The sequence below is a fragment of the Bidens hawaiensis genome, unplaced genomic scaffold, assembly GCF_021521415.1.
Source record: "Bidens hawaiensis isolate Kalapana, Puna unplaced genomic scaffold, B.hawaiensis_p1.1 tig00017786_1, whole genome shotgun sequence".
In the NCBI taxonomy this organism is placed as follows: domain Eukaryota; kingdom Viridiplantae; phylum Streptophyta; class Magnoliopsida; order Asterales; family Asteraceae; genus Bidens; species Bidens hawaiensis.
The window spans coordinates 212196-284284 of NW_027492686.1; the positions used below are offsets into that span (position 1 = coordinate 212196).

General features: G+C 37.6%; 1 protein-coding gene and 3 pseudogenes across 3 annotated transcripts in view; 1 reads left to right on the forward strand and 3 right to left on the reverse strand.

The window, feature by feature from the left end:
• Positions 1-15284: 15284 nt before the first annotated feature.
• Positions 15285-17895, reverse strand: LOC143554682 (beta-amyrin 28-monooxygenase-like; annotated as a pseudogene). Its single transcript, XR_013139064.1, has 4 exons — positions 17432-17895; positions 16066-16521; positions 15794-15981; positions 15285-15704 (listed from the first exon to the last, which is right to left on the reverse strand). The product of XR_013139064.1 is annotated as a beta-amyrin 28-monooxygenase-like (transcript).
• Positions 17896-42904: 25009 nt separating this feature from the next.
• On the forward strand, positions 42905-46460 carry LOC143554685 (protein neprosin-like). The gene is made up of 7 exons (XM_077044387.1): positions 42905-43202; positions 43331-43417; positions 43499-43768; positions 44705-44869; positions 44961-45014; positions 45100-45246; positions 45884-46460. The coding sequence occupies exons 1-7, from the start codon at positions 43026-43028 to the stop codon at positions 46259-46261; spliced, it is 1278 nt and encodes a 425-aa protein (XP_076900502.1). The 5' UTR covers positions 42905-43025; the 3' UTR covers positions 46262-46460.
• Positions 46461-48388: 1928 nt separating this feature from the next.
• LOC143554689 (5'-adenylylsulfate reductase-like 5) lies at positions 48389-49855 on the reverse strand (annotated as a pseudogene).
• A 21504-nt stretch (positions 49856-71359) lies between these two features.
• Positions 71360-72089, reverse strand: part of LOC143554683 (mitochondrial dicarboxylate/tricarboxylate transporter DTC-like) — a 2555-nt pseudogene continuing 1825 nt past the window's right edge. The window contains exon 6 of the transcript XR_013139065.1: positions 71360-71663. The product of XR_013139065.1 is annotated as a mitochondrial dicarboxylate/tricarboxylate transporter DTC-like (transcript). The remainder of the gene's footprint in view (positions 71664-72089) is intronic.

A 72089-nucleotide genomic window follows, 5' to 3' on the forward strand; every position in this document is an offset into this window, starting at 1 on the left:
TTTTTGAAAAGTTTTCTTTGAATGTTGAGGCATAGCCTCGGAGTTTGTGTGTGTGTGCATAACAATACAATAATTAATAAATAAATAATTATCTAAGAAGCTGTAAACAAATTAAAATTAAACACATAAAGGTAAACCAATAGACACGTATAGGGTTCCTAAACATGTGTCTAAGGCAATTTCTATCGACCTATCTTAAACCTTCGGCTCTGATACCAATGTATCACACCCCAACCTACGACAGAAATGCCGAGGCGCGAACTAATTGTCACAGCTCTCAAGGTTACTATCATGCACAATATAAGTTTCAATATCTATTTAATAATTTCAAATAAAACAAATATTCATTACAATATCCCAAAAACAAATACGACATCAAACAATTATAAAATTTTAATTAATATTGTCTCAATTAATTTCTTCTAGCATAAATCCTTAAGTGATCTTCTAACTTCAATTACTTCATATCAAACGATAACCTGCATATGCGTTGAAAATAAATTAGTTTTGTCAACACAAGGTTGAGTGAACAATACACCAGTTTAAATGTACATATAGTATAGTATAAAAATAAGTAGTTGCAACAAGTCATATGAGAATAACAAATTAACCAAATGAGCAAATATAACTGAATGTCGAGAAGCACAAAGGCAAACGACTGGCGTATGATAATACTATACTGAGATTATGTTGGACCTCTCCGAATGCGGAAGCATACAAAGCAAATAAGCACATAAACAAGTAAGGTATAAGTTGTTAACACATAAGACAAAGTTGCAGTTTTTGAGTACAAGTATATATAAGAAATATATTTACGCATATGTCCCCAAAACTTGGAAAACAAGTAAAAAGAGGGAATGTGGTACTCACCTGGTTGAGAAAGCAAACGGGATAAACAAAGATACGAAACGTCACTTCTTTCGATATTGTCTAACGAAAAATCCTAAGTATGAGTTATGACGATAAGTAATTAAGAACTTAAAATACAAATGCTAAAGACGTTCGAGATTCGATGAGATTCGGGATTTAATGATATGATGGGTTCTCACAACGTTACTTATTTCTTTAAATTTATTATTTAATTTTTTTAGCAAAGCTTTATTGATCATAATATGATCTAATTAAATAAAATACATTTAAATACTCAAATAAACGTTTATAAGGATTTTGCATAAATCATATAGACAGATTAGTTTTAAATAATTAATTTAAGCTAAATATACATTAAATTTTTATAAATATTCTCACGATTAGAAAAGATTTCTTTTTATAAAAAAAAACCTTGTATATCATAAAGAATTAATAAATAATAATATTTATAACAAAAGATTATGATCTTTCAAAAATACTTAAACTTAACTTTTAATACGTCAATTAACATGATTATAATAAATATATAATTTTTTATGAAAACTCTTTTTAAATATTAAAAGCTTTACAAATCTTAACAATCTAATATACATACACACACACATATATATATACATATTTATATATATAGTTTTAAACAAATGTTTGGAAAATGTAACTAGTTAAAATGCCGGTTTTAGACAATATATAAATTTAAAACATTAGATTAATTAATATAAACATTAAAAAAGTCTAATTAACAAACAAAAAGAAAAATTAACTAAAATGGTGGGCTGGGGGTGGCTCGAACCTGTGCCCCAGCCATAACAGCCCTAGTCACACACAGACAACCCATCCGAGGTACCAAGTTATTTGGTTAAAATATGAAACCAATTTATTACATACAGAAGCTTGCGAAACCCTAAAATTCATATAAACCCTAACAATCCAACTCGGTCAAACCGATATCTTTTGAGTTAATTAACCGTGGGGCTTTAGATCTATACTGAATCACGATCATAAAGATGTAAGCAATTACCTTGTTAACGATCTGTACTAGGTGAAATAATGAAGAACAGGGCCGGCCATTAACGAGAACAAGCCACCATCAAAACAGCAGGGATAACAAAATTAAATAGAGGGGTTTAGTTGTTGGAAGGTTTAATTGATTTCTCGTTGATGATTAGTGATATTGTGCTAAACGGGTATTGACGGTGAGGTATATTAATTTACGTTAATACGTATCGTAAAAGATCATTGTTTCCTGATGCATAGAGTCGACAGACCGATTACAGTAAGAATAACGTGTAGCTTGATTTGATTTCCAAAAATAATGACGAGAATTGAGGATCAAGAAAACTGAATTGGATCGGGTTATGAATTAGGGTTTGGATTTGGGAATTGAATTTGGGTTATCCAAATTATGAAAATGGGTTATAACAAAATTGCAGTTTAGTCCTTTGGGGTTTAAGGTGGAAACAAACTTGGGTAAGAGTTTAAGTTTGGGTTGAATTTGCATATAAATCAAAGTAGTTATATTGATATTAATTAAATATGATAAGCCATATTAATAAAATAATATTAACTTGAATAACGCGATACGTTTATCGATAAAATTTCCGAACGTAAAACGAGTCGGGTCAATGAATAAAATATTATTTTGGAAAACCGAGTTGTTACAGGCACATGGTGGACGGATAAGAGACTGGCATCCGAAGACTCAAAATGTTTTAATGTTATTGACGTTTATTTCGAATGATAGGAATGTTGTTAAGACATGTTTATGAAATAATATGTAATATTTAATGAAAGGTTTATATTCCGCGAAAGTTTTAAATTAACTCTTATTTGTGAGAACTGTGTTTATGAGTAAATCCAACGTCCAATATAGGGCACCGGGATCGGGGCCTTACATAATCCCAAAAATATACACATGCACACACTCTCATAGTATTCCAAGGTATCCTTTCCTCACTGCAAAAAGTAGGTTTTTATGATAATTTTTGTGTATCACAAACTTAATTTGGATCCCGTTATTTATAATCTCCTTAAAGCTTGACTCTATAAGGGTTTGTAGCTGCATTAGGGGGGCGAAACACTATGAAACGATCATTTGACAAAAAGATTCCAAGAATCGAAGGTGATTTACTTACCTGGGATAATTGAATTGTAGTGTTCGTCTTCTAGGCCAATGAACCGTGTTATACATGTCAACAAATTTAAGTTGTTGAATGCAAGCGTTCCGGTTGCCTCCTTATATTTTTATTGGAAGCATAAGAGCCACGGTGATACGTGGACTAATGTTTTTAACATCTTGATTACCTCATTGTTTACTTGTTATTGTGATTATTACGATATGTGGGACAAAACGTGTAAAATACGGTGATTTCGAGCACAAGTTCAACTCCCCACTTTACCACGATTTTTAAGAATTAATCTTGGGACAACTAGTCATGGTGGTTCATGCAAGTTTTCCTACTTTTAAATCCTAACACATTATTTTCAAATTTCAAAGACTTAACATTTTATTTAATTATTTGATTTACTAACAAAAGGAAAAAAATTCTAACATCCTCATCCTCGTAACTCTAGGACACACAATCATTAACACTCCATGTTTACATATCAACCTCATACTTATATCAATTACCCCAAACTTATGTCATTTGTCTTTTGTTATTTTAGAATGCCTCCTCTTCGTCGCCACACTCGCAAGACTAACTCCGGTCGTCTGATGACCGCTATGGTTGCTAGAGAAATCACCGCTGTGATTTTTCGGACTGATAACTCAAATTCAAGTCAGCCAACCCACCGTTACCCAAGACATACCTAATCCCACACCTTTCACCTTGAAATAATTCACCGATGCCAACCCATCTCAATTTAGTGGCAAGAACTGTGCCACTACCTTGTTGCAATGGTTCGAAAAGATGGAAAGTGTTTTTAATCTTTGTGAATTCCCCGAATCAAAGAAAACCACATACGCCTCAAGCATGTTCGAGGAAATTGCCCGCACTTGGTGGAATATCGAAATGTTCACCAATGGGACAAAAGTAGCTATGGCCTACTCATGGACCAAGCTCAAGGAAGTCATGACGAAGAAATTTTGCCCGAAACATGAACTTCAAAAACTCGAATCCAAATTTTGGGAACTTAAGCAAGAGAGTGGTGACAACTCCGCCTACTTCAACCGCTTTCATGAGCTTAGTCTCTTGGTTTCTCACTTGGTCACTCCCCTCGAGCGGGCAATTGACAAGTATGTCGGCGGTTTGCCTATGCAAATCCGTGACTTGATGATGAGTAGTAAACCGTAAACACTCCATGATGCAATTACCTTAGCCGGTGCTCTTTCCGAAAACCATGTTAAGGCCGGTACCCTCACTATCAAAAGCTCCAAGAAACCCAACGAAAAGAGTACTCCCGAACCATAAACCCTCACCAAAGTTGACACTCAACCTCAATCCATAAACTACTCCAACTCATCCTATCACTCCAAGAAGAAAAGCAAACCCAACTACCGAAACTATGCCGTCACTTACCCATCTCAACCCCAATCTCAATCCCAAACACTTCAAAACCGAAAACCGTATTCCGGCTAGCATCCCTTGTGTAACACTTGCCAACGCCATCATCCCTCCTACTCCGCTTATCGCCATTGCACGAAGTGTAACCTCTATGGTCACCTTAGCAACGTGTGTCGGGAAACTTCCCCTGGGCAGCCCGCTCCACCAAGATTTGTTCCATCAAACCAAAACCGTCCTGTGCCTTTTGCTCAACTCCTTATCAACCTAGAGCTTGTTTCAATTGTGGAGATCCGAATCATTTCCGCAATGCTTGTCCTCGACTTGTGTTTGTTAATCAAGCTCAAATCATTCCCGCACCATATTACCAAACCCAAGCCTACCAAGTTCAAACCTATCAACCGCAAGTTCCGCAACTCTTGGCTCCTCCGGCTCAACCGCTCCAAGCGATGCAAGCCATTCCGCAAGCAATGCAAGCTCTTTCTCCTCCTCCTCCAGCTCAACAAGTCAACCACGGCAACCAAGGGCATGCTTTTATGATTAAGGCCAACCAAGCTCAAGTTGCCAACGACGTGTTGAACAGTACATTTTTAGTAAATGAGCGTTTAGCTTCAATTTTATTTGATATCGGAGCTGATAGGAGTTTTGTTTCTTATAAATTTGAATCTATCCATACCGTGCCTCGCACTAAACTTTCTCGTCCTTTTTTCTGTCGAAGTCACCAATGGTAGTACTTACGCCAAAAGTAAGTTCCTTTCCTAGCCCAATCGGTGGTAAAAGACCTGGAAGAAAAGAAAATTCAAGACATTCCCCTTGTTTGTGAATTTCCCGACGTTTTTCCCGAAGGCATCTCTGGTCTCCCGCCCATTCGTCCGGTTGAATTTTGTATCGACCTTGTACCCGGCACGACTCCCGTAGCCAAGGCTCCCTATCGTTTAGCTCCTTCGGAATTGCAAGAGTTATCGAACCAACTTCAAGAACATTACGATAAGGGCTTTATCCGCCCAAGTTCTTCCCCTTGGGGTGCTCCCGTTCTCTAAGTGAAAAAGAAGTATGGCTTTTTTCGCATGTGCATCGTTTACCGTGAACTCAATAAACTCACCATAAAAAATGTTTACTCTTTGCCTCGAATCGATGACCTCTTCGATCAAATCCAAGGCGCAACTTGTTTTTCTAAAATCGATCTTCGATCGGGTTATCATCAATTGCGTTTTCATGAAGATGGCATTCCTAAAACCGCTTTTCGTACGCGGTATGGACATAACGAGTTCATGGTTATGCCATTCGGATTAACCAATGCACCCGCGGTATTCATGAACCTCATGAACCGCGTTTGCAAACCATTCTTGGAAAAATTCGTAATTGTCTTTATCGATGACATCCTCATCTTCTCCAAGACCAAAGCCGAACTTGAGCATCATTTACGTTCCATCCTTGATCTTCTAAGAAAAGAACAACTTTATGCCAAGTTATCAAAATGTGAATTTTGGTTAAAAGAAGTTTAATTTTTGGGTCACATCGTCAACGATAAAGGTATTCATGTTGATCCTGCCAAAATCGAGGCCGTAAAAGATTGGAAAACTCCATCCACTCACACGGAAGTCCATTTCCTTGGTTTGGCCGGGTATTATCGGCGATTTATTCTAAACTTCTCCAATATCACGTTACCCCTCACCGCACTAACTCATAAAGGAAAACCTTATGAATGGGGACCGAAACAAGAAGAAGCTTTCCAAACTCTAAATCATATGCTTTGCAATGCTCCCGTCTTAACCCTTCCCGATGGAAACGACGACTTTGTGGTATTTTGCGATGCGTCCCACCAAGGTCTCGGTTGCGTTATCATGCAACGAGGTCAAGTCATCGCATATGCCTCGAGACAACTTAAGGTTCACGAAAAGAATTACACAACTCATGATCTCGAACTTTGCACCATCGTTTTCACTCTCAAAATCTGGAGACATTATCTTTATGGCAGGAAATGTGTTGTATTCAATGATAATAAAAAGTCTTCAACACATTTTTGACCAAAAATATCTTAACATGAAACAACTCGATGGGCCGAATTACTTAGTGATTACGATTGCGAAATTCTCTACCATCCCGGTAAAGAGAATGTCATGGTCGATGCCCTTAGTCGTAAAGTTAATGTCAAATCCGTTCTGCTTCATAGCATTATCATCCAAACCGATCTTCAAGACCGCATCTATCGAGCCCAATGCACCTCTATTGATGAAGGCAATATGTACGAAGAAATTTCATGTGTAGCCGAACTTCAACTCGAAACCAAACCCGATGGCTTGCTTTATTTTCTCAATCGTTTGTAGGTTCCCGATCGTGATGAACTTCGTACTTTCGTCCTAGACGAAGCTCATATGTCACGATATTCCATTCATCCCGGTGCGGATAAGATGTACTTCGATCTTCGATCTATTTATTGGTGGCCGGGTATGAAAAAGGACGTGGCACTTTACGTCTCAATATGTCTTACATGCTCAAAGGTTAAAGCCGAACATCAAAAACTTTTGGTTTACTCAAGCAACCACCTATTCCCGTTTGGAAATGGGAAGACATTGCTATGGACTTTATCACTAAATTACCCACCACTCAAAAGCAAAATGATAGTATTTGAGTAATCGTTGATCGATTAACCAAATCGGGTCACTTCATCCCGATTTTAGAGAAGTACTCTATCAAACAATTCGCTCAAATATATGTTCGTGAAATTGTATGCCGCCATGGTATTCCGTTGACCATTATCTCCGATCGTGATGCTCGTTTCACCTCCCGTTTTTGGAAATCGCTTCAAGAAGCTTTGGGCACTCGCCTTGATCTTAGTACCGCTTATCACCCTCAAACCGATGGTCAATCCAAGCGTACAATCCAAATCCTTGCAGATATATTTCGATCTTGTGTTCTTGATTTTAGTGGAAATTGGTATTCCCATCTCCCGCTCATCGAATACTCATACAACAATAGCTATCACTCTAGCATTAGTATGGATCCTTTCGAAGCTCTATATGGTCGTAAGTCTCGTTCCCTGATTTGTTGGAACGATATTGGTGAAACCCAAATCACTGGTTTTGAGATGGTTCAAGACACTACCGATCATATCGATTAAATCCGCAAAAATCTTCTCGCTGATAGAAGTCGTCAAAAGAGCTACGCCGACAAGACGAAAGCCTCTTGAGTTCAATGTTGGCGACCTTTGCTTCTCAAAGTATACCCTTAGAAGGGGTAGTCCGTTTTGGAAAGAAAGGAAAACTAGCACCACGTTTCGTAGGCCCATTCAAAATCCTCGAAAGGATTGGAAAAGTGGCTAATAAACTCGAATTACCGCAAGAACTTACCGATGCCAATCCAACCTTTCATGTCTCGAACCTCAAAAATTTCTTAGCCGAGGATAACCTTCATATACCTCTTGACGAAGTACGTATTGGCGAAACCTTGCAAATGATCGAAAAACTCGTTGAAATCATGGATCGCAATGAGAAACGAACCAAACGTGGCCGAATCCGTTTAGTTAAAGTTCGTTGGAAATCACGGCGTGGCGCTGAATTTACTTCGGAACGAGAAGACGAGATGAAGGAAAAGTACCCGGGTTTGTTTATTACGGATTCTCTTAATTTCGAGACGAAATTTTTTAAAGGATGGAAGACTGTGACATTCGTCATTTTTTGTTAAACTTGCATTTGTTATTGTATCGTAAACCCGACCCGTTTTGGTCTTTCGGATCTTTCGTTATTAATAAAATATTGGGTTTTATGTTTGTTTATGTTACACAATTTTCGGATCAAGAAACATCTCTTTCGGTATGTTAAACACCCTTTTTGGCTAAAAACGAGTTAAAATAAACTTAAGGGACTAAATTTGTCAAATAACAAAAGCATGTAACTCTTGAAAGCAACATTATAGCCAACCCTTCATTCTTTCCCTATATAAACAATATCAATACATCCCATTTGGGTTGCTCATTCACCTCAAACTCTCCCCAATATAGATCTAAGTATTCTTCTGCAAACTCTTGATAGTTTAGCTTCTCAAGGTCAAACTAATACTAATCTTTGTTTCTAACTAGTTATTGTTAATTAAAGCATGCTATTATAGCTTGTTTAAAACATACTCCCCTTGTTTCCTTGGCTTTCCCTTCTCCGGCCATGGTCAGTTTAGGTGTATTGCTAGACAAGGCTTCATGAAGAACCATTATAGTCATTGTTAACACTTTAAATTTTGTTTAAGCTTATTATTAATGTTAATGTTTAGTTATATTTATTTTAGTTCCAAATCATTTTAATGAGTTCTATGATAATGGGTATGTGGCAACATCCTCGGTTTCATCAAGAGCCGAACCAAAACTGAACTTTTGTTTAAATACTTTATTGTCAACATATTGTATGTAAGACTTGGGTATTATCAATTCTAAAAGTTTATTTTAATAAGTTATATGGTATTGGGTATGTGGTAACCATCCTCAGTCTTATTCCAAGTCAAGGACCGAACCAAGACCGAACTCTCGTTTAAATGCTTTATATTTAAAATGATTTATTAATATGTTACATGTAAGATTTGTGTATTACAATTTCTAAGTTCATTTCAACAAGTTCTATGGTATTGGTTATGTGGTAACCATCCTCGGTCTTATTCCGAGTCAAGGACCGAACCAAGACCGAACTAAACCGAGTTCACTCGCTTAAGACACACTAGTTGTGTTTTTGGCCACCGAATCTCATATTTTTCTTTAAAACTACATTATAAAGTAACTTTAATTGTTTTCTCAAAATACTTGGTATGTTGGATCCAACTTGATCTTATGACAAGTTTGGACCGACAAAGCCAAACACTCGCTTAACGGACGTTAAGGTTCTTCCTAATAGAACTACACACTTGTTAAGTTTCTTTTGTTTTAATTGAGTTATCTCATAACATTTATCACTTTGGAATCTCGACGTTGGGCTTGACCAATTATCAAGGCTCGAATCGACAAATCCAAACACTCGTAAAATCTCGTCTTAGTATCTATTTAACAAAGGGTCTTGCAATATCACAATTATACCCAAATACGTACTTAACAAAGGTTAAGTAAAACTAATGAATAGAATACCGAGACCCGATTTAGAGTAAACTTACTTTTCTAAAACCATTACTTTAATTCTTATGTATTTACACTTAAACCCTCAAACTTTAATTATTTATCTTACTTGTCATGTTATTTTACTTTAAAGCTTTTAAGTCCATCTACTAACTCAAAACCCTTTTTAATATAGGTCTTGCTCGTTGAACTTACCTTTCCGTTTAACCGCCAACTAATCCCTCAAGTTACTTATTTCACGTGAGTACATTTCATCCTTCGTTTTCCTTTTTATACTTTGGGGGTAACATGCATACCTATTCAAAACAAGACTGATTTATAATACTCTATCCTCAAACCACAAACTCTAGGTTGTATGATACTTAGAATACTTGCTCTATTGTGTATTATATGTTTCATATGCTTTACGTGCACACGTGTTTATTTTTATGTTGTTGTTGAGCCTAAATAAGTATGATCATACGTACCCCTAACTACTTTAGCATTGTGCTAGTAGAATAGGGCCTCATTATCCGAGTATGTCGGTTGTTACCGATTAGAAAAGATCCTCGTTTATTTATGATTTATATACCGCAATTGTTGCTTTTATTTATAGTTTAATATACGAGTTGTGGATTTTGCCTCATATTATATATACTCAAAAGTATGAAATTGCTCACCAACATTCGTGTTGACAAAAATTATTTTATGCATTGTTACAGGTTTGGTTATTGGTTGATTGGAGTTTGAAGATGTTATTTTATTTTTGATACTGTTTAGGTTATTAGAAGAATGAACAATTAAATTCTTATATTTTGTGTTATTTTTGTATGAACAAGATGTGTTACTTTTGCTGATTGAATGAAATTAATGAGTTGTTTAAATATTGTCAATTTAATAGTGTCTTGTGTTCTTAAGCAATCCGTTGCATCCCGGCATGTTCCGCCACCTTTGGTCGGGGTTCGACAAATAGTTTAAGGGAAAATTACTAAAATGTCTATTTTGAACACCTAAGTCAAAGTTTTGTCCAAGACAATCCAATATTCCTAAAATGTCCATCTAATTTACAGTCGCTTCCTCCCTTTTTACTCTTGTTGGACGCTAGTATTGTAAACCAATAGTATATTTACATGTGACGCAAATACCGGCGGCCGAAGGAAAATATACCCTTTTAGGGCGGAGGCGACAGTGTTATGTATAGAAGTCCCCGTCGTCTGACATCCATGTCCTCGTTGGGCGCTCGTATTCCACAAAGCATCGAATTTGTGTGTTCCTATCCGACGATCCAATAGTTGACAATGGGAGATATCAAACGACGAAGAAGACGACGATCCAATAGTAAGACGAAAACTCGCGACCAAACAAGGTTACTGGAATGTTGTCAGAACCCTAGATTGGCTCGACGGAAACCGTGTTCCACCACCAACCGCCAATATGAAGTGTTAGCTCGTTGCATACCACTGTAACAATCGTTGGTGGGGCACGAAACCACCAACGTTGTTGGGACAACTTCGTTTCACTGTCGGATAACCGTATGTCGCCTTCTTGGATCTTCAATTGCTTTTTAAATGGTGGTCTTTTACAAAGAGAGAAAGAAAATGAAAGAGTGGTGAGAAAACAATAACTGAGGTGGGTTTGTTGTAAGATTAGGTAGCAAGGTCTGAAAATATTGTCATGTGTTATGTTTTTATTGGGTTGTCTCACAATAAAAATAATCAAGGATCCTAGTATTAACCACGGACATTTAGGAAACTAACAACGGTTTTAGACAAATGTTTAACCATACAGATGAAAATAGACATTTAGATAATTTTCCCATAGTTTAACCTTAGTTTAGTTATGATCTGGCATGAAGTGATGTCCCACCACATCTCATCACACTTGGTCCAATTATATTAATATATATACAATTGTGAGATTGGTTTTGTGATGGATAGTTATTATTCACTTGAAATTGTGCATAATGGTATGTACTTTATGCTTATTGAGTTGTACAAATAGTTATGATGTTCTTATGTATTATTCAATACATATGTTATTTGTTTGACACCCTGCCTGCAATAAACATTTTATGACTTTGAGTAGTAAAAAGAAGTTTCATTCACTCAGTTAAGTTGTCATAAAAGAAATTTAATAAACCATTTATTAATTTGGATCGTGAGTTAAAAGTCGGTTTTCAATAATCACGTATCAAGTTTCTTCAGTTGTTTAACACACGTGTCCCACCACTGCCTTTTGTTACCGCTTCGTCCATCCACGTTGCCTCCTTACCTTCTTTCCTACACCACCACTGCCTGTTGTCATCATCGCTACCAGATGATTTAGGGCATGGCTTGAGTAAATATCATATGTTGAATGTTGTTTTGAGATTAGGGCAGACAACCAACCAACGATGATTTAGGTTTCCGACAGGTAATGTTTCTCCCTGAATCAATTGGGTGTTTTTTGAATAATTTGGCTTTATATATTTTAGTTAATGGTTGTTACAGGTAACTTTCAGCCAATCTTCTTTGGTAAGGTTTTCTTTTTGCTTCATTTAAAAGCATTTTGTATTATCATATATAGAAACTTGAAATCATGTTGCATGCAACATGATTTTAAAATTTAGTTTATGTAAGCAAGCAAAGAAAAAAAAAGAAATGATGAAATTATATACATATATTTACGCTAATGATTTGTTTGATTGTTTATGATTGATTTTGTAGGCGGATGCTGCAGATTTGTCATCACACGTGTTGCTCCAAGGTAACCATCTTTTTTTGTTTCTTCATATCATGTGAAGCATCCCATATAAGTTTGATGTGTTTTCTAGCTATATGAATATGACCATGCTGCTATTAAGTTTCATGAATTTGATGTTAATATTAATTTCAACATAAGTGATTATCAAGAATATGTTTAATAAGTATGTCACGAAGTTATTGAAATATTATTTCATTTAAAGCCACAAACTAAAGTGTTTAATGTTTATTATGCTATGACTATTGTGTAGATATGTTTCATGAGCTTTGAGAACATGCAGATTCCATTGACATGGACAATGGTGAGAGAAAATTAATTGCACAAACAGTTAGTTCTGCAATTGCCTATGAACGCGGTGTCTATGTACCTACAATACGATGATGAAAAAAAGCCAACTTATCCTACATAAATTCTACGGGACTAACAAAGGTATTTCTTTTTATGTATATCCAAACCCCCTTTGCATAAATATCTAAACTGATACACATGGCAAAGCTGCAAATAATCCAAAAAGCCAATAGTTGGTCATGTATGCTATTGTGCTTAACTTCAACTTTGATTAAGCATAATAAGCCCAGGATTATAGCATTTCGTCTTGCAGTGGTTAAAAACAGAAGATTGCCTTGAAATCGAACACGTTCCTTTCTCCGGTGGTGCATTGTCCGACAGGTGAAATTATTGTGGCAGCTCATGTTAATTAATTAATGTTTTACTTAATTTGGTTATCCAAATTCATAATTTCTAAAACGCAAGAAAATCTAATGCTTTTGTATATTTTGTTCGAAAATGATTTTGTTGTGGGTTTATTAATTTTGTGTACTCTGCAAATCCAAGCAGGCGCAAAACTCAAAAAGCAGCATGTTTGGTATTTTGCAAACTAAAGTGATAGAACCAAACCTTTGAAAAGGGGGAAAAGAGGAAATATAGTCTCATCATAAGTAAGTTTTCATGTTTGTTAGTATGCATATAGATATGACCATTATATGTCATGTAAAAAAATCATATAAACAAAATTCACAAGTGTTCGAAGGAATCTTTTTTTATTTATATTTTGTTTACTTTTCTGTTACTGCTGCAGATTAGCAATTAGTAAGGGCATTGGTGTGGATAATATGCTTTACCTTAACGATGGTCTGAAAGGTAAGCTCATGATAATGTTTTTAAAGTTAGACTTTCGAGAAAGTGTGAATTTTAAAGTTCTGTCTTGCTTTTAGGTAGTTCTTTGGTTGTGTACAGGGTTACGGAAATGGAAATGGGCAGATACAGGGGTTGAATAGCTGGTCAAAACAAGTTTGATACAAGAGATTGTATATGGATGTGATGATATTGTGCAAGCAACTTACGGCCAGCTATTGTGCGGACTTCAGCTTCGTGTTAACAGGAGACTTTGGTGCGGTATTCATGAACTTACATTAGTTGTTTATTGTTTGGCCTCTGATATTGCAGACATTTAGTGTATGAAAGTTTGCATGTTGAACTAATCATGTTCCAAACCTTTGATATGTTTTAATATTAGTTGGGAATTATTGTTCTATATAATTTGTTTAGTGTGTTTTTCATTGTTTACTCACCCCGTCACCGCAACGCGGGTCGAAAAAACTAGTATATATACAAATTGCAACTTCCTCATGCATAATTAGTTGTCCTTTCTACAGTACATGTTGTATCATGTCTTTCTATGCATTGAGTTTGTACATTGTGAAGTATGATTTGTAATAGGTATATTATTCTGTGTCCCATGCCCTATACAAAGTTGAAACAAGTCAACACATGTGACTCCACTCTCTAACGTGGCAATCAAATGGAATGTAGAAAAAATTTACTTTGTCTGTAGTCTATATTGCATGACTATTATACTAAATCCTAATAGCAAAATACAACAAAGTAGTAAAATATACCTTAATATTTTTACTATTATTTTTTTACTAAATTTCCTATTTGGTGTCTTTTCTATTTTTTTTATGGTTTAATGCATACAGGTATGTCAGCTTTCAGATTGTCGGGTTGAATTGTCCAAAACAAGGCTTTTGGGATGTGTTATCCATACACCTTTTATAGAATGTATATAGAGATAATATGTGTGTTAAAAGGGTATGTGAATATCCAAAAAGGGTGTGTGAATAATCATTGCCTATATTTATCCATATTACATTTATGAAGTTTGAATGCATTGATTGTTTGTACATTATGCATCCTAATATTATATACCATCATTGTTACTATTGTTATTTTCAATATTAACCACCTACACTATCTTTTACAAATTTGTCACACACCATTTTCTATTATAAACCTCAACATTTGTTCCACTTTCAACTTTGATTCCTTAGACTTTTCATCTTTTACAAATCTTAATTTAATGTGTCGGTCTAAATTTTCTTTCCGAGTTAACACCATACAACGCGTGTTTGTGGTTCAACGTTTTTACGTTTAACCTTTTCCCTTTTAATAGCCATGTCGCAACTCGTTGATCCTAAGTCGACTTAGTTATTATTTTTATATGTTTTAGGTTTCAGACTATTTTTTGCGTGTTAACATGCAGCAACGGGCGTGCATGGTTTCAACGTCTTTACATCTACTTTTTGTTCTATGTTCTTAATAATTCACAAAAGTTACTGCGCAATGTGTTAATACTTGAATCAAATAAACGGTTTTACACCACACGCCGCAACGCGGGGCGTTAATGCTAGTTGTTATTAAATATAACTTTGTTTGAATAAAAATCTAAGCCATAGTCCGTATCTGTTTTATAAAAAGTATGAAATTGAATAATTATATACATGATATTAGCATTTTCTTTGAATTTTGTCGTCTTCTTATTATCTATAGCATGATGTGATGCACTAAAAGAAAATGTAAACAACAACAATTTTTTATTGAAAATGATTAATATTATAATGTACGTTAAAACAGATAACCCAGCTCACGTACCGCTTTAATGGGCGAACAGCCCAACCCTTGGAACATACTACAGCCCCAGGTGGCGAAGAGCCGACATCGAGGTGCCAAACTTTCCCGTCGATGTGAGCTCTTGGGGAAGATCAGCCTGTTATCCCTAGAGTAACTTTTATCCGTTGAGCGACGGCCCTTCCACTCGGAAGTAGTAGTTTTTTTTCTTTTTAAGACTTACCGTACCATGGTACATCAATATAATCAGTTACATAATTTGTAATCATCCTGGCGATCCATTACGATGTACCTCCTCGATTTTATGCAAAGATGAATCAAACATGATGAGGATGGAGACGAATCGGAAGCCCTTTTACGGGTGTAGCAATGGGATCATATTCGATTTTCTCATCAGGTATCAACAAGTCCCATTTGAAATTGGTGACGATGTTGTGAAGAAACGCAAGTATTTCCAATCGGGAAAACTCTTTACCTAAACACATCCTAGGACCCCCTCCGAACGGCACATATGTGAATGGAGTTGGCCCTGCGCCTTCAAATCTTGACGGATCAAATCGTCTCACATCCTCAAAGTTAGACTCGTCTTTGTGTGTTGATGCAGCACTCCAGTAGATCTAATTAATGTCGCAACATGAATTCATGTATTATATTTTCATTTGAGGAACGTGTTATTTACTAAAATAAATGTATAAAAATTTGTTACCTTCCATCCTTTGGGGATGGTATAACCCGCATACTCGATATCCATTAGAGCCTCTCTAAAGGCTCCAGTGGTGGGCGGATTTAATCGCATGACTTCAGATACAACATTCCAAGAATATCTCATCTTTTGTATGTCATCCCATTTTAGCAATTCTCCAGCTTCTTTTGCCTTGGAAATCTCTAATTGCTCTAAAAAATATATGGCATTCGTAGTTAAAATTCGATCTAAAAACATGCCCTTTGAAGTATCATGGATTAGAGGACATAAATAACCTTTCAACACCTTGTCATAAACATCAGGGTGTTCACCGAGACTCTTGATGAGTAAAGTGATAGTAACAGTGGAGGTGTCATGACCAGCAATGAGTAGTAGCAGTATGTTGTTTGCGATATCTTTTTCGGTTAAATACCTACTATTTTCGTCTGAAGACGTAAGAAAATGTGACAATAGGTCTTGTGAAGATGATGTCTTTCCTTCTTTTAGTTCCACTCTTCTTTCTTTGATGATAATCATGAGTTCCTTCCTAATGGCTGCGGCTGCTTTATTTGCGCTATAAAACCGTGTCCCTGGGAGGTTTATTGGTAGCTCGAGGATACCTTTCATGAAAATGTTAAATAAGGATCCAAGTTTTGCAATGTGGCTTGGTTCCTCCAGGCTCATGAATAAACGGCAAGCAAGCTCGAAGGCGTATAACTTAACAGTTTGGAATACCTTCACCTCTTTCTTGCCTTCATACATTACATTGAAAAACAACACTACTATTAACTTTTGCAGACAATTTGTGTGATGTCATTGTGGAAATTCTGAAATGAGGCAAATTGCCGTAAAACAGAGTTTAATTTCAAATATACACAAATTTTCTAATGAGTTTTCTCTGTGTTACCACTTATCATCTCCTCCATGGTTATGCTTAAAGATTCCACTAGTTTCCCTCAATGAATACCACTCAAAAGCAATCCGAGGTAAAAGTCTCTCGGAACACTAGGTGTAAGTAAAAGTTTTGGGGTTTCAAACGATTGTTTTGACCAAAAAGTTTTAAAGTTTTACCGTCTATGGTTAGAACATTCGTCCAGATACTGGCAGAACGGCTGTTCTGATCAATAATTTTCAAGATTTAACCCTTAAGGTCAGCACAGTTGTCCATATATTGCTCAAATTGTCGTTTTAACAATTATTATTAAGTTCGACCTTTTTTTTTTGTCAAGAAGGTCGTCTGAGTGCTTTGTGAAAGACTGTTATATGAGGTGAAATAAAATGGGGGTAGTGTAGCTAAAACAAAATACAAAAGAAAATAAATTATCAAGCATAGATATGTATTGACTTGTATCCGCAAAGAGTGGATGCGAACGTGGATACTAGATCTCCAAAGTTATATTCTATTGAATAATAATTCTTTTTAGTTGTAGGTGGTATAGTAAAATCATAAGTGTTCAATTTATTTCTAGATTTCATGAACTCAAAATGATAAATATCGACCTTCTTTTCCATTGTCTAATATTTATTAATTTTACTTGCCAAAGTTTTGTTTTTGAAAAAAAAATTCAACATGAAATATCGGAAATGGACTAAACATTTTCTTAATATTTGTTGGAGTATTTAAGAATATGTTAGTTTGCCGTTATAAAAAACTCTAATTACCTCGCCAATGAAGTTCGATATGGCGATGGGTGACGACGTCCATGGTGGACGCATAGTGTGTGGCGAAAGCATCAGGACCAAGATACGATAACAACATCTTCCTCATCCACTTAGCTTCATCGCCACGAGTTGTAATCAAAGACCTGCCAAAAAGCTTGCTCACTGGCAACGGCCACCACACGGCCACCAGCTTGTTCTCGTTCCCAAACAGGAACTTGTTACCCGCAGGACCACACAACACGGCCATGCGTTCGCCTAACAACGACTCTTGAACACTAGAGGGCTGCCGTGTTTATCAACACGTTCTTGAATGAATCTTTCTGGAACACGAGAGTTTCTCCGAGAAGCGGCCATCCGAAGCTTCCCGGTGGAAGATTGATTTTGGTTTTGCGATATTTTTGGTAAATAGTCAAGAAAAGGTATACAACGATGATTAGGAGAACCGGTAATAGAATTTGGATCATTATTTGTGTCGGTAAAGATGTGGACAAGTGAAAGTGCTCGTCTATATACTTATTATATACATGATCACACGCGTTATACAATAGAAGCGAAGTCCTAAACGCATTGTAGTTGAATAAAACATTTTATAATATTTGTTACATAAAATATTTATTAATTTACATATATAAAAATGTAACTAGAGAAACGTTTGATGTGTTTTAATCGGAATTCTACAGAAGTATAGTTCTGGTTATAAAAACAGTGAAGAGTTGAAGAAGAATTCGTCTGAACTGAAAAGTCAAGGGAGCTTAATGTAACTTCTAAGTATATAAACAAGGCTTTGGATATTTCTATATTCATTCATTCACTTGGTTTTCAGGCATAGTCCTAAAAGCTATGCAGTCGATATCACCGATAAATCACCGATATATCAGTGATATATCGGTTATCGATCCTTTGCCGATATTATTTCTATTTATCGGTTCAGAATATCGGTACCGATAATATCAAAGATATTGACTGATATTTAACCGATATATCACCGATATTCCCGATATCAGTGTTTTAAGTCTTAATTATCAACTTTTATTGTTCAATGTTAGTGTTTTAAGTCTTAATTAACAACTTTTATTGTTCAATGTTAGTGTTTTAAGTCTTAATCAATTCTTACTTGCTACGATTGTTAGTGTTTTGCAATTTGCAAAAGGTTAATTTTTTAATGGTAGGAGATTATACTGAATTATTAGTGTTAATTTGCTATATATATGAATTTTACATGATATTAAAATTACTGATATCCCACCGATATCGCACTGCGATAAATGATATCTCATATATCGGTCCTTGACCGATATCCGATATTTTTTCGCAATAACTGCTTAGCCTAAAAGATAACCAGGGTGACTATTTTTACTATATAAAGGATTGTTTGAAGTGCTCGGATTTGAGGTTGTTTTTGGTTAACACAACGACATCAAAGAAACTCTATTTGATTTGATTGTTTCGATTTCTTTTTTGTGATTGTCATCTCGTAATTGTAAATTCCATTGAAATTGGGTAGCATGGTTTAAAAACACGCTACTTAGAATGTAATTTTTGTTTTGTCCCTAGTTAGGTTTTACTTAGAGGGCATGGCTTATATTTCACGTCAGTCTTTCAAAGAAAAAGGTTGATGTCAATGTTCACTTCTAATTGGTTTTCGCTCAGTTATGTTCATTCGACAACATGTGTGAACTGTTCATTTATATCGTTAACGGACGACCTATACGAACACGAACATGTTAGCTTTCTTAACAAATGAACATGAATAAGAAAACCTTGGTCATTTAATCGTTTGTAGTCAATCGTTTGTTCGGTTAAAGTTGAACAAACAAAAATGAATTAGCATGCCCCTTCTGTTCCATTCAGTAAGTTTACAAGCCTACTGAAATTAATCGCTAGCTTCAAGTATTTGCATTGGGAAAGCCCAAACCCGTTTGACTTTGTATGTTATTACTATCTAGCTTTGAATTCACTTTTTCTTGACTTTGTGCAAGTTTCATAACTACAACATAACTTTTGGTGTTTTTGTTAAACAATGATAAATAGGTTATTGTAAGTGGACAGACTTATTAAAAATGTTATCATGAATTCCATTATTTGAATAAATGATCTTTTACTTATTTATAGTCAAATAAAATTTTAGAATTCAATCATTGTAATGTCGAATAGTGGGCATGTTAAAGAGTAATATTGAATATTTGTGAATTGGTCCTCCCGAATTGTCCCTTCCCCATTTTAATCCGCATGTCACAACAACAAAATTTTATTCAATATTCCTCCGCCATGAATTATTTGGTGGGTTTTAACTTGGGTAAATGTAATATTGAATATTTGAGAATTGGATTGAGGGATTTGGACTTGTAAAACAGTCCTCTCCTCGATCAAAAAATGACCCGTGAGAAACCGGTGATCAATCCTCGTTTTCCTTGGAAAAGAGCCCGGGATCTTGGAGCTGGTGTTACTGTTTTATTTTCCCGTCCGTGTCCCGGCTTCACTCCTTGTGGCCTAAAAAATATAGTATGTCAATAGGTTGATATCTTTGAATATTGAGGATTATGACATTGCAGACTGGTAGCCTGGCAGTGTTGTGTCTAATTTCCAATTTCCAATTTAGAGGGTATTCAACTAGGGGCTTCGGTTGTTTTTTATGGAGAAAGTATACTTCTTTTCTTTTTGGTTCAAATGTGAATTGTCATAATTTTGGATAGCCACTTTTCTAGAGCTTAGTTGATAATTATTTATATTCAAATTATATCCAGAGTATAATATACTTAGAATGTGGAAAAGTGGAGTTGCTAAAAAGCCAAAGAATATAAAAAAAAGTCATTGAGGTTGATTTCATGGAATGATGAGAATGGTTGGTAGTGTTGTTTGTCTATCTCATATCTCCAGTTTTAGGGAGTGGGGCTTCGGTAAGACCGCAATATGTAGTATCTTGGTGGAGAAATGATTTGTTATTTTATTGTTCTTTTCACAAAATCTCATTTTCATAAATAGTATAACCACTATTCTAAAGTTTAATGAAATCTAAGTTGAGTATTGTTACGAAATTAAACGTCATCTTCCATCTTGATGATAAAGCTACAACTCAATAGAAAAGATGAAAGTCTAATCGGTATTTGATGCGTAGACCTGAAACATTCGAGGTGAGTATTTGAGCAAGGAATTAGTTTTAATAAGGTTTATGGACTTGGATAAGGTGCATGACATACATGAAGACACATACATGTTTATTCGAACCATATACCGAAACATATACCCGAAAATTGTTAGATTTTCTTTTATTTTCCATTAACACTAGCCCAGGTATTAACGATCATTCTATTAGTATTATGTTGTGAAAAATATAATATTTCTTTTAATTTGAAATACGTGCTTAACAATATTGTTTATATTTTTTTATGATATAAAGTATAACGTCTTGGATTCATATCACAATAAAGTTTATATATTTAAAATATTTCAAATATATAAAATTTACTTGATTGACGCGGAGGTGTGGATTGGGGTTTGTATTCATGGTTATTGTGACATTCGTCATTTTTTAATTTAAATTCATATTTGTTTTTGTACGGTAAACCCGGCCCATTTTATATTTCAGATCCTTCATTATTAATAAAATATTGGGTTTTATGTTTCATTGATGTTATACAATCGTCGGATTAAGAAAACACCTTTTACGGTACCTTTAAACACCATTTTATTATTAAAAACGACTTAAAACGAACTTCAAGGACCTAATTTACCATTTAACCAAAGCTGGAGACCAAAACCCACCCCCTAGGCATCGCGCCGCATGGCCAGGGAAGGTGAGGTGGTCACATGGCACCACCACACACCTGCAGATGCACCAGCTCGTTTTTGGTTGTATTATACCTTGTTTGACTCTCTAAACCAATCAAAATGCATGCAAATCTCTTGAGAGTGACATTATTGATAACCCTTACTTTTTCCCCTATTAAAACAAGGCCAATACACCATTTTAAACTGCTCTTTCACATCAAACACTCCCCATCTAAGTTCTAAGATTCATCTTTCAAACGCTTGATAGTTTGACTTCTTAAGGTCATACTAAGCTAATATTTTATTCTAACTAACTCTTGGTAATTAAAGTTTGTTATTATAGTTTGTTTAAAATATATTCCCCTTGTTTCCTTGGCTTTCACTTTTCCGACCATGGTCGGATTAGGTGTTATTTCTATTATAAGGCAAGGCTACATGGAGGGCTATTATAGTCCCTGTTAACACTTTAAATTGTTTAAGCTTATTAATAATGTTTAGTTTCTAATTATTTTAGTTTGCAAATCATTTTAATAAGTTCTATGGTATTGGAAATGTGGTAACCATCCTCGGTTTCATTCCGAGTCAAGGACTTAACCAAAACCGAACTTTCGTTTAAATACTTTATTATTAACATGTTGTATGTAAGACATGAGTATTATCATTTCTAAGTTTATTTTAATAGTTCAATGGTATTGGGTATGTGGTAACCATCCTTGGTCTCATACCGAGTCAAGGACCGAACCGAAACCGAACTCTCGTTTAACTCTTTATTTAATTGTCTCAAAACATGTTATATGTAATATTTAAGTGTTTAAGTTCTTTTATTTACATTTTTGTATTTGTTATTATAATATGGATTTGTTGGACCCAAAGTTGGTCACATACCAAGTCGTGAACCAACCAAACCAAACAAATCAAACTAAGCCGAGTTCACTCGCTTAAAGTACACTAGTTGTGTTTAGGCCCACCGAATCTCACATTTTCTTTTAAGATCTTTTACAAACTAATTATAAATGTTTTCTTAAAGTACTTGGTATGTCGGATCTAACTTGATCTTATAGCAAGCTTTGACCGATAAAACCGAACACTCACTTAACATTTATGTTTGGAGTTTCTCCTTAATAGAATTTATAACATTACTTAAGTTTATGTTTTAAATAATTTATCTCATGATATTTATCACTTTGGAATTTCGGGTTTGGGCTTGACAATTTATCAAGACCTAAACCGACTAAACCGAACGCTCGTTAAAATCCCGTTTTGGTATTTATCTAACAAGGGGTCGTGCACTATTGCATTAAATCATTCCCCACATATTTACTTAACAGATGTTAAGTAAAACTTATGGATAAAAACACCAAGACTCGATTTCGAGATAACTTCTTTTCAATACCGTCAATTTAATTGCTTAAGTTTTACACTTTAAACCCCAAAACTTTGTTTATATATTTTTACTTGCCTTTTACTTTACTTTAAGTTTTCTCAATACATCCTACTAACTTAAAGGGTACTTTTAACCTAGGACTCGTACGTTAACTCTTTGAGCTCGTTTTCCTGAAGCCTTCTGTAAGGCCCCGTTACCGGTGCCTCGCGTTGGACGTTGGATTTACTCATAAACATAATTCTTTATATCAGAGTTAATTAAAACCTTGCGCGGAATATAAAACTTTCATAAAAACATTACGTAACAAATCATAAACATGTCTTAAAACATTCTTCTTGTCTTTCAAACTCAAAACATAACTTATAAAAACATAACAGGTCTTCAGATGCCAGGATTTTGTTCTTCTGCCATGTGCCCCGCTCACGCCAGCTGTCGCATCCTACTCACCTACGTGCATACTAAAAGTCAGCTACGCTGAGTAAGTTCTAGTTAATCATACGTCATACAATACTTACCTTCAATCATGCATCCGAAGATACATAATAATTATTTTACTAACTTACTTTCATTTCATACTTTCATACATACGTACATACTTTATTACTTTCATACTTTATATTTACTATCAATTCTATCTCAGATATTATTAGGGCCTGATCCCTCTTTCCTTTGTCTATCTCAGATATTATTAGGGTCTGATCCCTTTCTTGTCTATCTCAGATATTATTAGGGTCTGATCCCTTTTTACTTCTCTATCTCAGATATTGTTAGGGTCTGATCCCTTTCTTCTCTATCTCAGATATTATTAGGGTCTGATCCCTTATTTCTTCATCTCCGTACATACTGTCTTTTCATACCCGTAACATACATATACTTTCTTTAATTATTACATACTCATACATTGTACATATATATATCATACACAATTCATCTTTCATATTCATACCTCCCTTGTCAATACGTGCAATATCCGAATATCATTCACGTACCGGCAAGCTTTACTTCACATACATAACATAATATCTATCACATAAATCATACATGGCATACACTTACCATTTAAGGTAAGTGTATTAACTATCACATCGAGTATGCACACAGCCCCGAAAACATAACAAGGAAATGGGGCTAGAAACTCACCTGAATGCGGTTACGTTCACCGTTAATCGTAATCCCTTTCTTGAGCTGTTCACGGCTAACTGTATAATATTTACATGTATCAATGAACTATTACTACTCATATCGTATGTCTATCTTTATATAACCCACAACGAACGGGGGTCCGGGGGCAGCGCCCCTGGCAGCGGGGTTCTAGGGGCGGCAACCCCTAGCGGGGTCCAATGGGAAAAGCCCCTGGCTGGGGTTAAGCTGCCAGGTCAGCTTGAAAAAATTTTATTTTCATTAATTGTCTTAACACATTTTCCATTAGGATTCTAAATTATTTTCTAAGCTGGGCTTATTTAAATCAGGTCCAAATATCCATCATTTTGGCCCAATTTGGGTTCAGGCCCAAGGCCCAACAGAACTATGGCCGAGAACTCAAGACTGGGAACTCCGAGAACTCGTGACCGAGAACCCATATGGTTTGACTGAGAACTCGTATGTTGACCGAGATCTCATACTTGGCCAAGAACTCGTGTTTTCGGCCGAGAACCCTGACCGAGAACACATGGCCACCAAGAACTCTGACCGAGAACACATTGGTGACTGCATGTTTGACCGAGAACATTATGGTTTGACCAAGGATTCTCAAATTTGGCCGAAAACACCCAGCTCAGCTAATTTTCTATATTATGTTTATATTTTGCCCAGTTTACTTGTACTAAGGTTCAAATCATGGATCTTTAATCCTTTATCATCATCATTCATACCCGATTGCACCCATTACTATCACGGCTTCAAGATCTATCTCGTTTTTGGCATAAAGCTTAGACCTTTATAGAGTTAAAACGTTATTGGCTAGATCTAGGGTTTATCTATGAGTCGTATACTACCATAAGTCTATAAGGTTCATTTTAATCATCAAGTTTGAAGCTTTATGATTTATCTAGACCCGATCTAATCTATGTTCAATTTTCATGGCTAACCGTCCATAAAAATGCAAGCTTTAAGATCAATAACATACCTCTATATGGTTACTAGGTTACGGCTAGCTTGTTATTGAGTATTGATCTTGTATCTAGCTTGAATATCTAGGATCTATCAACAAAAGGTTCAATTTTTGATCTCGGCTCCTTGTTCTTGCTTGCGGCCGAAATGGAAAGATTTGTAGGTGTGTTTTGGTGTTTACAGAGAATAAGATGGATAAGTTGGATGGAAATGGAAAGATTTAGGGTTTAAGGGGTTTTTATACTCCCTTAAGCCCATGGACCTAAGGTCCATCTTTCCTTTTTAGTCTATAATTACTCCATCTAATTTACTTACTTATCTTTCTCTCTTAATATTATTTTATTTACTAGCCCAAGTAAACTTTCCCATAACACAATATTTAAAATATTATTATTTGAAATTCGGGATGTTACACCTTCTCTTAAATGAATTCGTCACCCAAGTCTCATATATCAAGGGAATCTGGAAAGTTAATTTTGATTAATTTTGAAATGAGTTAAACGAAAGTTGAAGGGTTAAAGTGATGAGTTTCATTCTAATTAGTTTGTTTTAAATAGTTTATTGAGCTTGAATTAGAATAAGTTTATTATTTTAAGGGGTTCGAGTCATAGTATGTTTAGATTTACGTTACTTATTCTTCAAGTTTTTCTAGTATATATAGAAGGTCTAGGGCAATTGTAATTTGTGGTTTTCGTTCTTAATAAATTATAAAAGTGTTGTGAGATTTACTTATAAAACTGTTGTGTTGTTGGTGTTAGACGATCCAACTGATTCCAGCATTACTAATCATCCAAGCTTCTTTGGTAGCTTCGAAATCTGCTTTGTCATTTAGTAGCAGGGTTTTATCTATCTGTGGAACGAGGCTCACTCCATAGTTGTGAAGTAGTAACGAGTTTATGTTTTTTCATTCTAAAATTCCAAAAATAAAAAATATATAAAAAAGTATTTATTGAGTTTATTTTATATCTTTAGTGTTTACTTCAATTTTCTTTTATTTGTTTTTTTAAACTAGTTAATTGGTTAAGTCATTGACCTAACCGGTTGCATAGGTTAGGGATTATCCACTCTAAAACTGGTTTGAAACCATAAACGGTTATTGGCAATTACCTGTTTTGACTATTTGAACAAAAACTAGTTTGGGTAATAACCGAAAGCTCAGAAACCTATTAACTATTAACCAGTTTTTCCATCTCTAGTTTTGGGTGTGTTGAGTTAACTACTTGTGATTTTGGGCATTTTAGCTTTCAGCCATCAGTTTTTTTGCTCAGATTCAACCCAACAAATTAACAAGTGCTCTGATTTTAGCAGATATCCGGCCCGTCAAAGTTTGGGTTATAATCTTGACACTGATATTGGTTACCCCATGTGGTTGAAAATGAAATATTCAAAACAAATATTAAAAAATAACAAATGTTCCAAAATTAGTGTTAAGGTGGTGTTGGAAGAATTTTTATCCAAAAGAAAATTCTTGAAAGCATGTCCACTTTAAACCTTTAGTGTTCAAGAATATACTTTTAGAGTTGCATGATACAAATATTTATATATAAAAATACTAGGACTATTGCTTTCTTTTTCTAAAATATGGGCCCAAGTTCAACAAAATACAAAGAAAATATTTATATATAAAAATACTAGGACTATTGCTTTCTTTTTCTAAAATGTGGGCCCAAGTTCAACAAAATACAAAGAGTAAAGTGTCATTTTCGTCTTTGTGGTTTGACAAATAATGCAAATTTAATCCAAAAGGTTTATATTTTGTATATGGGCTCTCCACGTTTTCCAGGTCTTGCCAATTACATCCAAATCACTAACCCCGTTAAATTTAATCGTTAAGTGAGGGGTAGACATGTATTTTCACTATTTCTTTATTATAATACTAATTTCAGTGAACTGCAATTTTCGTCCTTGTGGTTTGCCCAAATCTGCGATTTTAGTCTAATAGTTTCAAGTTTGCAATTTTCGTTCTTATAGTTTCATTTCACTTGCAATTAAACCCGAATCTATTAGCCTCGTTAAGTCTGACCGTTAACCTATATGCGTACCTTTCACGTGACGACCAGTTTTGTTGTTTTTCTCCTCAAATAAACCCCAGTCCTAATTCGCAAGCCCTCTCACATGAGGGGTTGGGTGTATTTGGGGAAAAAGAAAAAAAAAGAAGAACAAAATTGTCCCTCACGTGAAGGGCACGCTGATGGGTTTAACGGCCAGACTTAACGAGATTCGGGAATTCGGATTTAATTGCAAGTGAAATGAAATCATAGGGAAGAAAATTGCAAATTGAAACTACTGGACTAAAACTGCAGATTTGGACAAACCATAGGGACGAAAACCGCAGTTCACTGAAAAAAGTATTATAATAAAGAAAGAGTGAAAATACATGTCTACCCCTCACTTAACGATTAAATTTAACGGGATTAGTGATTTGGATGTAATTGGCAAGAACTGGGAAACGTAGAGGGTCCATATGCAAAAAATAAATTTTTTGGACTACATTCGCATTATTTGTCAAACCACAAGGACGAAAATAGTACTACTCAAATACAAATTTAAAACACAAACTAATTTCTAAATCAAACTCAAGTATTACGAATTCTCATTTTCATAGTATAGATATATAATAGATAGTGTTCCATTATATCGGTGTGTATAATTGTATAGATTTGTGTCTTAAGCGTGTGAATATAAAAATCATTTAAAAACCAAACGAGCGAGCTTAACTTTGCGTTGCTCGGCTCGTTTACAAATCGAGCCGTAATTGAACGAGCGTTTTCTAAGCTTGTTTGACATTGTAACAAACTGAGATCATATAGAATAAACCACATTGATCAAACACACTATAATAGTATAATCTGATGTTTTTTAATGACTCTTAATTTGAAAACTATCAATAATGTTTACAATGTAAGCATTGCCCTTAGTCACGAATTCCAGGTGCATGTTGTGGTGTACGCATTAATCCTCAAAGCGTATACTAGTAATTAGTTTATCGTTTGTGATCATGTAGAGTGACCTTTAGGTGTTACCTCAAAATAGATTGGATATCATGTTAGTTAACTTTTGTTAGTTATACATCTTTAAATATCAAATGTTGGCTTGGCTTGTTCACTCACTTTCTACGCTATCATGACATTCTTGTAGAGTATTATTGCCCTACCACTTTGATAAAGGTTCATAAATCAATTATTCAATTAAGATGCTTTAGGAATAGGATAAGGACCTTTTCCATATTTACTACCATGCAAATTGAGACACTTGTACATGATATATATGAAGTTGAAGGAAAGTGTACCACCATCTGCTGTCTAACTACTATATCATATGATATATACCGACTTTGTTGTTATAACTTTTTGAGGATCGTAGATTGTGATGTCATAGCCGATATATAGCACTTTTAGTTCAAGGCAATGTTGTTAGGAATTTTGCTAGGTTCGGTTAAATGTATTTTGAAGCCCGCTACCGACATATATCATCCTTGAGAACAATGCTTTTCTTTCATATCAATCAACCAATCAATAAGAACTCCTTTGGCTAAAACTCGAGCGGACTCTTGAAACTAGTGCCTCAAATACTTTTTATTATGATTATAACTCAATATAAGTCAGAAATAATAACTCAATATGTTTAATAAGATTTAAGAAAACAAAACTTTTATACATCATGCATATTGAAAGACGCCTTCTATTACCTTCATTTTGTTTTGCAACTTTTTCTTTGCACATGGTCATAAGGCTTCCTTCCCAAGTATTAATTGTATGCCGTCCCTAATTGACTTTCATGGCCATAAACTTCACTCTGGTGTCACCGATTGACTTCTACAAGCTTTGAAAACAATCATCGTACTTCCAAAAAACAAAATTGTTTTTGACTTTGCAAAAATTAATGTAACCTTTTTCTAAAAAAAAAATTGAACCGTTGTCTGATAATGTTACTCATATTTAACATTGGTTATTGATGTTTAGATTTAAGTTTAAACATATGTTTTTATTCTAAACTTTTTTATTTTGCCGTTATGTGTCTTTGTGTTCACTTATATTCATTTATCATATTGATTTTCAAATACAAATCAATACGAAAAGTCCGTTTATTTAATAAACGAACACAAACAAGAAATATATATTTGTCCGTAACTGTTATTTGTTCAGTTAAAGTCAAACAACAAACACGTAACATACTCTTTTCTAACGACCGATTTCAATGTTAGAGAATGAGGGAGATAAGAGTGTAGAAGTAAGGATTTGATCATCATATATACTCCATTGAATCACATTTAATCTCTCTTGAAGCTTTAGTTCATCGAGCTGGTTTCTATGTGTATACTTGCATCTGCACGGTGCCATTTGAAGTACCTTAATTAAATTTCTTGCATCTAAAATTAAAAACCTTAATCATTAGATGCAGACTATGATTTCTTGCATCTACAAAGTGCGATTTGAATATTATATAAGTAGTGGCAAATGTGTCTAGTAGCAGGAGTGGCATGTTACTAGAGTCAAAAAGGCCACTAATGCATATGCTTCAGAACAACATGGGGGACATTGGCAGGAATACAGGATGATCCTCAACTTCCTTAGGTTTACAACTCTATGGATTCCATTCCATGTGTTGATTCACTTCTATGAAATCTTGACAGGTATATTGTTATCAAGATTTTAACGCAACTGACTCTTCTCAGATAGCCTTAAAACACCATAACTATATACATCTTTTTCTTGCATTGGGAAGATATAAGTTTCGTCTTAGTTTAATCTCACATCGGTGTGAACTCAACTAGAGCCGGTACGTAAAACAGGCAGGTTGTGTGGAGTAGGATAACATGTTAACTAAGTTCGGTTTATAAAAACTCATTTTATGTCACGTCATATCTCATGAGTTGATTTGACAGACTAACCAGTTCGGTCAAGAAACACTTCGTAAAATGTATTTGGTGTAGTTAATTAGTCTAGTTATCCATTGGCTTACCCAAATCGGGTCATCTGATTTTAAAATAACTTGTTTTGTTATAAAACCTGTCCAGCCTGCTTGTTTACCTTATCCGTGATCATTCATAATCTTAGAAGGATGTTAAAACTTTGAAAACCCGTCAACCCAATAATTATATTATCCCAACCAAGAAATTTGTGAAGGATATATGATTGGTTATCAATTTGGAAAGTATTCTCTCTCTGTTTTTTTTTTTACTTAAAACACCTCCAATGGAATGATAAAATATGATGTATTATATTCAGAAGTATAAAGTTGGTCTATGATTGTGCATGTATAATAATAAAACATTTAAAATGATGTCACCAATAATATAATTAATTTGACATAATTCATACTTTTTTTAAAATATGGGTAGTGGCCTACATTGTTGACACATAATTACATACATCAAAAAGGTTTCTACTCATTCTTTTCCCTACGGAATTATTTGCCCATCAAAAAGTTGTAGGTGTGTTGGACAATAACCCACAATCAACTCCTTTACATCAAGAGATAGGTTCCCAACTGATTTAATTTCAACGATCATGACCATATTCAACTTGTCATGATTGAGTTTTAAAATAAGTTATTAATCATTTATTAAAAATAGTAATAAAAAATAAATATATAATTCAATTTCAACTCCTGATTGTAGCACAATACACACAAAAAAATAGCTCTTACTTAAACAGTAAATCTTAAGTTTTAATACATTAAAACAGTTTCTCTAATCACTTTTTGGTTGTGTCTAATGTATAGGGTATGGGCAACCATGTTTCAGTATTGATATTAGGAAACACTGAAGAGTGGTGGTGGCACCAAAGATGACTTTACACCCCATGTGAGTTGGTTCACTAGAAATGAATTCTTTTGGGTACAAAATATTATATTATTTAAACATATTTACAATTACTAATATTTTTCAAAACCCATGTTTTACTCTAAAAATACTTACGTTTTCGTCATAAATATTAGAACTTAATTAAACTTGTGTTGTATTATCAATATTGGTTCTCTTAATCACATTTTCTTTTCTCATGCCCGTGACAGTAATCTGGAAGCTCAATTCACGTTTTGCATGACAAATTTTGATGAATTGGTTGACTCTTAAACTTAATTTTATTGTGTTTGTTAAATATGTCTCCCAATAAAGATGTAAAATAGCGTTTGCTCCTCACATTTTGTTATAACTTATATCATTCGTGTAATAATATATATGGGTTGAATTGAGAAAATATTAAATAGTTAGTAAAGAAGATTTAACAATTATAAAATGATAGTTTGAGATGATATATGATTAAAATTATGTGTAGGTACGAACTAATAATTATACATATAGTATAATTAGAAGGTTTTGATGTCACAAAGATTTTCTTTGATTATTTTATTGTTTTGTTTTGTTTTTATATAAATTGTTTTGCTGCCTAAACATTTATGATATGATGTGGGTTTGTTATTAGTAAATTTCTAAAAGCTTAGGAGGAAAGGATACTTTGTACACGCAAGTTAAAGGTGCACATCAAGCAAAACTTCTTAGAATTTTTATTTTTATTTTTTGTTGTTGTGAACTTTCTTCGAACAGGGTTTTTTTTTCCACCTCCTTTCTTTGAACATAATTTTTTGGCTTTTTTAGTTATTTTATTTGTATTTTTTTAATGTGTTAATTTAAATACGACATTTTGGTGTCGTAAGTACGTCATTGGGTCACTTGGCAACACCTTATTGATGCAATGCATTTTTTTGTTTTGTCATAGTTGAACGTAAAGAAAACCGATCAAATGCTAATTTTGTTTTTGTTTTATATCTTTTTTGTTTTGTTTTAGTTCCGGTACCTTAATAAATGTGTCGAAAACTGGCGGAATTCACGTAGACTTATCGCGTTTGTTTTAGTTCCAGTATCGTAACAAACGTAATGAAAACCGGCCAAATTCAATTTTGTTTTTTAGTTCCGGTACCGTAATGAACGTGATGGAAACCGATTGGATTTGCGTATACTCACCGACTCAACGATAGGGATCGACAACAGTCGGGTTTTACCAACCGACGTCACCCCATTGGCCCGTCTAAATTTTTATATATTTTTTGTTTTAGTTCTGTTACAATAGCGCACGTAAACGAAGCCGACTGAATTTGCGTCGACTTACCGCCTCAACGTTTGAAACGACAGCGCATTTTACCATCGCCCGGTATTAACAACTTGCCTGGCTCAATGCACCGGATAAAACTCCAGTTCGATATAGTGGAAGTTAAATATCTCACATAACAATAGACTATATTTGATTTAATGTACTTTAATATGTTATGATTGATTTTTATAAATACCAATGTGTGAAATAAGAGAAACATTAAATAAATATCTGGCTTATAAGATTATGACTTCATGCAACCAGTAATTTATTTTTTTATGTATATATAGATTGTTAATTAGTGTGAAAGTTGGTTCTTATACTTTTCAAAACATTTTATGCCTACCGTTGTCATGCATCTATGAATAACTTTAACCGAAATGGATATGTACAATACTATATTTTAAATACCAAAATGTAGATTAAACCTTAAAATCACTTTAAGTTTTCATTAAGAATGTTTGAAGTAATAACTTAAGAAAAATAAAGTATATTTAAATAGTTAATTTGGGAAAGAAAAAAAACTTATACGTGTCATAAGTTGGAAATATTTAAGTATTTGTGTTCTCACGTTTTATGTGTACGTCAAACTTTATTTGAACACGTGGCAATATTTTAAGAAATATTGTTCTCAATTGTAGAAGATCGTTCTACTTTCTCCTTCAACATGCTCATGAAACATGTTTGCTACAAGCATCATTTATTTGAGAATTGCTTCGCAACTGAAATAGAAACGAGATGAAAGGGGTCGTTCTCACTCAAAAAGGCTACGAAAAGAAATAAGCATTAAGAGGGAAAAGACTATTAATTATGGCATTTGTATACAATGTGATCATATATCGGGCAAGATACCCCTTTTAGCCTACAGAAATTGATAATGATTCTTAAGTGGGTTTGGTTTCATTTTAACACTTATCTTTATATTTATATCTGATATTGAGACAATTATAGGTCTAAGTTTAAATCTTTTCTTGGATGATTCTTAAGGTGTGTTTGATATGCGGTAATAAAATGGAGAGAGAATGGAATGAATAATTGAATGAAATGGATCATTATCATCTTATTATCATGTTTAGTTATCTTAGAAAAATGAAATAAATCATTATTTGTGATTTTTGATAAATGGAAAAAGACAAAGAAATGAAATACAAGTCATTAACAATGACAAACTACTCTACCTAAAACTAAATTAAATTTAACAATTTTCACAACATTACCCAATTGAAATTTATAATAAAAAAACTATATTACGAATAATAAAATATTTTTAATTGACAAAAACAATAAATTATTCAAAAATTTTCAATTAAAAATAAATAAGTTCACATGATTATCTATATAAACTAGTTCAAGCATAAAGTTCCAAGCAAAATTCAGAATTGCAAAGCATTTATTTTAACTATATGAAATAGGGATGATCACTTAGTATCGGTATCGAATCGGTACAAAGTTTGAGTTTTCAGTACGGTTCGGTGTGGTATCGGTATTTTCCGAATTTTTCATGAAATACCGGTACCGAACCAAATATTTCGGTACCAATACAAGTAACAAATATTTTCAATTTTCAGTATCGAGATTTTCGATATCGTACCGGTGTCGTCCTAAGTTCATCCCTTATCTGGAAGAAAGTATGTCTAGCTTAGACTCCACAAAAAATAATTAGCTGACACCATATGTCAATAACCGGTATGTTCTCATTCTAGTTCCATTTTTATCCGAGAGCAATTGAACTTAGTATGTAAAGAGACACGTGTTTAACCCAAGGGTTAAAGTCTAAGTCTCGACCAGGTTGGGGTTATATCTAATCACCGCATGTTCTAATCCAGTTGCAACATGTAAAACAGAACACCGTAAGCCTCGTTACGAGAATGGGGGCTTTCTCGTAACCACCGTCCGACGTGAGAATTAATGTATGATCGTAAAGTAAATATGAGTGAGAGTACGAAAGAGAGGATCCTTAAATCGTTGGTCCAAGTATGGTATTTATAGCCGAGGAGGTAGAGACGGATTGGTCGAGCTGTTACTATCTAGAAGAACCTTCTATTCTCATGGGAGAGTACATGTGAGGTCTATGATTGGCTGTGGCAGCTTGCACGTGCGTAATGTTGTTGGCAGGAGGTACAATGTTGGCGTCTCACTATTGGTCCATCGTGCAATTGTGATCCTTTGCAGACCAGGTTGTCATCATTGGGGAATCTTAGACTATGATTGGCTTTTGAGGCTCAGCTCAATTCACGATTTCACGTTTTCTGTTTTAAAAATCATTTTAAGTTCTTAACTCTTGACCTCCCTTGATTCCGTGACTAAATGATTTTATTGTGATTGTTATTTGTGTTCCAATGAGGATGTAAAATAGTCTGTACCTCACATGTTGTAATTAGGGGTGAGCAACTTAATCGCCATAACCGTTTAACCGAACCATAACCGACATAACAGAACCGATTTTAACCAATAACCGACATAACCGATGAGTCGGTTTAGTGAATTTTCAAAAACCGCCAATTATGGATCGGTTTTGGTTAAAGATAATTCCAAACCCGCCATAACCGAGCCGACCCATTTATTTAACCAACAATATGTTCGAGGCTAACTTCCACCGAACATATGATCGGAATACACCATTTTGATGGTTGTTCAACGTTTGTTATTGAGTTAACTTGGAATTTCATTGTTGGATTATATGTTGCCGTTTTTTTAAATATATGGTATTAGTATTATGGATTATATATTTTGTTAGACTATGTAATGTCATTATTTTTTGTAATATTTGGTACCAAACTTTTAGCCGTAGATACATTGTTTTGGCTATCGTTAACTGACCCAAACCGACTCGTTATAACCTTCAAAACCGATTAATCAAAACCGCCATAATGGATCGGTTATGGTTATGGATATCCATTAACCGTCATATCGGTTATGGTTATGGGTATGACTCAAAACCGCCCCAAACCGACCCATACACACCCCTAGTTGTAATATCATTTACTTCTTGGTGTGCTTATCTTTTGATTTGGCTTAAAGGAGTTTGGGGTGTTATGTGGTATATTTCTACTTGTTTTGTTTTGGCTGGTTGTAGAAATGCTGGTGCGATTGGTGACATGCTAATCGATTTTTTATGATAAAAGTTTTTATTATTGGCCGTTCAAAAAAATATATACTTTTTGGTGTCTAAAAATTGATGTTATACTTTCTCAAAACCTTGTATGTATAAATAAACTTATGCATGTATAAATAAATTTAACCAAGATGGACACATACAATTCTACATTTCAAATATACAAATTAATGTAAATTGAAGTCCCCATCTGGCAAAGTTTTCCTCACTCAAATACATGCAAATTTTTGCTATCTACACAGAGTAAGAGCCCCACACCCTTAAAGTTGTTTATATTTCAAGAAGATTCCAGGACCACCACTAGTCACAAGACTCTGTATCGTCGGTTATAATCGTTATCTTCAGTTATAATCGTTAATAATTATTCATAAGTATATATTACCTAAGGATGCTCATTTGATAAACTAAACATGTTTAATTAGTTTCTCTGTATAATCATTTGGATGCAAATAAACTTGATTTGGCTCGCGGGGTTGATTGATAGTATAATATAGTGGGTTACTTAACAGACTTAACTTACTTTATGTTTAAGATTGATTAATTGGCATTAATGCATTATTGTTAACTTATTAAAAGGGTAATATAAAAGCATCATTTGAAAATGAGTCAGCTTATCTAAGCACAAGTTAACCAAGACTAGAGGCAGCCGAATAGAAACTTATAAATTGTGAAAGTAAGTTTTACTTATGAATAAAAAAAGGTTGGTAAATAACCAACCACAAGATATGAACCAAAGCAAAGCAAATAAGCATGCATACCTGGCCTACATCTACATATATGTGAGCTGAAATTATGCTACATGTGCATCCAATTGTATTTCACGAGGACCCTGATCTGTTCACTCTCGTTTGCTTTTTATCTTTCTGGTGATAATTTCAAGGGCACTATTGGCATCTCATTATTACGTGCATAGGATCACCCTTTTTTCTCGAACAGCTAAATTCATTGCATCGGAATATACTCGTCTTTTGATATGAAAAAAACCCTTACCTAGGCCTAGCGTCCGTGAACACTTGCCCGAATGCATGACAATATGATGAGATAAAATCCGTCCAGTTCAGTGATTCAGCTAGTGAAAGCCATCGGCTCACCTAGTCTCCCATCATCACCTAGTGACGGTGAAACTAAATGTTAGGGACAAGAATCGAATGGGTCACATGCAACATCTGAATATCAAATCTCTTCCTTACCACCCCATCACAAGCTCATTGGCGTGCATAGGATGACCTAAAAACGTCTTTTGAGTCTTTTTTTAAAGTCTGGTTGTCCAGGGTAATCCAATGGTAAAAGGCAACTTCATATATCTATGACCCCCCCCCCCCACCTAAAAAGGTCTTTTGAGTCGTTTGTAATGTTGGTTTCAAAAAAGGGACTGAAAGCGAATATTTCACATGGAAGACTTGAATCATGGGACCCAAGGTAATCCTATTAGCCTCTCGTGATCTATTATTTTAGTTATCGGTAGATAAAATTTCATATATGTAGCCAGGTAAAACAATTTGTACATAGTTAGAGCACCCTCAACGCTGTGACGGCTCTAGTGGCCAAGTTTGTCTATCAAAAACCATGCCAACCACAACTTTCCATTGTGGAGCAAGTTTGTAAGCTCAAGCGTGTAGCAAGCATGTAAACGAGATGCGGACAGGAGGTGATGGCCATGGTGTCATATCTCTCTCTCTCTCTCTCTCTCTCTCTCTCTCTCATATTATAGATAGAAGTTTAATTTGTTGTTGTAGAATAAAACAAAGGTTTTTAAGGAAAGTTTGGAATATGACGTATGTGACGATTTGTGAATATTTAGCATCGCGGATGTTCTTAGAGTTAGATATTCATATCAAGGTAAACGTTTTTGAGGTTTCAAGATAATATAGTCATGCATGATACTTTAAAAGGGATTTCTTTTCGTATTTAGGTTTTAGTTTTGGTTGTCCACCCGCCAAGTAATTTGTGCATTTGGCAGTACTCAACAACTTGCTTGTTTCGCTTTCTTTATGACACTCACAACTCATAAGTAGTGCTCCATGTGTACCATATGGACATATCGTACTCTTGCTTTACATTAGTTAATAAATACGATGAAAATAGAGTTTGTTTTGTATATCCAAATTTGTAATATCATCATGTCTTGTAGTGCATCTTATAACATATTTGGACTAGAATTTGTAGATGAACTTTTGGTTGTTGCTTGGCATTTAATTTTTTAAGTAAGTGTTGATATTTGTAAAATCATTTGTGTGAATATTTAGATGTGTTGTATAACGTCTACAACCTTTTTTAACGGCAAATGTTAGGACATCCGGGATCACTCTGGTAAGTAGATCATCTTTCTGATCGAAGAATAAATTAACGTGGTGGCCAAACCCATTCACCTAAGAGGAAACCTAATGCCAAAAGAAAAACCCATGGTTTAATCTGGAACAAAATGATACAGGTGCTACTCGAACACACAACTCCATAAGAAAAGTAATAGGATTACCGTTGGACCAATTGATCTTTGATTATAACGTCTACATCTATAGTAAAGAATTTAAATCGTTTAGTGATAAATTGTTTTAGTATACACAAGCCTATTTTAATTTTGTATAAAAATGGTTTATTTGTGTATACATACTAAAGGGTTGCCCACGTAATATAGCAGGATACACATACACATATATTCACGCAACATGTTAATTTATTTAAACTAATTATAAATTATAGCAATATCAAACAAAAGAAATAAAAATGCTCGATTTTATTGTTTGATTTTTTTTTTCACAATATTAGCATATGAAAAAGTTGTGGTCATTTAAAACTCATGTTACCTAATCAGAACACACTTCCACAATGTCTTGATTGCATTTTACGATCTATAAACAATTGGTAATGGGTGTAGTTCATCTTTCATACATCTCATCCCGAAGATTTCGAATCCGCAATCCTTTTCAGAATCCTGATCGATTAATATACTCGGTTGCATACGCAAGGTGGTATCCAAAGTCCTAGCTAATAGACTAAAAGGTGTAATGGACTTGATAATTCCATATACGCAAATGGTTTTAGAAAAAGAAAGAAATATATTGGACGAACCTCTTATTATGTGACGTTAACGTGGATTAAGAAAACATCATTATTGACGTTCTTTTTCAAAATGGATCTTAATAAAGTGCTCGACTGCATTAGTTGGTCATCTGTTGATTCGGTTCTATGTTTCATGGAGTTTTCCACCAGAATATTAATAGAGGCAATTGGTAAAGGGTATTTTAATATCGGCTCGTGCATCAGTACTTATATATGGGAGTCCAACAAAAGAATTCCCATGACATCCGATGGGGAAGAAGGCATGAGTACTTATAAATGGGGTTAGTGTTAGTAGTTGAATTTTACCAGCTCTTATCGATGTTTGGATTCGGATTTTGGTTAATCATTCAATTCCTGGAATAATCTTCCAAATTCGCTTGACATCGATTACTTGCTCAGTTGATTATCAGTTTTTTAGTTTTCGGCCAACTCGCTAACCAGGCTCTTTTTTTTTGAACTTATTGTACGTTCTACTGACGAACTTGCTAATTAGTGTTTTGCCTAACCAGTTTTTCTTGCTCTAGTCCCACTTGCTAATTAGGATTTTTCGCTACAATTAACATAGCCTACTTGCTGAGAAGATTTTCTTGATATAGACTAATTGGCCTATGTGTTGATCAGATTTTTTGCTATTCGCTAAAACAAACTTGCTTTCAGAACATGGATTTAAAACGAGCTCGAACCTGTTGTTTCTTTCTTCTAATCATAAAGGCTTCCTAATTATAGTGTTTTGGATGGAAGATGTCTTTGGTGCATACGTGGTGTGCTTTTTCCAACACGGAACAGCTCGACCGACTTATGGCATTTTCTGTTAAAGCATTCACATCCTATCCATAAAAAATTGTGAATGGAGGTTTCATAATGTATGGGTGATTTATGGTGTTGTGAGAGAATGCGAGAGAATATGCAGTGATTTTTCTGTGTGTTTGAAAAGTTCATGTCACCACTTTATTTTTTAAATATTTTTTGAAAGTATTTATGTGTGAAGGAGAAGAAAAATGTAAGTTATAAAAGATTATTTATTTGAAAAAAGAAAGAAATTTTAGTGATTTTTAGTGTAAAAAGTATGAGTAATAATAATATAAAACTTTATTTAAATAATAAAAAACAGTGTTTATGTATTTTTTTTCCAAAATGTATACATATAATAAAAGAGAATCTTATATAAAAACGAAAGGTAAGTGATGATGATGATGGATGGATGGCTGGATAGACCCATGTGCGGTGTAGATACAGACAAAGCTTTAACAGGGACAGACCATCTCCATCGTTCATAATTGTTATTTGTACATTTCAAATCCAATCATGTCCTTTTTTAACCGCTATATTAATTTACCCTCAACAATCTCCTTTTAACCCAGCTTTCAGAACATACGTTAAATGACTGAAACAAACCCCTTCTCTTGGACTGAAAAATTAATGGGAGAATTAAATTGTCACACGTAAAAAAGGTTAAGTTTTAGCATATCCAATCTTCTTTATTATGTACCTTTTACATTGTCAATTACAGTATTTTTTTAAATGCAAGAATATGCATAGTTGATTCACATCTCTAACAGTCCACAATCCATTTTATTAAGAGTTTAAGACAAACATGTGTTCGTTTAAATGGCGGGGTCATAAAATAACAAATAGTTACGATATACATAAAGTTATTAACATAACTTAAATGATACATTTTATAAGGTAATTTTATTAAATATGATAGATCAATTAATCTTTCCCTTCTCATCTACTTGTTTTATATTTTGCAACCAAAAAAAAAAAACTAAACTCGACGGGTATAACTAAAACATGAAACATCTAAGACATGTATTGAGCCTAGGAGATTAGTTTTAAAATTTTTTGCTGGTATGTGAACTCCATCCATTACCCGAAAGTCGAAACTATATACCCGTTATCCGAACTATATACCCAAATTATAAACTCAAAAAAAAAATTAATTTTTAATTTTATTTTCCTCTTACACTTGTCTAATAATATTTCCTTCTGATAGGTTAACTATACGATTTTTTTTTCTTTTGATATATGTGTTACATCGTTATTATTTTGTATGTTATATACATAAAAATTAAAAGGATATTATTTAATGGTAACATTTATATGTATTCAATGTATCGTAATTTAGTTTCTAATAGTGTTTCTTTTAACAGCTTTTGAAACTACATTCAATGTCCGAGTGAGTATTCCTGATACGAGATGTCAATCGTCAATAACAATTTTATCGTTCCATGTCTGACTCATATAAGAACACCATCAAGGAGAAAATCAACATCGTGGGGGAACCTCATTGAATCAGGTTTTGAACATGAGATCTTAACATCTCACACCTTAACCATCTCTCTCACGCCATTGGTCCATAAGGTAAAAAAAATAGAGAGACGAAAATGTCAAAAAGGAATTTTTTTAACAAACTATCGAGTACACCGATACCCCAAGTATACTCGATACCCTACGGGTACTTGACAAATATCATGCATGTACTGGTCTGGTATAGAACAAATACGTTAAAAGATGTGACTGTCTGCAGTCAATTCATTAGTTGAGACCGACAATGACTAAAAAATAATAGTTGAGATTAATAAAATAATACACCTTTATTTTAAACCCACATAACTGTATAGATAAAAGGAATGGTTTGTTTTTTTTTTCTTGTTTTTTTTGTTTTTTTAATAAATGAGTGAACAGAATTGTTAAATTTCACCTAGTTTTTTTTAACCTTTGTTTAACTAATGTAACTATTTGTACGTCACTAATGTGTATTAAGTTTTATACTAGATATGTAGAAAACCAAAATAAATGAATAAAAATTGTATCAATCAACATTGTTTATACGTTAAAAAACAAATATTTACATGTTTATATATTATAATCATACAACTAACAAAACTACAGTTATTAGATTGAAATTATTATTATTAACTTTAAAGGGAAAGAAGTGACTTTCGTTTGAAAACTTTTCCAAACCGGACATGTGAAAGTGCTCTTTAAGGAGCCATTCAAGGAGGTCCAATAATAATTGGTGCTCTAGCAGACAGTAATACGAGTACATGCATCTCTATCAGACATCATCGTATATTAGTTAAGTAGAAAAACATAGCACGTTCTTTGTTTGTTGATCATTTCAAGATTTCCGGTTTATTTTGTTAAATGTGAAATATTTCACTACGAAAAGGTTTCTCCGGGACGACATGCATGTATATCCTATTAGTTATAGCCTGAGCTAAATAAGTCATTTAATTTACATCATCAGTAACACGAATACATTAAAGATATGGCTATTTTTACAACACATGAAGTTATATGGGTTTGTCTTCGCACTTGCATGAAAGAAACTGTTTGATGTATGAGAAACAAGCTTGCCTTAACTACAAGGCTTTCTTAAAAGTCCTAACTAAAAGGATAATCGGTGGTCCTACTCTCGACATGTGCCTCGGTTCTCATGTGCCATTTTATCGAAGCCATGAGCACGACAAGTGATTTACGACTTCAAGTGTAAACAAACGAGAATTAATATAAGTATTTGTATATAATTTTGTTAATTTTTGATGTTTGAGTAACGGGATTGGAAGACCTAATGAAAATGAAATTATAGGAAGAAAAACTAATTAATATAACCATTGACAAACTTAGACATTATTAGGTGTGAAAATTCCTTAACAAATTACCGATAACTAGAAAAAAACACCATGTTCTTTATTTGTTTGTCATTTAAATAGTTTCGTTTATTTATGTTAAATGTGAAATATTTCACTATGAAAGATATCTCGTGATTGACGCATGCGCGAGCGCACGCACACACACACACTCTATTAGTTATAGCCCGAGCTAAACAAGTCATTTAATTTACATCAACAATGACACAACTACAACTGAAAAACATTACATGACTCTTTTAGTAACACATGAAGTTGTATGGCTTTGTCTCGACACTTGCATGAAGGTCACCATTTGATATGTGAGAAACAAGCTTGGCAGTTTCCCATAACAGCAAAGCTTGCTTGAAAGTTCTAACTAAAGGGATAATCGGTGGCCCGACTCTCTACATGTGCTTCGGTTCTCATGCATCATTTTATTGAAGTCATGAGTCCGACAAGTGATTTACAACTTTCAAACCACTACAAAACTTGAAAAACACAACACACCACAGTACACGCAATAGTTTTTAAATATTATTTTGATAGAAGCTTTTACAAGATGAAAATTATTAGTCTTTATTATAGGAAAAACTAAGTACTTTTAATTAAAAATTCTAAAACTTAGTCTTTATTATTAGATGTGAAATTTTCCCAATAAGTTACTAATAAGTTTTTATTTTAGTTAACATGTAATTAGGAATGTAGACGAGCCGACTTGTGTTGCGTCACGCCGATTCGTCTCTTTAAAAACATTTTTAGATTCTATACCTTTACACATATTGGTATACTCGAAAAAGTTAATACGTTTAGCTTTATATCACATAATGTAGAACTGATAGACTATATAATCTATAATCCATATAAAAAACTATGGGTTGTAATTTAGATTACACATCGAAACTTTCACTTTAGTTTAAACGAACCAGGCGAGCAAGCTTAGAAACTAAACCTAGCCCAACCAACTCGTTTACAAACGAGCCAATTTTAAACAGGTGTCGACACACGAGCTTTTCTTAGATAAATATCAGTCAATGTATTTATTACCAAGGTGAAACTGTAAAAGAGAAAGGAGAGTAGTATTGTCAAAAAGTAAAAACAATAATTTGAAATGGGTCAGGGGCAAAATCGGAAAAGCAAATCATAATACGACAAAGAAAGCCATTGAGTGGCCGCAGATGCGCTTAATACATCCCCACCCATCTTCTCCAACCACCGTACTCAGTATAATATTTTCATCTTTTATTTACCACTCGTGTTTGTATATCCAAACTTCAATCTAGAGAGAGAATCTTTGTGTTATATGAGAGAATCAAGAATCTGCTACCACTTTCACGGTTGCGTAGGATAACCAGTCTCTGTGTAATGGTGTTTTTCTGAAAAAAGCTTTCATCTTTCTTCTGGGTTCTTGGTTTTACACCTCTTATTATCAATGGCACCTGCGCATTTTAGCACGACCCAGTTGGGAATAGCACTCAAAGGCCTGTTCTTGTTCGTGTTTGTCGTCTCCTTGCTATCTTGCGCCGCCGCTAGACAGCCGCAAACACAGAAGCTTAAGGTTCATAAGCACTTGAAGCGCCTCAATAAAACCCCTGTCAAGACCATTCAGGTTTTCTTCAACCCTAGTTTTTATTAATCTTTGTTTGCCTAATTTCTTGATATTATTTTTTTATAAAAATATGAACTTTATGTTATTATTTGACAATTATTATGACATTTATTTGTATGATTTCACAGAGCCCAGATGGGGATATGATTGATTGTGTCCACATCTCCAAGCAACCAGCTTTTGATCACCCATTTCTCAAAGACCACAAAATTCAGGTTTTTTTATGCATTCAAGATTTTATCAAATTATTAAACTTTTTTGTATTTTGAAACAAATTATGACTTGGGTGTTTTTAGATGAGGCCTAACTATCATCCAGAGGGGCTTTATGATGACAACAAAGTGAAGACAGAGTCCAATGAGAGAGAAAGCACACTCAAGCAGCTGTGGCACGTGAATGGCATGTGCCCTGAGGATACAATACCTATCAGAAGAACAAAAGAGGAAGATGTTCTGAGAGCAAGTTCTGTTAAAAAATATGGGAAGAAGAAGTATAAAAGCACTGCTGCTCCTAGAATCATGCCTAAATCTGCAGATCCAGATCTTGTTAATGAAAGTGGTCATCAGGTGAGCTAGCTAACACCATATTTGGTAAAAAGATTTGGTTAAAAATTGGTAAAAAATTTATATCAAAACACACAATTTAGAATCTTTATGGCGAAATATTAAATACCCATGTTTTATTTGTGCTGATTATTCAATGAGTATGTCTTTTTGAATTTGAGATTTATAAAATTTAAGCTCAAAATTGGCATGAAGTTTGTAAAAGAACACACTAACTAGCAACCTTTTGACAAAATAAAAAAAATACACATTTATAATTTGTGCTAATTATTAAAAAAGTGGGCTTTGTTGAGTTTTAAAGTTTAAACTCAAAATTGACTTAAATTTTTTGACAATTTGGTATTAAGCTTATAAGTAGAACAGATAATTTAGTATCTTTTATTGACAAAATATAAAATACCCATGTTGTATTTGTACTGATTATTCAATGAGTATGCCTTTTTAAGTTTGAATGCAAATTGCAACCTTTAGTTTAGTAATCAGTAATTACCACATGGTTAACCAAAATTAGTACCAAATTATTAATGGGTATTTTTTTAAGCTTGAATGCATTTTATCTAGGTAAAATGAATCCTTATGTTTATTTAAGTTTTTATTTTATTTGATTATTGAATTAATTACATGCATTTCATCTAGGTAAACTGATTAGAGAATGATGAACTTTGCCAATCCTTATGTTTATTTAAGTTTTTATTTTATTTGATTATCGAATTAATTACATGCATTTTATTTAGGTAACATGATTAGAGAATGATGTAATTTGCCAATCTTTATGTTGATGAAAGTTTTAGTTATATTCGGTTATCGAATTAATTACATGCATTTTATTTAGGTAAAATGATTAGAGAATGATGTAATTTGCCATTCTTTATGTTTATTAAAGTTTTAAGTCTATTCGGCTATCGATTTAATTACAAATGTTTTTTTTGTCACATGTAGCATGCAATAGCTTATGTTGAAGGAGACAAATACTACGGAGCAAAAGCAACCATGAATGTTTGGGAACCAAAGATACAACAACCGAACGAATTTAGCTTGTCTCAAATTTGGATATTGGGCGGTTCTTTTGGTGAAGATCTCAACAGCATCGAGGCCGGTTGGCAGGTACCAAGAAAGTGTCAATTATTTTTTTGATGATTGCTCGTTTATGTGTCGGTTGCTCGACTTCAATGTTCAAAATGCTGATAATTTTCAGGTCAGTCCGGACCTTTATGGTGATAATAACACAAGACTGTTCACTTATTGGACTGTAAGTAATACAAATTGTGACTGATTTGAATGGAACATGTTTCTTTTGTTTGTGTGTTTATTCATATATTTGTTTGATTTTACAGAGTGACGCGTATCAAGCAACGGGTTGCTACAATCTTCTATGCTCGGGTTTCATTCAAATAAACAACAACATAGCAATGGGTGCAAGCATCTCCCCTGTTTCTGCATATAGGAATTCACAATATGATATCAGTATTCTTGTCTGGAAGGTAACTGCCAATTTCAACCCACTGACTTTGGTCCACTGATATTTGTTTATTATAGCACTAACTGAGAAATGGCTCACTTATCTTGAATTCTTGATTTTATATTCATTCTTACTTGGAAAAAGTGGCACCTTTTGTAGTGTTTCTTGTTTCTTGAATTTTAAAAAACTAAAGTTATTGAATATGTGGATAAAAAAATATTATCTTGGAACAAATGCTCTGAGAATCTTTGGCATCTTCTTTGGTTTCTCCACTACTGACATAATTAGTGGTGTGTTTGTGGTTAATTGAATCTGCTGCCTGCAAGACAACAAGCATTAAAAAATTGGTCAAATTTGCATGAGGTGGACCTACATCGGTCAAACGGGGTCAAATGGGTCGGGTGATGTAAAGACTCAAACGGGTCGGTTGGTAATGGGTCAATCGAGACGGGTCAAAGTCAAACGGTCCAAGTCTGTTAAGGGGTCAAACGGGTTGGATGGGTAATGTGTCAAACATGTTAGGTAATGGGTTAAACAGGTTGGATTGGTAATGAGTCAAACGGGCCGGGTCTGGTAAGGGGTCAAACGGGTCAGGTTAGTTTGACCCGCAAATATATTTATATTTTAATTTTTTTTTTCATCTTGTTATTATTTTACAGGATCAAAAGGAGGGAAACTGGTGGATGCAATTTGGGAACGGTTACGTGCTGGGCTACTGGCCATCGTTCTTGTTTTCCTATCTCGCCGACAGCGCGTCAATGATCGAATGGGGAGGCGAGGTGGTGAACTCAGAGCCGGACGGGCAGCACACGTCAACTCAAATGGGCAGCGGGCGGTTCCCGGAGGAAGGATTTGGGAAATCAAGCTATTTCAGAAACATTCAAGTTGTTGACAAAGAAAACAATCTCAAGTCCCCAAGAGACATAGGGACTTTCACAGAGCAGTCCCACTGTTATGATGTTCAAACTGGGAGCAATAGTGATTGGGGTCACTACTTTTACTATGGGGGCCCTGGAAGAAACCCAAATTGCCCTTAACAGTAGTAACACCCCCTTGATTTTAAGTTTTAACCTCAATCTAAAATCTACCTTTATGTTATATAATTTTCTTTACTTTTTTTTTTCTTTTTTGTTGGGTCAATTTGTAGGGTTTAGATGGTACATGTGACATTTTATGCAGTAGGAAGTTTTGGTGGTTTTTCTTCTTTTTTTTGGGTTGTATTTGAAAAGTGCTTCTCTTAATTCTAAGTGAATGGAGAGGACGTGGTAATGTTTCTTTAATAGTATGGGTTGTGTTTTTTTTTTTTTTTTTTTTAAAGTTTTGTTGTTTTTTGAGCTGTTACTCAATAAATTAGTTGAATGGGTTTCCTTTGAAATATTAAATAAATAAAAAAATACAGTTATTATTATTATTTTTAAAAAAAAGTTTATAATTACTACCAAAATTATGTACACTTGTAATCAAACAATGCACAAATGATGTGTTAGGTTTGATAGATTGAAGGCCACTAGACTGGATAAGAATATGGGTAAACAAAAGAAGATCGAATAATGGGTGATGGTCTTTTATGATTTTATTCTAGTACATAGGTATAACATTTCCATGACATCTACAAGAAATAATTACACAGATTGTCTATATATGTAGAATCTCTTTTACGGATTAGATTCATGTGGTACATCTATTATAATAATATTATAATCATCTATGATGAAAACCTATAAATTAAATACATTAGATGCCATTATTAATGCTTGTAAGACAATTTATGGTATCTTAACTAACTTTGAAACTTGTGATTCAAGAAAATGAAAATGGTATGTCACAGACTCACAAAGTTATGGTGGATGAGATGTTCATCAAACACTTGATTAATGCATACATTCATTCTGGTCCCATGGGTTATAATGGGATCCAAGGCTTTTTTTAACCGGGCCTCATTTCATGAATAATGTGTCGGTTTTCTTATTTTCTTTTTAATTGCTTTTAGTAACTAATCAAAAGAAGTTTGTATGAAAAAAATGTCTACTTGTATATCATGTTGAACTTATTAATGCATTTACAATAAAAAAGTTGTGAATTATAACTATGGAAAAGGTTGGTACTTTAAAAGGAGTTGGATAACTTAAAATAATAAACTTTTTCTAACTGAAAATTCACATACAGTTGATCCTAGGGTTTTGATCGCCAGGCCTGAAGGAAGGTGAGAACGGGTTTAACTGGAGTAGATAGTATATTACCAATTCCTTTATGACAGGTTCGTTATATTATTAACTTGTATCAAACCGATTTGGTGAAGGATTTAGTCAGCAGGTCGTTCATGGTGTGATTGGAATTCGAATTGAAATCTGAATCTGGGTTTGATTGACGAAAGAGAAAGAAAGATTGAAATTGGAAAGTGGATAAAAGCCATGTAGGAAAATAAAAATATAGGTAAAAGACATGTAGGAAAATAAAAATGCCAAGTCATTAGCCACATCAGCAAAAACTTAACCCCATTAACTTTTTTTAACGCGGGATCATAAAACAAAAAACATGGAAAATGTGAGATTGCCAGAGGAAAATAACTGAGGTGGGATTATTATTAACCAACACATTAAATGTGAATTATTTAAATCCAATAATCCTATATATTTTAACTAGCCAAGTTGCTTTTATAAGTGATTTGAAAAACAGTCCATTTTAATCATGAATGTTAAGTAACCGAGTACTAAATGAAGTACTAATAAAAATAATTTTTGCATGGGATTCAGTACTAACAAGCTAGTTAAGCTTAGTGGTGAAATATAGATGAGACGAGGCAAGCCTGAGCTTTATTAAGTACAGCGAATCGAGCTCAAACTTAACTGAGTTTAGCTTGGCTCATTTAAGTAACTGTGATCTTCTCTAAACAGTCATATTGAAAATAAAAGTTATCAAAATTAGTACACTAACCATATATGTAGAGTGTAGACTATGGAGACGATCGGCAGAGAAGACACCAGAAGAACCGAAAACAAAAGAAAATGAATGATATATATACACACACCCACACACCTATCATATACATTACCTTACATTATTACAGAAGCTGATCAGTAGTGTTTTATAAATAAATAAGCAAATCTTTTATCATATAACTTACAAATAAACCTCTCTCTAAAATCTACACTCAGCCCGTTATATCACTCTCTTACTGATGATGTCTCACCCAAAGACACAGACGCCAAAGATGACGTCAACACACACACACACGCTCCTCGCCCCGTTATGAAACTTTCTACTTTTACTATGTTTCAGTTTCCTATACACCGATTTCACACCAAACAGGTTGAACGTGTGTGCCAAAAGATGTTTTGATTCTCCAAATATTGCAAGATTTAACCGTATGTCACCCACAAACTTATCACATTGGATACAATGTCGGGAGATAAATATAGGATCGCCTTTAATAACAAGAATAACAAGGATAATAATAAACGCAATTCGCCTTTTAAGCCTGTCCATGAACTTTTTTCTGATAAGGATTCGAGTTCATCTTTTTCAATGAAGTTTACATCATGCGCCATCCCTAAAAATGTTGAATTTGCCAATTTAACTTTAACTGAAAAAACGATCGAATACAAACAACTAAGCGAAGGTTTTCATGTTCATGTTCGTCTGTTAAGAAAATGAGTGTGTTGGTGCTCAAAATATGTTTGTTTGTTAATCGTATAAATAGATGGATCACGGACACAAACATAGATGAACAAACATAACGAAGGAACACCAATTAAAAGTAGATGTGAACATTAATGTGTTCGCCAAAAAACTACTAATACTAAACTAGCTTGTAATGGGTGAGGCATTTTAATTTCATGAATCAGACTAAAATGTAGTAGGCCAAAATAATATATTAAATGAATATATAAACGAACAAAATTACAAAATGTAAACTAATGAACGTAAGCGAACGAACACAAACGAGCGTAAATGAATGCACGTTCACAAAAATAAAAGAACGAATGAGGCATGTTCATGTTCGTTTGGCTAAATGAACAAAAAAATTTGTTCACGTTTGTCCGTTTACAGGCTTGGATTTGCCCATTTGGGCCAAATTTAAGTTAACGAGTTTATAAGTGTGACCCATTTTGAGGCCTGACACACTGTATAATTCAAGCAGACCCACATTGACCTGTTGTGTGATTTGATTAGACCCAAATTAACCCATAAGTAAACAAACGTTTCCCAAATCCACCCGTTTCTTGGATAACGGGTCACGATTGTTTAAAAAGTGTTACCTGTAGTTAAATGATAAAATCTTTTGGCCCATGATACTGAACTCGACCCGTTTTGTTTGCTCATAGAACTGAGGGGACACTGTGGATTCCATATATTGAAAAAAACACTGCACATTAACATTATTGGCAGTTAAGCACGGTTTTATACATGTGCATGTTGATAATAGACACTGAATGAACTGCAATAACTTAATTTGGTAGAGCTGAAGATTGTTCAACCTATGCATGTTTGATTTGTGGATACATTGTAGCAAGAACATTAAAGTTTAAACTTGGGTTGCAAATTGTTTGAAAATGGACACCAGGAAGCACAGAATAATATGCATTTGAGTTAAAGGAGCTCAAAAGTTTATCAAGAGACTCCCCATCCATCTACAGGGAAAATGATAAAATCAGCTCGTAAAGTTTTTGCGAGATTAATTCAGAAAACGTAGATATGTAATACAAATATTGAAGAGAAGACTGATGTTAATTAAAGATCCCTAATTAGTTTCATAGAAGAATGTAATTAGGCTATTATTAATTTTAGGCTGTTTGGACATATATGCCAGGCATATGAGCCTGCAATCCCAGGAAAAATTAGCTGAGTTGTATATCTAAACAACTAGATGTGGCCTACTAGATATGCAATTTTGATGTTAGTATATTTTATACGTTGACTAATACGTTGAGATATAATATTTCAAATCAATATTGTACTTGACAAGGAGGTATAACATATGGCCATACGTAGCTCCAATACACGACCCGTGAGAGCACAACCTTCAGAAAAGTTAGGCTGTCAACACCACTAGACAGTATAGGTTATCATGAAATACTATGAACATTCTAAGAGATTATAATATGGAGTATCTACGTGTCGTCTTGTTAATTTTCTAATCTAACAACAAATTAAAATCCCTAATTTACTTGCATTGTTTTATAACTAGATTCAAGAGTAAGTTCCATTTTAAAGCTAAAACATGCCACTGCCTACAATGTGTAAATATAAGACTTTTTTCTCTAACTATTTCAAATATGTCTGCTGGAACTTAACCTCTGCAGTTACGTTGTTTATATGTATCCAATAAGAAATTGGCGATTAAGAGTGGAATCACTAGACACAATTAATGAAATTAATATTTCAATTTAATAGATATGAAATTAAAGAGAAGTATATATTATGTATGTACATGTGTATCGGGATTCTTCAATGAACAAAAAACGCCCCTCAATCGGAGAAGAAGCTGTGATCGTGTGAAGAAACAGTTTGTCGTTCACACCACCTTGTAATTGTAGTGTTCAAGACCTGGTCTCTTTATTGATTTCCGATCACCGGGTCTTCGGAAAATATGAAACCAAACCTTACACGACTTCTTGGTCGTCGGTCCATGTAACACCGGTGCACATGATTTGAGTTCTTCACATTGTTTTTCTTCAACTGCATATTGATTTTCACCATCTCGATCATCATATATTGGGATTGGTCATTCTTTGTTACGTGAGACTCGTTCTGGTTGATTATTCAAACGGGGTGCGAAAGGGTCGAATTATTGATCATCGGCTAACGAGTACGTGTAATGACCGGGTGTACTTTGAGTAGGCATATACAGTGCAGGAGGAATCATCTTGTGAAGAATAGTTTTATTGGCCGGGTGCGATAGGATAATGTGGGATATATGGAGGTTGAATAAGTGGTGGTTGAAACTTCGGTTGGTGAAGAAACACTAATCGACCCCGGGTAGATTACGGATAATCTGGGGGTTAAATAAGTATTTCCCACGAGGGGTTAGACCCGGCAAAGATGGTTCTTCTGATAACCTGCAAAACAGACACCGTGAGCTCGTCACTGAGAAGGGGGGGGGGTACCTCCTTGTGACCACCCTCCGGCGTGAGAATCAGACTAGATTGCTCTTGAATATAAGTGTATATTAAGAGATTGCTAGAGCAGATATCAGGTATAAGATGTAAGATACAAGATAAGATACAAGATAAGATGAGATGATCATACCATTTGGGGTATTTATAGCCGAAGGTAGGTTTCCAAGAGGGTATAGCCGGTTGAATAGTATTCCTGTTCTACCAACTGTGGCCTACGCACGTGCCATGCTGGTAGTTGGTGGGTAGGCAGCGGCTGACAGTGACCAGGCCTGCTGTGTACTATTCCTTTTCCACCAACTGCAGGCTATGCACGTGGTATGACAGGAGTTGGTGAGTAGGTAGCGGCTAATAGTGACATACAGTAAAAGAGCATGCTGCTCGCCATACTGTTGTCAATGGGCTGTCGTATCTCTGGTCAGATCTTTTGCCCATACCTCGTCAGGTACAGTACAAAAGATCTTACAGTATCGTACGGACTGGCTCATTTGGGCGGGAGTATTCCCCCTCCCGCCTTCGTGCGGGATTGTTTCCGGCTTTGCTCATTCCTTTAGGTGACTACTGAATTATTGAGAGCTAAGTGCCTTGTGCGTGTAGCCTTGCTGCGCGGGTGGCCTTCCCTGATGGCTTGTATCCGCAGCTGCGGGAACAGGCGGAGTACACCATTGGGAGGCATTTCCTGCGGGAACAGCTTGCGTACTGCGCGTAAGGACGTCACGTCTCTGAGCATGGTGGGTCCTGCGGATCCAGTTGGTTTCTGCGCAGACGTCTCTCTTCAAGGTGAGTCCTATGGGTCCAACTGGGCTCTGCTGGGACCTACCTCTTCAAGTCCCCCCAGTCCAATGTTCTTCTCATGAGTGTTTAATAAGTGAGGTGAACTTTTGGACTTAAGCAAAGGGTTTTTGAAAAGGGTTTAGTTTTAAGGTTTTCCATGGGGATTCTTCCCGCGGAAGTCCTTATGTCACTTGCAGAAATTCTCGACTTTCCTGCTTGATCTTTGGGTATGATGCGGGTAGGTCTGTAACCTCCTCGCAAGTCAGGAGCGTTGAGTCACTTGTGTGGATTCTCCATGAGGTTTTGGTAGTTTTGAACATAGTGATCAATTATGTTAAAACCACCAATTCCATCTTGAAGCTTCAAACAATGTAGTTCTCGACGTTCCCGCTATGCGGGGATGTTATTCCCGTTTCCGCAAGCATTGCCCAGAAGATCCTTCTTGGTTTCAATTCCCTGCGGAGCGCTAGGTATGTGAAGGGTTTTGCCTTGACACTACCCGCACTCGTCTTACGGTTACTTTACTTCCAAGGTATTCCTGGCGTCAATTCCCTGCGGGTGCTAAGTAAAGGGTTTTGCCTTAACACTGTACCCGCACCCGTCTTATAGTTACTTGGTCGCCGAGGTATTCTTGGCTTCAATTCCCTGCAGGTGCTAAGTATGTGAAGGGTTTTGCCTTAACACTGTACTCGCACCTGTCTTACAGTTACTTGGTTGCCAAGGTAAGGGGTATTTTCCCGCTTACTTTTGAATCTTTTTGAAATTTTGAAATTCGAAGAGTTGGTGAAAGGATAAGAACAGTCCAAACTGTTGAAACGTCGTCCGACGGTTTCTTCTGACTGTGTGTCCGACGGTTTCTTCTGAAACGTCGTCCGACGGTTTCTTCTGAAACGTCGTCCGACGGTTTCTACAGTTACTTGGTTGCCAAAATCAAAATCTTTTATCCACTACTCCACTTTTAAATAAATAATAATAATTTCCATACTTTATCATCATTACCCCTAGATATGAAAAGATTACAATCCCCTAGAGCAAGGGATTGTGTTCCCTTGAGTTTGCCTATAAATATGTAACCTAAATTATCATCACCAAAACACACTTCAAACTTCTCTCTTAAGAACTGCAACTTGCACTAATCATCTCCCAAGCATCCGTTGTTTTCATTTCCGATCCTGTTACTAGGTAAGCCGAGAATATAACCTTGAGATCTACTTTCCAACCCTTATATTCTCCCAATTCTTGATCTTAATATATATACTTCTTGTTATTTAATCGTATTCTAGACCTTCGATTCCGAGGCCAACACCAAGAAAACCCGAATCTCGATTAACCCCTTAACAAGAACCACAGGTGAGTCTCACAGCCCCTATTCTCGCTATTTTCACTGTTTTTAAACTGTTTTTGGGGCGAGGGACACGTACTTAAATAATGTTTTATCATGGTATACTTACAAGCTATGCAAGCGATTATGTGTTTAAATTATGTTTCATGATGAGCAATGCGAACGGTTATCTAAGGTTTTCGATGTATGTGCGCTAGAACTCGAGTAAGTGATCACTTTACCATTGGAACTCTAAGGGTAGGGACTGCTGGTTTGATCCACCCACTCGTAGGGGTCGCACCTCTTTGCATGGACGAGTGCCTAGTATGGTCATGGGGCAGTACTATGGGTTTGAGCCCGCTCGTAGGGGTCGCGCCTCTTTGCATGGACGAGCGCCTTGTTTTCCGGCACAACGTCCGCGCGTAACCCGCGGGACGGAATTATTAATTAGCTCGTAGTGGCAGCGCCACTTTGCATGGACGAGCACATTTTCCTGAAACGTTCGCGCGTAACCCGCGGGACGGTATTACTTATTTTAGCTCGTAGTGGCAGCGCCACTTTGCATAGACGAGCACAGTTCCCAGGAATGTTCGCGCGTAACCCGCGGAACGATTTTATCAGAATATGTTGATAGAACTGTTTTACCGAGCATGTGTTTTAATGATGCTATCAGAATTATGTTTCAGAATGATTTGTATCAAGATTATGATGCAATACGATTTATCAAGTTACTAAAACTTGTGAACTCACTCAGTTTATACTGATTCAAATGTTTTTACGTGTCTTTCAGGAGATAACTAGGTAGCGCATGGAGTCACACTTAGAGCACCTCACGCTGAACATCTAAAACTAGCTTTTTGGAAGATTTTAGTTCTATCCCTTCGATGCGCGTGGTTGTTCCCGCCGCGCAAGGGGATATGGCATGGAAATCTTCAACAGTTTTTATACTTGGATGTTTTTATGAAATTTTTAAACAATGTAATGTATTTGTATTAAACATTTCATGCGCAATGAAAATCTTTGAATGTTTGCAATGGCCCGTGCTTAATTATCAATCCCCACTCGCGCGCGCCCGGCTGTTTCCGCCGCTCAGGGCCGGGTGTGACAGATTGGTATCAGAGCGCTGGTTATAGCGAACTAGGAAAAGAAGTTTTAACCTAGACTATAACCGTTGGGGGAAATCGCATGAAATATTTTTCAAAGAATATTTTCAAAAGAAACTATACACACACTTAGGAACACGGGTCACACAATGTCTAGTAGATAATGATAACATTATGTGCTCAGAATACATGCGCTAAGATTGATATGTTTTCACTCTTTTAAAGCGAGAATGCCTCCAACTAAAGCCAAGGGAATTACCATGACACCCGAAGAACTCGCGGAAATAATCGCGCAAGCAATCGCAACACATGAGGCCAGCAAGGCCGAATCAAGTCAGGGTCGTCAGAATGAGACCCCATAACCCGAATCAGGAGCCTTGGACAAAGGATGCTCCTACAAGACATTCATGGCCTGTAAGCCTTGGCCATTCAAGGGTATCGAAGGGGCCATTGGGCTCTACAACTGGATTGACAAGATGGAGACAGTTCTCTCCATTAGCGGATGTAGTGAGAACCAGAAGGTCCTTTACGCGACCTGCATGTTCCAAGAAGCAGCTTCGTCTTGGTGGAAGCTTCAAGTGAAAACCTTGGGGCGAGAAGTTGCCCTTCACAAGACCTGGGAGGAACTGAAGGAAATGTTGATGAGAAAGTTCTGCTCTCGCGCAGAAATTCAGAACCTACAACAGGAATTCTGGAACCACACCATGGTAGGAACGGATATCGACGCCTACAACAACCGGTTCAACGAGCTTTGCCAGTTGGTGCCAGACATGGCAAACACGGAGGAAAAGAAGATCGAGAGGTATATCTTTGGGCTACCTCCTGTTGTTAGGGTTCCGCTCAACGCCGCAGCGCCTCCAACCTTTGATGAGGCGGTAGCGCGGGCCATCACCCTTACAAGGGATACGGTCCGTGCGGGTATGTTAACTACGCGCGGAATCGAGCAGCGAACCTCTGATCCCAAGAGGAAGTGGAACTCTCACCACCGAGGGTCCGACTCCAAGCAGCCACCGTTCAAGAAGCAGGAGAGCTTAAGGGCTTACGCGATCCAAGCCACGGAGCCATCAAGGAGAGGATACAGCGGGCCTCGCCCATGGTGCAACAAATGCAAGTATCACCACGAGGGTGAATGCGCAAGAATCGAATGTGCCAAATGTGGCAGACCAGGGCACAAGACGATGAATTGCCGTGTCAGAGAAGCTGGAGCGAGCGACAACTGCTACGCATGCGGGAAGCCAGGGCATTTTAGTCGGGATTGCCCGCAAAAGGGAAACCAAGCTCGCGGAAGAGCTTTTGTGATCGGCGCAGGCGAAGCTAAAGAAGAGCCGAATGTGGTAACCGGTACGTTTTTGCTTAACGGACATTTTGCATCTGTCTTATTTGATACTGGCGCTGACCTAAGTTTTATATCCGCTGAGTTTAAAGACTCCCTAGGCCTAGCAACCAGTAGGCTAGACACACCTTATACTATAGAACTAGCCAATGGTAGGCAGTTATGCGCAAACGAAAGAACTGAACAATGTGTAATAGTCATGGGAGGTCACGGGTTCAATATTAACTTGTTGCCAATAGACTTGGGAAGTTTTGACATTGTGATAGGTATGGATTGGTTAGTCGAGAACCACGCGGAAGTTATTTGCCATGAGAAACAGGTTCGGGTCCCACTGTTGAACGGAGAAACCTTGGTGATTCAAGGGGAAAGAAGGGGAGTTGCGACGAAACTAATTTCGTGCCTAAAGGCGCGTAAGTGCCTAAGGAAAGGGTGCTACGCCTTCCTGGCGCATGTCGTAGAGAAGAAAGGAGATGAGCGAAGAATTGAAGACTTACCAGTAGTGCGCGAATTTCCAGAAGTTTTTCCTGAAGATTTGCCCGGATTACCGCCGCCGCGACAAGTCGAGTTTCGTATTGATTTGGTCCCAGGAGCTGCGCCAGTAGCTCGAGCGCCTTATCGACTAGCTCCATCTGAGATGCAAGAGCTATCCAATCAGTTACAGGAACTATTGGATAAGGGTTTCATACGCCCAAGCTTTTCACCTTGGGGAGCTCCAGTACTGTTTGTTAAGAAGAAGGATGGTTCGTTCCGGATGTGTATTGACTATAGGGAGCTGAACAAGCTGACAGTCAAGAATCGGTACCCCTTACCGAGGATTGACGACTTATTTGACCAGTTGCAAGGATCCAGTTATTATTCGAAGATAGATCTACGGTCCGGATACCACCAACTTAGGGTCCATGAGGAAGATGTGTCGAAAACAGCCTTCCGAACTAGATACGGCCATTATGAGTTCTTAGTGATGCCTTTCGGGCTAACTAATGCGCCGGCTGTATTCATGGATCTGATGAACCGCGTGTGCAAACCATACTTGGACAAGTTTGTGATTGTATTTATTGATGATATTCTGATTTATTCTCGGACCAAGGCCGAGCATCAGCAACACCTGAGATTGATTTTGGAATTGTTGAGGAAAGAAAAGTTGTATGCGAAGTTTTCCAAGTGCGAGTTTTGGCTTAGAGAAGTTCACTTTCTCGGTCACGTTGTAAACGAGAAAGGAATACACGTTGATCCTTCCAAAGTCAAGGCCATCGAAAACTGGGAAGCGCCAAAAACCCCAACTGAGGTGAGGCAATTCCTAGGACTAGCTGGCTACTATCGACGCTTCATTGAGAACTTCTCCAAGATAGCTCTACCTCTGACCGCGCTAACTCAGAAAGACAAGAAGTTTGTTTGGGGCGAAAATCAGGAAGCAGCGTTTCAAATGTTGAAACAGAAGTTATGTAGTGCGCCAATTTTGTCTCTGCCCGAGGGGACGGACGACATCGTCGTTTACTGTGACGCTTCACATCAGGGACTCGGATGTGTCCTTATGCAGCGAGACAAAGTCATAGCGTATGCCTCGCGCCAACTCAAGACCAATGAAAAGAACTACACAACGCATGATCTGGAACTTGGAGCGGTTGTCTTCGCGCTAAAGATTTGGCGCCATTACCTCTATGGTACAAAGTGTGTAATCTTTACGGATCACAAGAGCCTTCAACATATATTTGATCAAAAGGATTTAAACATGAGGCAACGAAGATGGGTTGAATTGTTGAACGATTATGATTGTGAAATAAAGTATCACCCTGGAAAGGCGAATGTGGTAGCAGACGCGCTAAGTAGGAATGAGCGAATAAAAACACTACGAGTCAAGGCTCTAAGGCTGACCATTCGCGCAGATCTCTTTACCAGCATCCGAGACGCTCAGCAAGAAGCTTTGAAACCAGAGTTTGCTAAAAACGAATCCCTTGGGGGTATGATTAAGAATTTGGAACTTAAGAACGGCAATCTATATTTCGCTAACCGCATATGGGTCCCTCTCAAGGGAGGATTGCGTGAGCAAGTATTAAACGAGGCTCACAAGACGCGGTATTCCGTACATCCTGGCGCAGACAAGATGTACCAAGATGTTAAAGCGTTGTATTGGTGGACCAAACTTAAAGGCGCCATCGCGACGTATGTCAGTAAGTGCCTGACGTGCTCAAAAGTAAAGGCTGAATATCAGAAGCCGTCGGGGTTACTTCAGCAGCCAGAAATTCCCATGTGGAAGTGGGAACAAATCTCTATGGACTTCATCACCAAACTGCCAAGGACACCTGGGGGTTATGACACGATCTGGGTTATTGTAGATCGGCTAACTAAGTCAGCGCACTTCCTGCCGATCAAGGAAACCGATAAGATGGAAAAGTTAGCCCGATTGTATATTCGAGAAGTAGTTTCAAAACATGGAGTCCCAGTGTCCATCATTTCTGATAGAGATAGTCGGTTCACCTCAAGATTTTGGAGATCGTTACAAGGAGCTCTAGGTACTCGCCTTGATATGAGTACAGCTTATCATCCTCAAACGGATGGGCAAAGCGAGCGAACAATCCAGACATTGGAAGATATGCTGCGCGCGTGCGCAATCGATTTCGGTGGTAGCTGGGATACTCATCTCCCGTTGGTTGAATTTTCTTACAACAACAGTTATCACACAAGTATCAAGGCTGCGCCGTTCGAAGCTTTGTACGGGCGCAAGTGTAGATCCCCACTGTGCTGGGCTGAAGTGGGTGACAAGCAAATGACTGGTCCAGAATTGATCCAAGAAACAACAGACAAGATTTTTCAGATAAGGGATCGCCTTAAGACAGCGCGCGATAGACAGAAGAGCTACGCAGATGTGCGAAGGAAACCACTGGAATTTCGAGTAGGGGATAAAGTACTTTTGAAAGTCTCTCCATGGAAAGGAGTCCCCCGTTTCGGCAAGCGAGGAAAGTTGAATCCGCGCTACATTGGACCATTTGAGATCCTGGAAAGGATCGGTCCGGTTGCTTATAAACTCCGTTTACCCGCCGAACTCAGTGGAGTTCATGATACGTTTCATGTGTCCAACCTCAAAAAGTGTTTATCTGATGAAACGTTGATTTTACCGTTGGAAGAGATTCACATCGACAAACAACTGCACTTCGTAGAAGAGCCTATAGCCGTAACCGATTGGAAAGAACAAAAGTTGCGCAGAAGTCGAATCAAGTTAGTAAAGGTTCATTGGAACTCAAAGCGTGGGCCTGAATTCACTTGGGAAAGAGAAGATCAAATGCGCCAGAAATACCCACACCTCTTTCAGAACATGGCTTCTGCCAGCAGCGTCTCCTAAATTTCGGGACGAAATTCGCTTAACAGGGGGAGAATGTGACACCCGGTAAATTTCTCAATCCTATAAACTAAGTAATCAACCTAATAATTAGGTGATTGTAAATATCGAGCGCGCCATGTTAGTCAGCGCGTGCATTTGTTATGTGCGCCCTGCGCGAGCGCGCCATGTTAGTCAGCGCGTGCATTTGTTATGTGCGCCCTGCGCGAGCGCGCCATGATAGTCAGCACGTGCATTTGTTATGTGCGCCCTGCGCGAGCGCGCCATGTTAAGAACCAGCGTGAGCATATGTTATATGCGCCATGCGCGAATGTTTTGGCTTTATGTTTTCATGTACCTTAACGTTATGATGTCTAATGGGTTGACCGTCACGCATGATGCTAAGGCGGGTACACCCTAAATCGTTTATGCGCGTGCGGAAGGGAACTAACCTCCCCGCATGGCGGGAACATTGAGAACTAGTTTGTCTGAAGCTCCAAGATGGAATTGACTTCAACATAACTGATCACTATGTTGAAATACCAAGACCACCTGGAGAATCTACAAATGAAACTCAATGTCCCTGACTGCGAGAAGGTCACGCACCTACCCGCAGCAAAGAAATGTCCTTCACGCAGAAAGCTATGCACACAAAGTAATACGCGCAGAACACTTAGTCTATTCTCCAGTAGTAAGGAGATTACTCCCGCCCAAAAAGAAACGGTAGCGTGTTTCAGAGATTTTCCACTTTTTACTGTACACTGACAAAGTACCTGAAAAAGCACACTGTAACATGAAAAGTCAACTGTCAGTCACCCTACTCCCACCAACCACAGACCTGCATGTCCTGACCAAATCAAAATCAAAATCTTTTATCCACTACTCCACTTTTAAATAAATAATAATAATTTCCATACTTTATCATCATTACCCCTAGATATGAAAAGATTACAATCCCCTAGAGCAAGGGATTGTGTTCCCTTGAGTTTGCCTATAAATATGTAACCTAAATTATCATCACCAAAACACACTTCAAACTTCTCTCTTAAGAACTGCAACTTGCACTAATCATCTCCCAAGCATCCGTTGTTTTCATTTCCGATCCTGTTACTAGGTAAGCCGAGAATATAACCTTGAGATCTACTTTCCAACCCTTATATTCTCCCAATTCTTGATCTTAATATATATACTTCTTGTTATTTAATCGTATTCTAGACCTTCGATTCCGAGGCCAACACCAAGAAAACCCGAATCTCGATTAACCCCTTAACAAGAACCACAGGTGAGTCTCACAGCCCCTATTCTCGCTATTTTCACTGTTTTTAAACTGTTTTCGGGGCGAGGGACACGTACTTAAATAATGTTTTATCATGGTATACTTACAAGCTATGCAAGCGATTATGTGTTTAAATTATGTTTCATGATGAGCAATGCGAACGGTTATCTAAGGTTTTCGATGTATGTGCGCTAGAACTCGAGTAAGTGATCACTTTACCATTGGAACTCTAAGGGTAGGGACTGCTGGTTTGATCCACCCACTCGTAGGGGTCGCACCTCTTTGCATGGACGAGTGCCTAGTATGGTCATGGGGCAGTACTATGGGTTTGAGCCCGCTCGTAGGGGTCGCGCCTCTTTGCATGGACGAGCGCCTTGTTTTCCGGCACAACGTCCGCGCGTAACCCGCGGGACGGAATTATTAATTAGCTCGTAGTGGCAGCGCCACTTTGCATGGACGAGCACATTTTCCTGAAACGTTCGCGCGTAACCCGCGGGACGGTATTACTTATTTTAGCTCGTAGTGGCAGCGCCACTTTGCATAGACGAGCACAGTTCCCAGGAATGTTCGCGCGTAACCCGCGGAACGATTTTATCAGAATATGTTGATAGAACTGTTTTACCGAGCATGTGTTTTAATGATGCTATCAGAATTATGTTTCAGAATGATTTGTATCAAGATTATGATGCAATACGATTTATCAAGTTACTAAAACTTGTGAACTCACTCAGTTTATACTGATTCAAATGTTTTTACGTGTCTTTCAGGAGATAACTAGGTAGCGCATGGAGTCACACTTAGAGCACCTCACGCTGAACATCTAAAACTAGCTTTTTGGAAGATTTTAGTTCTATCCCTTCGATGCGCGGGGTTGTTCCCGCCGCGCAAGGGGATATGGCATGGAAATCTTCAACAGTTTTTATACTTGGATGTTTTTATGAAATTTTTAAACAATGTAATGTATTTGTATTAAACATTTCATGCGCAATGAAAATCTTTGAATGTTTGCAATGGCCCGTGCTTAATTATCAATCCCCACTCGCGCGCGCCCGGCTGTTTCCGCCGCTCAGGGCCGGGTGTGACACTGTGTCAGGACGTGCAGGAAGTTATGGTGACGTGACAGTACATGGTCATTCCAGACGCTTTTTCAGACGCGTGGGCGCGATTTTTCGGGCGCATAGCCGCGAAATTAATGGCACGCGTCCTTTCAACAGCTGTTGCCAGCTTGCACTTTGCCACGTGTCATAGTTTCATTACACCTGCGATTTCTCTCTCTTCCGCATTAAATTCATCGCATTAATTGCGATGAGTATATAAAGGGGGACAGGGTCTCTTGTAATTCACACTCACTCTTCTCTTCTTGTAAACGATTTCCGGCGAATACTTTCTGCCAAGCATTCTCCTGAAATCACTCTTCTTTACCTCCAAACCATATCTTCTACCTACGATTTTGAAGCTGCTGCCGAAGAATCTGACGTGCACGTCGAGATCCCGACGTCTACGTCTGATAAAGACGATAAGAGCACTGCTGGCGAATGCCAGTGTGCTCTTCCGGCCGACCTCTATCGGTACGTCGTCCGGAAGTTCATGCTCGAGTCGTTCGAGCCTGAGTTTCCGGAGCCACACCAGACGGTGTACGATGCCCCCCAGGGCAAGATAGGGGTGTACGCTGCATTCTTCGTTTATGGGATTCTAAGGTTCCCATTGACGAAGTTTGTATACCGTGTCTTGGAGAGGCACGGCGTGCATCTGACGGAGGTACACCCGATGGCGATCGCCAAGATCGCCACTTTGAGTGGGTGTGCCTCATTCTGGGCGTGGAGCTCCATCCTGACCGGTTGATGACCTTCTATTCTTGGAGGTGCATCCAGGGGTGGTACACCTTGGTCAATCGGATCAAGGGGTTGAAGATCTGCGCTACCGAGCGCAGTCTTCGGTCGTGGAAGCGTGAGTTTTTTTATATCTCCGCTCGCGTCATCCCTTTTGCGATGACCTTTAAGAATGGGAGAGCACTCCCCGCCCTTCACGCCCTCAACTACCAGGAGGCGGAGTGGTTCGCCAAGATCTCCCGGGTCCAGACTCCGGTCTACCGCTTTGCGGAGTCTGGGATGGTGATGCTTGGGATGAGCCGGGTGTGGAAGGAGGCGTCACAGGTTCCCATCGTCCTCGAATACGGTTTGAACTCTGTCCCTTACGGTATGCTCTGTCTTCTTTGTTTATATAGGTTTGTCTTCTAACTGTTTTTCTTTTATTTCAGAGGGGAACGACTTGCAGTCGCTCCTGCATCCGCGGGAGGCTGATAGTCCCGCTCGAATGGGTACTCGTGCTCTAGATGAGAACGAGTTGCCCATCCTTGAACAGACGGCGGATCGGTTCGTGGAGGTCTACCCGCCAGGCCACGAGATCCTGAGCGCCAGGCGGCCAGGTAAGGAGTTATTCAACCCTCGACCCCTCAATGCTGAAACCTCTGCTGGAATTCCTCTAATCTTGTGTTCTGATGAGGAATCCGCAGATGGTCCTCCGTTGGTGCGGAAGAAGAAGGCTGCCGGCGGGAAGGGGAAGGCGAAGGTTGCCTCCACTGCCGATCCGGTGCCTCGGTCTGATTCAAAGACTGACAGCGAGGAGGTGGCGGGGAACCCTGGTGGTGATAAGACCACTGCTCCGGAGGCTGAGACGACCGTCCCCTCCGAGCAGCCTAGGACAACGACGGTGAGCGGCGTGAAGAGGCCGGCTCCATCGGGTTCGTCCCCGCCTGTTCGCACTTTTAGGCTCAAGAAAACCCGTAAGTACAAACTTCTTTTTAACTTCATATCTTTCCGCCATTATACTTATATCTTCTTTGTGCAGGCGTGGATGCTATCGCATTCCAGAGTGGAGCGGGGAGGAGCACCTCCGGACCCATGACGGTAGGTTTGGTCAACCTACCTGAGGCGATGACCCAGGCGGCTGCGCCTGCTTCAGTTGGTTCAGTTGCTCACCCAGTTGAGCCAACTGTTCCAACTGCGATGACATCTCCGCCGGCTGTCAGTGCCATATTTACTGAATCTGTTACTGAGCCGGCGGTGACTATTCCTGCGGGTACTTCCGCAGCGGCGACCACGGTTGTGAGTTCACCTCCGGTGAGTTCACCTCCGTTGGTTTCTACCGCGGCGGCCTCCATGCCTCCTCCGACTTCGGCAGCTACGGCCGATCCTCCAGGTATACTTGGGGCTTCTCACCAACCTCTGCCTCCTTCCCATCTGCCTGACCTCTTGGATGGATTTCCCTTGGGTTCAGGTGATGGGTTTGGCGGCTATCGGCCTGTTGTCGACCCTACAGGTGCGTAGGGTTCTTTTAGCCTTTTTTTTTATCATCTTTTCCTAACTGCTTTTTGTTTTTTGCAGTGTCGGATTCCAATGAAGTGTATGTTCCACGATGGAACATCCGCCGAGGAACAACCCTTCGCACGCCTGTGGAGTGCGTGGAGTGGGCTCGTCACGCAGCTCCCAGTGGTGCGTTGGGGGAAGCCATGACTAGCTACCAGGAGGGTAGGCTAACCAATGAGCTTCGGGTTCTCCTGGCCCGGATGCAGTCGCGCGTCGAGCTGCTTTGTCGTGAAAACGACAAGTTAAAAGCAGCTCGCATCCAAGAAGTAGCTCAGGCGCGGGCTGTCCGGGAGGAAAATAGGAGGCTTACCGCAGTGGCTGCGGAAAAGGAGAAGGCCTTCAAGGCCCTCGAGATTGAAGTTCAGGCCCGGCTCGAGGCCCGTTCCAAGGCTGCCCAAGTTGTTAACGAACAGCTTCGGCTGGCTAAGGAAACTGCACGGAACGCAACCGAGAGGGCCACTAAGGCTGAAGCTGTTGCTGAGCCTTTACGCCTCGAGAATGAGGAACTTAAAGCCAAACTAGAGGCGCTCCAACAGGCTCATGATGCCTTGGCGATGGAAGACGCCAAGAAGCTCCAAGAGATCTTGGACCAGAGGGGGGTGCTTGACCATACTGAGCGGAAGCTAAAGGGCGTTGAAGAGGCTGCGGCTAAAGAAGTGTTGCTTGCCAACCTTAACAAAAGTGAAGCCGAACGCGCCGGTAACCAAGCTCAAGCTGCCCTCCAGGACGCTCTGGTTACCAAGGAATGGCTTCTTCGAGAAGCGTTGTCTCAGGTAAGCTTAGCTTCATAATGTCTTCACGCTTTTCTTTGTAAATAGAAAAGGTTTTGATACTTGTATATTTTTTTTGTAGGTTGTGCATCGAGTCTTCACGGACACATCATACGACGATGCCATGAGCGCAGCCCTCAACGCTTCTCATGAGGATGGGGAAAAGGCCGGCTTCCTGCTTGGTCTAGGGTTCGTTGAGAAAGGCATCCCGTCTTCCAACTTCCCTTTGTATGATGTGGATACTGAAGCTGTTTATGACCAAGCAGTGAATCAGTATGCCGCCTTCCCGCATCCGGTGGTGGAGAAGGTGAACGAAGTTGCTGCTGCTGATGATGGGCTAGCTATCCTTAAAGCTTTCCTTGAACCGTCACGCTCTACTGATGGTGCTGGTCCAAGTGGAAGTGGTCCTGAAGCTTGATCCTGAAGATCCCTTCCCACTGTTAGGATAGGTTTAGCTTGTATAGATTTATATTCTTGTAGGCGGGTAGTTACCCGGCCATTCTTGTAATGAATATTATGAAATATAAATCTTTGTGCGGGTAAGACCGCTACTTTCACTGGATGACTTGCTTTATAAACGTTATATGACTTGCTCATGCATACTTTAGTTTAAATTAGCAATTTTCCAAGTGTTTAGAATAAGTTAACCTTTGAACGTGGTAGATAATAGGTTGAAGTTTTGCTTCCTCCTTCGTGATTGTGCGGGTAGGACCGTCACTTGCACTTAGTAGGATGGCTAAACTTTACCTATATCTGACCTGCGTGGAGGTTTTCCTCATCTTTTTAGAAATTTTCTAAGTGTTTAGAATAAGTTAACCTTTGAACGTGGTAGATAATAGGTTGAAGTTTTGCTTCCTCTTTCGTGATTGTGCGGGTAGGACCGTCACTTGCACTTAGGATGGCTAAACTTTACCTATATCTGACCTGCGTGGAGGTTTTCCTCATCTTTTTAGAAATTTTCTAAGTGTTTAGAATAAGTTAACCTTTGAACGTGGTAGATAATAGGTTGAAGTTTTGCTTCCTCTTTCGTGATTGTGCGGGTAGGACCGTCACTTGCACTTAGGATGGCTAAACTTTACCTATATCTGACCTGCGTGGAGGTTTTCCTCATCTTTTTAGAAATTTTCTAAGTGTTTAGAATAAGTTAACCGTTCGACGCGCGGTTGTCAATAGGTTCGGTTTCCTCTCATGATTTGTGCGGTTAGGACCGGCACTTTCATTTAGTTGGATGACCAAAGTTTACCTATGACTGACCTGCGTGAAGGTTTGCCGTTTTTTTGGGTTTATGCGGGTTTTGCCTCCTTCCCCACGCAACGACTTTCCACGTAATTATGCGGTGAGTACCGGCATCAGTGTTGAATAAATTAACCGTTCGACGCGCGGTTGTTAATAGGTTAGTGTTCAGTTTCCTCTATCATGATTCGTGCGGATAGACCGGCACTTTCATTTAATGGGATGACTGAACTTTACCTTTAACTGACCTGCGTGAAGGTTTGCCGTTTTTTGGGTTTATGCGGGTTTTGCCGCCTTCCCCACGCAACGACTTTCCACGTAATTATGCGGTGAGTACCGGCATCAGTGTTGAATAAATTAACCGTTCGACGCGCGGTTGTTAATAGGTTAGTGTTCAGTTTCCTCTATCATGATTCGTGCGGATAGACCGGCACTTTCATTTAGTGGGATGACTGAACTTTACCTTTAACTGACCTGCGTGAAGGTTTGTCGTTTTTTGGGTTTATGCGGGTTTTGCCGCCTTCCCCACGCAACGACTTTCCACGTAATTATGCGGTGAGTACCGGCATCAGTGTTGAATAAATTAACCGTTCGACGCGCGGTTGTTAATAGGTTAGTGTTCAGTTTCCTCTTATCATGATTCGTGCGGATTGACCGGCACTTTCATTTAGTGGGATGACTGAACTTTACCTTTAACTGACCTGCGTGAAGGTTTGCCGTTTTTTGGGTTTATGCGGGTTTTGCCGCCTTCCCCACGCAACGACTTCTTTCACACTTATGTATGCGGTGAAGACCGGCATATCCGTGTGGAAAGTTCATAAGTATAAATGTAAAATCATCAGCGTCGATGTTCTAAGGAGAATCATTTCCATTAGAAATGGCTCTGGGCCTTTTCTTTACAAATTTGGAATTGATCTACATGCAAACTGTGTAATTGAGCTCCCTTCCATGTTGTTGGGATGGGAGTGCCATCGAGGCGATATGCACCTGGTTCGGGATCTCGTTGTTTACGCAGTATGTAGTCTCCGGCATTGAAGCTGCAATTTTATTCGTGTTTTCCCCAGCTGGGGTTCTACACGCATCAGCCTGCTCAGCGTTCGTTACGCCACGAGGTGTGCGAGCGTCCCATCTCTGACAAATGCTTCGACGATGTCCTTTACGTCTGTGCATTCTTCAGTGTTGTGGCCTTTTGTCCTGTGAAAGTCACAGTATTTGCTCCGATCAGCATTGTGACGATGTCGGATTATTGGAGCTTTTGGCCATGGGAGCTCCTCAGTGGCGAATATCTCAGTGACGCTTTTGGTGAGTGGCGTCCATCTGGATTTCTGGTTCGACTGTACGTTATCCCTTCCGCCTAACCGATGATGCAAGCCGGATAAGGTGTCAAAGTTTACCCTTGACTGCCAAATGCCTAGCTTCAGCTTTTTGTTTAGTCGGGCGGTAAGGACGTTGTCTTCTCTTGTTTTCTGGGTGTAGAGGTTTGTGCTCTGGGGGAGATCTCTACCCAGTTGCTTCTCCGTTTCCGCAAAGCGTTTAGCTGCTGTCATGATGGCATCCCATGTGGATGGCATGCCATCTTTACCCGTTAAGGTGCGGATGAGCTCTGGGTCGTTCGCGCCCTGGATGAAAGCAGCGCGAACAAGATCTTCGCTAATATTACCCAGACTTAGCTTCTTTGAGTTGAAGCGAGTGATGAAGTCTGGCAAAGATTCATCTTCCTCTCGAATGCATTTGAGGATTGTCCATTGCTCTTCGGTATACTTTCTTTGTTGGCTGAAGTGTTGGCTAAACTTCTGCTGGAAGTCTTCCCAATCGTAGATTTGGTGGACCGGTAGACGATCGAACCACGCCCTAGCTGCCCCAACAAGCGTCATTTGGAACATGTAACACCACGTAGGTTCCGTCCAACTACTGACGGTTGCCCCCGCTATGAACCTGTTCAAATGATCGTCTGGATCAGATATACCATCGTAAGTGCCGATGTTGGACATCTGTTTGGCACTTTTCGGGACGATTGCTTCCGCAATGTCCCTTGCAAATTTGGACGTTCCCGCCTTTGCAGCAGTTGGTGTAAATGTTTTGGAGAAGTCACGTGGGTTTCCACCTGCGTTTTTTGGTTTGAAGGTTTCTCCAAAACGCCTTCTCGGTTGGGAGTCCGTTTCCTTACGCTTCCCTTTCGCCCTATGACGAGGGTTTGCGTCACTATCGGATTCCTCCGAATCATTGTCCCAGTACTCTCCGAATTCCTCAGGCTGTTGGAGTGAACGTAAGCGTTCATCCAACTCAGCTTGGAATTCTTTTTGACGTGCTTCCGCCCACGCTTTAACTTCATCGAGTGTTTGGCGGGGGAGCCTCGTTCGTTGTCTCTCTAACTGGGTATCGGTGAATCCCAGTGAGCGATTATTTACTGCACTTGCCCCAGCTTGGGTAACCGGGGTAGTGTTCGTAAAAACTGTGTAGTCGCCGGTATTCCCCTTAGTAGCTGGGGTTGTGGTTACCGGAGTTTTTTTAACCATCTTTCCAGAAGTTTGAAAAAACTGAAAAGAAATGAAGTTTTAGCTTTTATGCACGGATGGCGCCAATGAAGAAACACTAATCGACCCCGGGCAGATTACGGATAATCTGGGGGTTAAATAGATGTTTCCCACGAGGGGTTAGACCCGGCAAAGATGGTTCTTCTGATAACCTGCAAAACAGACACCGTGAGCTCGTCACTGAGAAGGGGGGGGGGGTACCTCCTTGTGACCACCCTCCGGCGTGAGAATCAGACTAGATTGCTCTTGAATATAAGTGTATATTAAGAGATTGCTGGAGCAGATATCAGGTATAAGATGTAAGATACAAGATAAGATACAAGATAAGATGAGATGATCATACCATTTGGGGTATTTATAGCCGAAGGTAGGTTTCCAAGAGGGTATAGCCGGTTGAATAGTATTCCTGTTCTACCAACTGTGGCCTACGCACGTGCCATGCTGGTAGTTGGTGGGTAGGCAGCGGCTGACAGTGACCAGGCCTGCTGTGTACTATTCCTTTTCCACCAACTGCAGGCTATGCACGTGGTATGACAGGAGTTGGTGAGTAGGTAGCGGCTAATAGTGACATACAGTAAAAGAGCATGCTGCTCGCCATACTGTTGTCAATGGGCTGTCGTATCTCTGGTCAGATCTTTTGCCCATACCTCGTCAGGTACAATACAAAAGATCTTCCAGTATCGTACGGACTGGCTCATTTGGGCGGGAGTATTCCCCCTCCCGCCTTTGTGCGGGATTGTTCCCGGCTTTGCTCATTCCTTTAGGTGACTACTGAATTATTGAGAGCTAAGTGCCTTGTGCGTGTAGCCTTGCTGCGCGGGTGGCCTTCCCTGATGGCTTGTATCCGCAGCTGCGGGAACAGGCGGAGTACACCATTGGGAGGCATTTCCTGCGGGAACAGCTTGCGTACTGCGCGTAAGGACGTCACGTCTCTGAGCATGGCGGGTCCTGCGGATCCAGTTGGTTTCTGCGCAAACGTCTCTCTTCAAGGTGAGTCCTGTGGGTCCAACTGGGCTCTGCTGGGACCTACCTCTTCAACCACCTCTCGGGCAAGACACTTTCTTGCTCGAACCACCTCTCGAGCGAGATAGTTTCTTGCTTGAATCCATTTGGTGGTGCAAAAAATAGAAAACTTGGTAAATGTATTGGAAAAAAATATGCTTGGTTTTCTGTAAAAAAAATATAGAAAGTATGTTAACTTTGTTGAATTCAAAAGTCAAGAGACTGTTCAACAGTCACATTTCACCCCGTTCCTTTAGCTTCGCATACCCAAAGCTTTACCTGATTTGCACACCCGCGTTAATTGCGGTGGTGTAATCAAGCTACCAAATGGAACCTGAACCTAACCCGAGAAACACCAACCCCTACACATCCATATGTTTGTTTGTACAACATACCATTTGGTGAGCAAATGCCAGATTGACTTGGACAAGAACTTGCCACTGCACCGTCATATGCACCCATATGTGTTTTTGTACAATATACCGTCTGGTGAGCAACTGATAGATGGACTTTGACAAGACGTGACGATTTAGATAATTCACGTGTATACTTTTTAATGATATAGTGAATTTTATCACTCGTTTATAGGTCTGTTATTTGTACAATATAGTGGAATTGGTTTTTTTGTTGATAAATGACAAGTAACACCCATGACCTGACCCAACTTTTAAATTAGTAGGCAACCAGACTAACCAAAACGATTTTGTTAAGACAATTAGAGAAAAAAACAAGTAATAAAGATAAACAACTTGGTCGGTTTCAAGTTTCAAACTGAAAACTAACATACAAAGTTGGTTTTTAAAAAATGTAAACAAGCATACACATATCAAATCGGCCAAACTGACCAAATTGCTTCGGTTTAGATGGTTAGTCGCTGCAAATGGTTTATAAAACCCCTATTGTGATATGTACACTAATTACAAAGCTTTAATTCGATATAAAAATTCTTCACACCAATTTTTTAAACTAAAACCGACCTAACCCTGAACGTCATTAATCTCTAGTTGATGGGATCAATGAGTTATGTGTTTACAATCAACCCTTTTCCTTTGGTTTCTATATTTGGAAAGATTTTAGAGAATCACCAACCAAAAGTTTGTTAACAACAAAGTTATTAGAGGCCCCTCCATAAAACATGGAAGCCAAGAATTATAGGAACACATGTAGCAAATAATCTCAACCAAACCTTAAACCATCAAACCCAACTACAAATAGCCCCTTATTATGAAGAAAAATCCAGGAAGAGAAATGAAATGAGACTATATTACCCCTTCTTATGCTCTTCCTCATTTTGTAACTATAGATAGAACAATAGAAATAGAGATAGACAGATATACATATATTATATATAGAGAGAGAGATAGACAACAGATTAATACAAACATGAATACCATGACTTTCCTTGTCCTAATCATGCTAGCTTGCTTGCACCACAAGGCACATGCAGACACGTTATGTAAGCGCGAATGCCCTACTCAGTGCATGAAGCACAACACCGAGGCCCAAGAGATCGAATGCTACTTCTACTGTGTTATCAATTGTGAAAAGTGCCCCAACAGCCCCACAGGATGCCCTCCTGGTATGTTTCTCTTTATGCTCATTGTCAGCATTAAGATGCGGCCATTTCATCCTAAATCTTCAAATGTTCAGATTACTATTGCAATCATTTTGTTATCCTGGCACCTTTAGTGACCAGTATCGTGTTTTAAAACTTGAATCTTTCAGGCTAATTGTGTTTTGTATTTTTCTAAAGATGAAGAAACCACAAAAAGACTGGCAGATGCAAATTTGAAAGGTATGGAACAAATACTTACCAAGACCCACGGTACACGCAAACTCAGGGATTAAATAGGAAAACAAAACATCACCCCTACTCCCAATTTGATCCTTTTTAGAATTAATTTGTTCATGTACATAGTTTTTTTCTATGAAGTAATGAAAAGTAAATAGATTTGTTACAGTTCAGGTAAACGTTATTTATGACTCGAGACCATATAAGCATGACAAAAGTTCATAGATTTATTTGCTGAAATGACAGTCTGAACCTAAGCAAAATCAATGAAATTAACCCTACCCTAAAAGGCCTGAACAACAAAATAGTATAATCATATGAAAAATAGAATTTTCCGAATTAATAAGTATACTTGGAGATGCTAAGTGCGCAAAACCTGCAACAAGTACAACAGTGTTATTTCAGTTCATCCGGCAGCTTCTTTGGTTCCAGCCCAGCCCGAATATATTATTATAATCCTGCCTTCTTTTCTAGTTTTTGAATTTGATTGAGGAAGATCCATGTCATCTGTGTAACCAGAAACTAATATATCAGAAACATTTATTATCAAATCATACTATTATTGCATGCAGACACACGCCGGTGTGATTCGTTTATTTAGTAAACAAACAAACATAAACAAAACTTTTAGTTCATTTAGTTAAATAAACAAACATTAAAACGTCTAATTCGTTCATTTATGTCTGTGAACGTTCGTTTGTGTTCGTTCAGTTTAATTCGTATATGCTCATTTATGTTTGTTTATGTTCATTTATGTTTGTTACTTTACGTTTGCTTAAGTTATATATTCATCTAAATTTTTCGGGATCATACCATGTATTCAAGTTTTATGAAATTAAAATGTCAACCATTACAACTTAGTCTAGCTTTTTAGGCCCAACATATTGATGCTCACCGCTCACGTTTACTTTTAACTGGCTTTTGCTCAGTTAT

Coding starts and splice junctions, on each gene's coding strand:
- LOC143554685 (XM_077044387.1), top strand. CDS start 43,026: ATGGCACCTGCGCATTTTAGCACGACCCAGTTGGGAATAGCACTCAAA. Junction 44,870..44,960: donor GCATCGAGGCCGGTTGGCAG/GTACCAAGAAAG, acceptor GATAATTTTCAG/GTCAGTCCGGACCTTTATGG. Junction 45,015..45,099: donor GACTGTTCACTTATTGGACT/GTAAGTAATACA, acceptor TTGATTTTACAG/AGTGACGCGTATCAAGCAAC.